Genomic DNA, 71,470 nt, shown 5'->3' with positions numbered 1-71,470 from the left:
TTCAGGAACTGACACCGCAGCTGAGCTTTTCTCGGTTAGTTTTTCATCTGGCCCTGAGCACGTAGATCCTGTGCCTATGAGGAAGCCAGTCAGCTTGTCCCTCACTGTCCTTGCACTTGGGCCTCCCGTGGGAAAGCACGGATAGGTCAGGAGGTGTCTGGGGGAGACACCTAGAGAATGTTCCCTCCTAAACACTTTCCAGTGAGGGTTTCTTCTATCCTTTTTATTTTTCTTCTTCAGTCCCAGGCAGTCCTCCCTCCACTGGCCTTCCCCTTTGCAACAGGCGCATGGAGTGGTGCCTACTGGGTCTCTCCCTTCTCCTTTTGGGCCCTGCCTCTCCTTCTGGTCTCCCCACACTCCTTCTAAGAAAACAGCAGCCTGCTTTAATTTCCTCACTCCCCAGGCACGGTAAACCTTTAAGGCTGGGCCCTCCAGCTGGAAAGGATGGGTTGCTAGTGCCCCTTCCAAACGATGGAGCTTCCTCCTGATGTCTGGGGCACTTTGCCCAATGAAAGTCATGTGTACCATGCAGACGTTTTTCTGGTGCTTGTAGGTCAGCATCAGGGTGCCTTAGATAGGCCTGATAGGTCCTTTCTAAAAGTTTAGAAGGACCTTTGTTTGGACTCTGTCGAGTGGCACATAGCACACTCCGGCTCTTTTGTTCACGCAGCCCTCTCGTCAGCCCTTCCAATACGCACCTTTTGCAATGCTCTGGGGAAACTAGGTCCCTGCTGTTCAGGTCTCAAAGGGGCTCTTTCAAGGGAGTCGCCACAGGTGGGTTGGGGGTCCTTTTGGGGTTCTCTTGATGGAAGCAATGAGCCTTTTTGTTAGCCTTGTGCATAACTAGCCGCTTTTCATCTGCTACCAGCAGGATGCTGATGGGAGCCTGAGGTCTTCCCAGTTTGGATGGTGAGTGGCAAAAATGGGGGTGACAGGATCTGCCATTTTCTGAGGATTCTCCCTATGGGAGGGGTTGGAAGTTTTCCAGTTCGGTAAATCTGAAGTGGGAAACGGAGCACGGGCCCAGTAGTGGCCAGCAGGCTGCCCTTCCTGGTTTATTTTGCCCATAGGGTAAAATTCCCCTTTCCTCAGAGGGGACTGTCCCTCTCCAGATACGGATGTTTCTTGGGCAGACTGGGTGCCCTGCCAGGCCTTTGAGGGGGAGAGGATCCTACGGGAGCGGGGCAGTCACCCCTCTGAGCCCTATTTCAGGTGTATCTAACCGCAGGGGTGGTGGTGAAGCAAATCTTTCTGCTCCTAATCCTGGGTCCCCCGGGTTCAAAGCATTAAAGAGACTCATCTCCTCACTTTCCTTCTTGTCCCGTGTCTTAGTATCAGGGGGGTAAGAGTGTGAAACCAACTCCCTCCTCTGTATCTTTAGTGTCTTCCCTTTCCTTGCCAAATCCTTACCGTATAAGGACATACACACCTGGAGATCAGGGAGTTCGTTTCATTTCCCTGATCATCGGCAAAACCATTTCAACTCTATGATGGTGCGGTAATTTAGGGAACCATTTAGGGACCATTTTCCTCACAGTCCGAAGCAGACACAGGCCACGCAGCATTACAACAGAACCCCATTTCCTTCGTAGTCATCGGGTCATAACCGTACACGCACCAATCTGCTGACATCCAAACTCCTGGTTTGAAACGGAACAGCCCCCGATGGCACCAAAGTACAAGCCCCCCAAAAGCGGGACTCTACACAAAGGGGGAACATATGAGCAGAATTCGGATCCATCATTCACACGAGCGCTCACAAGCCAGTCCCGGTGTCTTACCTCCTACCAGTGGATACCACGGGCGGTCCTGACTGGACCCACATGGCGCGAAGCCCAACGGCACGAAGCTGAAGTGACGTGAAGCCCAAGCAGCACAGGTAGGCTAGGATGGCCTACCACCTGGTACCGCAAATGGCCCTGACCAGACCCCAGGGGCAGAAAGCCCAAGTGGCGGGGATAGAAGACCCCGGTGTGCACGCCAGTTTGACTTGCCTGGTCTTGGAGTCTGTCTGCTGTCCAGAAACGCATTTCTCTCACCAGTCAGGTGCTTCAAGTGGCCGATGCCTGGAGAAGAAGAGAAGGAAAAGCTCTTTTCCCCTAAGAAAAGCTCCTGGCAGCTGCTGGGAAGGCCCCCCCAGCCCCAATCCCAAGGTCAGCCTGCCACAGGCAGCAGCGATACCAGTCTGGGCCCTCGGAGACTCGCTGAGGTCCACTGTCCTCGCCGAGTCGCCAAAGACTGTAACGGAAAATGCAGGTTTGGTTGCCTACTGCAAAGAAAGCTCAACTCGCGAGACAGGAGCCGGTGCAAAGGAAAGAGGTTTATTCAGGTGTCAGGACCTGAGAGGGCAGTGAACTCCTGTCTCCAAGCTCATCCCCCTTTCCTGCTCAAGCCCTCGGTTCCTACAGAACTAGGGAGGGAAGAGTGTGTTGTTGTTGGGTTTTTTTTTTTCTATCCCATTACTTGCTGCTGGCTTTCGGCATTCTCAGGCCCTGCCCGTCCACCTTTCTAGCTCGTGGTGCGCTCAGTGTGAGAACCTCTGCTGGTGCCACCGTGGCCAGTGGCGGGGGACTCCCCGATGCTCCCGGGCTGTCTACAGTAACAAGCAGGTGACCTGCTTCAGGGACAGATGGATGACTCTTACCTTGTGCACTCGATAAAGGTAGGAGCTACATCTTAATTCAGTATTTCATCCACTCCTCCCTGAAATGACTTTAGCAAAGCAGCCATCCAGCAAATATTGGTTGGATCAGGAGGTAATGAGTTTGCCCCTAATGAGGTTAACTCATGGTGGTCCCCCGGGGAGCTCAGAGCAGCTGCGGGCTGAGGGCCAGTCAGCAAGTTCAGTGGGATGCTGAGCTGTCCTGTTAGGGATGAGTTCGAGCTGAATGTCCGCCTGCTTCCCACAGACTCCTCCTCCTGTGGCATAGTTATTAGTGACATTCTCTTATCCCGGCGGTCATCAGGACGGAGAAACTTCCAACCCCACCCTCTAGCTTTAATCTCTTCCTCTTTCAGCCAGTGACAACCGTGGTAGAGCTTATCTCCTACGTGGTCCTTTGGGCCTCTTCAGTTTTCTAAAATCCCTGTCAGGTCAATCAGCTCCCCGACTAGAAAGCTTCAATGGCTTCCCCCACCTGTCGGTTAAACATCACACTCCCTTGGGGGGCATTCAGGTTGTGCTCTTCATCCATCCCCACGGCTCCAGCTCGCGTGACCCTTCCTCTACCTGTATGGGGGACACAATTCTCTGTGGCCTCTGCTCTTTTGCTGGTATTACTCTTCTGTCTGAAACACCCTGTGCACGCTGCCTTTTGGGTCTTTCTCCCCGTGGACCATGTTCCCCAGCGAGGCAGGTACCACGTCTCCTTTGCTCATCGATCTATTCCCAGGGTTTAGTCTAGTGTTCAGCACAGAATATGCATCCAATAAATATTTCTTTTGTTGAATAAAATATAAAAAAGGCTGGTAACTAGGATGTGCCTTGAATGAAAAATAAAATGTATTTTTATTACTAGGAGATGATAGACTGAGGTTGCTTGATTCTGTTTGGGACCGTACGGAGTAGCAAACACGGGGATTGATAAGACATGGTCTCCATGCCTCTACAGAGCTGGAGGTACTCTGGGCTGGCAGGAAATGGGAGAGCTGTCAAAAGAATGGGCAGACGACAGTAGGTAAACCCTAGCAGTGGTCTCCTGACTGGATGCCCCGCCTGTGGTTCCTGCCCTCTGCAATCCAGTTAGCACAGGTTACTCAGATCCATCTTCTCAAGTGCCCTTTTGGATACAGCAGCCCTGATCTTACAAACTTAGTGTGCTGTGGTCCTTGCTACCTAGAGATAGAAGTCCAAAAACAACTTACTGAAGCCAGGGATTCTTCCCGAAGGATCCGGCCCTCGGTTGCCATGGCCTGCCTTCGCGGGGTTCTGCCTTGCTTCCAGGAGCCTCGGGTACCCCAGCAGCTTGTGCTGGCGAGTGGCCGGGAGGATGCAAAGAGCCGCAGCAGACGGAGGGCAGCCATGGTGTCCTGAGAGCAGTTGTCCTCTGTGCCTCGGTGGTGAGTCTGTTTGTTGGGCTCCTGGGAGGCAAGTCTGACCATCCCAGACCTAACTCTGTTCTCTATCTCTTATGACCCCCTCATTGTGTGCAAATCACCTCATCACTGCTTACGTTCCGGTCCCTCCTGCTTGCAGGGCCTCTGGAGGGCAACTGAGGCTCTCTCTCCTGGCCTCTCCCAGCCCTACGATCAGTGTCGACTACAGACTCTTCTCAGCTTAGCTTCCCTGTCTTCCCAAGTCCGCTCCTTCCCTCCTCCACAGCAGGTGGTACAGCATGTAGAGCTGTGAGAATCGCCCAGGAACTTGTTAAAATGCAGGTTTCCAAGCCTCATCTAAAATCAGCATTCTATCTGATGCAGGCACTCCGTTGCCTAGACGCTGAGAGCCGCCCTGAGTGGGTCACCAACAGCCCGCCCATGCGAACTCATTCGTTCATGCCTTCGTCGGGTGCGCAGCCACAAAGACAAGCATTTCTCCTGCAGCAGAGCTTTCATAACAAGAACCGCAGATGACGGGATACATTCACTAAGAACAGTGGGTTACATCTGCTGTTCACAGTTGCAATCATTTGTCTCCCAAAACCATCCAGTCGTCATACCTCCTTAAGGAAAATAAAAATGCACACGCCCGTGCCACACAGCTGCTTGGAGAAGCTTTGTGATTTACTCGGCTCATTATCAGTGGATAACAATGAAAAAATTGAATTAAATTTTTAAGAAAGAAGTCTGCCCTGTCATGGGGTGGGGAAAAGAAATGTCTCAGTTAAGCTGGGTTGGGTGAATTTGCTCAACGATGTTTCGCTTTTCTAAGCTATGCTCTTCTAATCTGTTTTACATTTCAAAAGGAAAAAATATAGTTTTGTAATTGCAGATCTTAAAATGCAGCCCTTAAGGCCCTAATGAGATTTTCGGTAGCCAACTATTCATTAGGAATACGACTCTCAAAGTGTACAGGACAAACTGTATCGGTTCGTTTAGCCCACCCAGTGGCAAATGCTAAGGTTAGGGACACAGTGACAGAATCGTGAACAGGACTTACTTTGTTGGCTTCAAGGGGGTTAACAGAATGAATGGGTGGGACCGAGGATGATCGTATTTTACCAAGTTAAAGAGAGGGGCCACGATGCCACACGTCTATGGCCTCATAAATCCGAATGTGAGATTGTTCTTTGAATTCCTCGGCGTGTTTTCCCCACCTGCATTCCCCACCCCGGTCAGACTGACCTGCTCTTCACCCCGCCCCGCTCGCCCCGTAGCCCTGCGCCGGCTCTCTCCAGTTCGCGCAACTCGCCGTTCTCGGAAGGGCGTCCTTCCTGCTGTTCCACTGTCTGAGCCGAGCAACCTCCACCCAAGACCCAGTTAATGTTCTACCAGCTCCGTGAAGCCAACTGAAACCATCTCAGGCCGCCGTGAACTTCAAAACACCTCTACCCCTCACTGTTTACACTCTTCCTTGGCCTTGAACGGATGCCAACACAGCCTCACAAGCCTTCTTCTATACCGGCCCCATCTCCCCAGAGACACCACCACACGGGCTTTGGGAGACCATGCCGTGTGCATCTTTGTATTCATTAGCTTGAGCACAGGACCTGACCCGTGATGGGTGCTCCTTAAATTTAAGGTCTACGTGAGAACACGGACCCTGTATTTCTTCTTTATGTGTCACATTGTCTCCATTGGTCCATTCCACTGTGCAGGCTCTGAATTCCCCATACATCTGTGACATCTACAGTGGGTGTTGTTGGGTTCAAAAGTTATCTCCCACTTAAAACCGAGAGCCCAACACTCATGTGCCTTCTGGAGCCAGGCAGGTAACTAAGGAAGACGGTCCACCCAGGTCCGCGTTCTTGCCCCCAAGCCAAGCCTGTCTGCCCGGCTGGGACCCAGCAGGGCCTAACACGTTCACCCCAACAGGGGGCGCCCCTGAGGCTCCACCTCCGTCAGCTCTTCTGGTTCCCCTCACTCATAGCTCCGGCGCTTTGTTCTCTGGCTGAGACCCTTTGGCCACCTTGACCCACGTGCAAATGTGTGGCTGGACAAAAGTGCCAAGACCTGCCGCCAGATCCACCCCAATCTCTGTCTACCTTTCATACAGAGCCCGACTCTCCAAAGTCAATGCAGTCTCACCAGGCAACTTTTATTGGTTGGCTTCCATGTCCACCCAGAAAAGGTCATTACGTTCCAACTCTCTGCTGCCCTCAGCAGGCCCACGGTGTCATTGCCTCTGCCCTTGGACGGGCCCTCTGGAAAACAAGGTCTCGCGGTCTGAGACTGAGCTTGTATTTTTGTCAAGCGGTGTTGTGTGTTTGAGCACGAATTTTTGTCCTGGTTGTGTGTGGAGACGTGCTTTTTTCTCGACTTACTTGCAACTACGGTAGGTACATTACGGTTTTTCTTCCCCATAGACCCACCATCTACCTTTTCTTCTACTTAAAACAGCAAGGTTGAACAGTAGAAGTCAGCTATTCTGGTAAAGACAGCATGGTTGAACTAAAGGCATGTGACACTCAGAGTAAGACGGGTCTGAACATTTGAATCCCAACACTACCGGTCGCTGGCTCTGCAAATTTGGGTAATATTGTTCTGTTTCTTTTTTTCTATAAAAAGGCATTGTGTAATAATACACAGAGATGGTCCACAGTGCCGCTTTCTCCCTCCTTCCTCAAGAAATAGTTTGTGCCTTGAGCGAGTCATCACCTGTTCTGCTATGAAACTAGCAGTCCCTGTGGGGGAGACTGTTGTCATCTACCTCCTCCCTTCACTTCCCCACCCCCTCCTTGTCTTCTCCGGTCTGTGCTCTCCTGGCTTCAGCGGGGAGAATACACAGGGGGCAGGCATTTAGTCAGCGAGCCCAGCACTGTCTTCCCGCCCGGACTGAAGCATCTCACTACTGGGTCGGCATGCTCGGGAACCGTTCTCAGACTAAGCCACAACCCTCGTGACAGGTCAGTCAAAGGAAAACTGGGCAGATGACTATGTCCTAGAAAACAAACCCAGTCTGGAGGGGCTCCCTGGAAGGCGAGGGGCTCATTTCTAAGCCTCATACCCAAACATGACTCTACCAGCAACATCAGGGCGAGACATGATCTACATAACCACCTGTCAAATTTTCACTGTGTCGGAGATTTGATGGGCCGCATCGCTTAATCATCAGAAAAGCGTAGGGTGCTTAACGTCTCATTCCCATTTTACAGATGAGGCAGCCGAGGCTCAGAGAGCTAGAAGAAACGTGCTCAAGGTCTATAACTAGCAAAGGTCAAAGCTGGGGCTTGGACCAAGGTCTGAGTGGACACAAGCCTGTGCTTGTACCGACTGTGCTCCGTGGCCTCTAAGAAGCAAGGGATTCTGGGAGCGGGGGTAGGGAGGGGAGCCTGAAAGGACATAGACCGGCATTTGGCTCTGCATGGAGCCTCTCACTGCCCTGTGGGGGCTCCTAAAGAGTAAGTTACAGGCCGGTTTTAACCATGACACCAGAAACTACTACTGCCAGATGCCAGCCTTTTGTCTATAGTTCCAGTGTTGATTGATGGATGTGACATTTCTAAAGATTGCATCAGCGATTCATGCTTTATTACTCCTGAATGAGCGTCATGCTTCCAATCATCTTGTTGCAATCCAGCACAATTACCTATAATGAAAAATAAATTCCTATTGGGTGAGAATATTCATTCCTATTCAAATCTTTTTGTTTGTGCCCATCGACCACCACCCAGCTCTGACCCATAACCCCGAGCACCTCCTGTGGGAGTGACTTTGTCCCGTCCAGCGAGTTTCCACCTCCTGTGCCACAGTGATTTCTCTGGTCTTGGAGACCAGCACTCCCTCCGGCCTCGTGTCCTGGTAAATGTTCTCCAAGTGACCGGCTTTTGTTTGTTTGTGGTTTAACTCATGTGGAGATTCTGATGAAAATGAGGACACTCGTGCTAGGACACAACCACACAGGCACCTGTGCAGACTGTGCACGGCCTTTCAGTAGGGTCAAGGACCCCCCAGGACGGAGCTTCTCCAAGTGGGGTTCCAGGGCCAGCAGCATCAGCACGGCTGGGAACCCTTCAGGGAAGCAAATCCTTCTGTTTTCCTGAATCGCTGGCTCTGGGAGTCGGGGCCAGGAGTCTGGGTTTTCAGAAGATTTCCAGGTGGTTCCGATGGCCGGAAGCCAGGGCACTAAGACGGCTTAAGAACATTGCCGTGTCAGGATGGCATTTGACAAACCGCATAAACATCAGCACGTCTGAGGGCAGAAGAGGCGGGGATCCTTGCAAGCTCTGAACCTGTTACCTTAGGGTGTTGACAGCTGCTTCATGGTGCAGACCCAGGAGTCGCCTGCTCCCTGGGAGTGAGTGAGGAGGAGGCTGGTGGCACTATCACCAAACCATCTGGGGACACCACGGGGAGAAGCTTCCAGGAATCTGGGAACATTAGAAAAGACGCGGGCAGCAACAGACACAGGCAGGTCCCCTAACTGGGTCCAGACAGCCCCACCCTTAGCCGGCTCCCCAGTCTGGGAATCACTCTCGCTCAAGGGCGAGGGGATCTCTGGGGACTCTCGGTGTCTGCCCTAGAGCTGGGTGTGATCAGGGGGACACGGTTTGGTGCGCAGGGTCTCAGGAAGTCAACTCTGGAAGTCATTTTCTAACTTTTTTATTTTTTATTTTGACATAGTTAAGTTTTACTTCTCAGCCCGGTAACTCAGTCATTACAGCTGCTGCGTATTTGACTTTTATTATGTGAGGAAAGATTACCGAGATTCGTAAAGAAGTTGTCACCTAAGGCCAGAGTCTTTCTTGAGCAAATGGTTTGACATTGAGTTTGTTGACCTAGTTAACCACAGTAATTTGTCCTCGCCTTATCAGTTCCTGTCCCACCTCTTGTCCCCTCTCTGCCTAAGCCCGCCATCCATCCACCTAAACTCAGTGCAAGGACTTTAAAACCAAAGAAAAAAAGTATGTTTCCATTTAGATATTTGTTGTGTTAAGTATTTACAAATGTGTTTTACACTTTAAAATGTGACACCTTAGAGGAAGTCACGTGTTTCAAGCTTTGTGTTTTACTATTTCGGTATATTAGATTTTTTTTTTTAAGTATTGCAGGTAGGGTGCTTATAAAAGCATGGAAATGAATTATTTATGTTGACCAATCGGCTTCTTTGTGTTCAGTGGTTAAATCTCTTACAAATTCATGTTGTTGGCTTCAAGGAAGGACCCGATTCGAGAATGTCAGGGAAAGGAAATGGAACAAAGTTGAGATAACCTGAAAACAAGAATCGCCACGCTCTTCACACCAGCCCCTACGTCCCGGGTGCTTTCTGGCCCTTCGGGGGATGGTCAGGCTTCTATTCCCGTCCCCTACTAACACTGCCTTCTGGTTATATTTTTATCACACACTCACAGCACTATTTTGTAAATATCTGTTTCCAGGTCTGTTCCCTGGCCTGGTGTGGGCTCCTTAAATTCAAGCCCCGTATGTCATTCCTTGTCAGGCCTTCGGCACCTGTCCTATGCCAGCACGTCGCAGGAGCTCAGGAAGTCCTCCCTGAGTTCCGTGTTCGCGCCCAAGCGGCGGTGCGGCAGCATGCAGGGGCACCACAGGTTAGAAACTCAGCCCAGTGTTGCTGACTGTGCAACCTAGCAGATCAGTCAAAGGCTAGGGCTGTGCTGCTTCTACCGGCAGCAAGGAAACCAAGATGCCTTTGGACAGAGACTTTTTTCTGTTTCTACATGTCAGGAGATTTTACTCTCTCTAAAAGAAGAGAAGGGAGGGGAGGGGAGGGAAGGGGAGGAGAGGGGAGGGGAGGGGAGGAAGGAAGGAGAGGGAAAGGAAAGGAAAGGAAAGGAAAGGAAAGGAAAGGAAAGGAAAGGAAAGGAAAGGAAAGGAAAGGAAAGGAAAAAATGAGGAAGAAAAAAAGTTATTTAATCGAATATTTGAATGGGCCTAGACTGCTAAGCACTTTACAAGAATCTGAAAACACAGCCCCCCACCTTGCTTCCCCCCACAGTGAGCACCCCACGTCTCTCCTCTGCGGAACAGCTGCTGCCGCCTCTGCGGCTCCCTCGGGCTTCACCCCGCCCGGGCCCTTGAAACGGTTCTGATGAGATGACCGGCGGGGGCCCTGTCTGTGGGTCCAGGGTGTTCAGGTCTCAGCCTGGTCGACCTCGCAGCGGACTCAGTGCCGTGGATCTCCGAGGCCAGCTTTTTCAGAAACTCTTCCCTTCTTGTATCAGAGCTCCTCCTTTTGTTTTGTAGCTCTTTCCTTTTCTTTGTTGTTTCTCGAATGCCAGCCTGCGTGAACACATTCACGTCCTGTGGGGTGCCGTGTTTCCTTTGGCTGGATTTCCCCGACGGTTTCGGCGTGGAAAGGGGGCATTTCGGTACCTGCTGGGCAGGTCCGTTCCCACTGTGCACACGCCATCCCACACAAACCGTTTCCTCTGTGTTCCTGGCCATGCCTGGAAACTTCACACACTCCACTCCTTCCACTCGAGTCCTCCCTCCCCATCGTCACCTTCAGATCTCAGCGCAAACATCTTTCCGTGGGAGCCTTCCCTGGCCGCCCGCCCACCTGCGTGCTGTGTCTTCAGTATTGTTCTCGTGGCACCGGATGCTGCTCCTTCAAAGCGCCGTGCACACTTCTAGATGTGTCTCTGTATTTGGCAACATGATGGGACCCTGACTTCCCGTCAACTGTAAGCTCTATGAAGACAAGGACCCGGCCTGCCTGTTTAGAGTGACCACACAAACAGTTTTTGGCTACATAAGTAAGTGTGTTATCTCATTGGCTTTTTAAAACAATGTGCAGAAATCTGACCTGGAAATGATCAGAGGCACCATTTCTCCCCCCAACCCAGCATTCCTATCTTAACCATGAAGTGAAAACATGTCGTTTTGTCTCACTGTTCATAAAAGGGTGGAGTGTCTGAATTTATCCAGCAAGTTTGAGCAAAGCAACTCTTGTCCACACATCTGTCTGTACCCAGGCCACGCTCTGCTCACGGCCCGCTTCTCCAAAGGCTGGTTGGCTAAATTCATACCGTATTTAGTTTTCTTTCCAGATGTTTTCATGAAAAAAGGCGGAAAGAAAGAGGAAAAGGTACTGGAGAAGACTAGGGGATGCCAGGTGGAAGAAAAGAAATAAAAAGTATATAAAATGATAGTTGGACTCCTTTAGCTTGGGAAGGAAAACAAGCGAACGCATAAAGAAAAAATTATCTCTTAAAATCAAGCCTGAAAAAACCCAAGACAGCAGATGGGTGGACTATCCTTTTATCCCGACGCTCCAGTTGAAATCACAGGGAAGAAGTGGAGAGGCTCAAACTGTTGGCACGTGGAGCGCCAGGCAGCCGATCCCATTGCAGAGGATCAAGCCAATTCCTGTTTCCTAGCGAAATGATCGGGCTGCGTCTGAACTCTGTGAAATTAGCTCTATTTTAAAAACGACACAGGAGCTGGATTATTCATCACTCCTTTCACTCCTTAGCACCAGCATGTCGTATCAGCCGACATAGCTGGTCCGGCTCCAAATGTGTCAGCGCGCGGCAGCCTGTAAACACGCTCCCAGGCTTCCTGGGAGGATGGGCCCTGGGACCGGAGCTGTGGTCGTCACTTCACCCGGAGAGAAAGAGCTGACGGGGCGCTGAGTCACGGCATCCTCTCGTCCCCAAAGGAGACAAGGAGAGGGACTGTAGTTCGCTGTCACCTCCCTCACGGGACTGCAGGAGATCCATCCGTTCATTCAAAGACATGCTGTGCTCCAATCTGACACCCATCACTCCGCATTGGCACAAACCTCACCAGCAAAGGTCATGCCCCTCCAAAGGCTACGCCGGCCACGTGTTCTGGGGTCCCCGGCCACCCACGCTTTTCAACAATGTCTGCACACCTGGAGGTTCCCATGATGCCCTCCAAGTCTATAATTCACTAGAATGGCTCCCCGAACTCAGGAAAACACGAACTTACAGTTTTCTTACAACGAAGGCAAACCAGGCCCCGACTGGGGTGGCTCAGTGGGTTGGGTGTTGTGCCACAGAATGAAAGGCCACCAGCTCAATGTTTGGTCAGGGCACTTGCCTGGTTTGTGGGTTCGGTACCCCCTAGTTGGGGGTGTGCAGGAGGCAACCAATTGATGTCTCTCTCATATCGATGTTTCTCTCCCTTTCTTTCTCCCTCTCTTCCACTCTCTCTAAAAATAAATAAATAAAATTTTAAAAATAAAAAACACATCAGGACCAGCCACAAGAAGAGACCTATGGGGACAGGACTGGCAGGACCCGCACTCGGAGCTTCCGTTTCCTCTCCTCAGGCACCAGGTGCGTCGCCTTCCCGGCACGTCGACGTACTCACCAGCCAACACGACCACCGGAGCCCAGGGATCCAGAGCTCTTCTTGGGGTTCCATTCCATGGGCCTGAGTGCCTGAATCACTGGCCACATGCTTGAACTTGTCTCCAGCCTCCTGCTTCTCCTTGAAGGCCAGGAGCTTGGGAGGAGACCATGTGGCTCAAAGCTCCAACTCTCTGGTCACACGGCCGGTCTTTCTAGCACAGCCAGCCCTCATTCTGGAATGATCTGGTGGCCCACTGTGAGTTGCGTCATTAGCATACACTTGGTGCGACCCCAGGAGCCTATACCGGAAGGTGCGGCGGGAGGCTGTCAAACTGCGGAGGCAGCTGCCCCGTCCCATGGGGAGGAAAAGAAAGTGCAGGCGGTATTTCTGCCTCCTAACCTCCCCAACCCCGATGGGGAAGTGGCGCTTCCCGCCTGTCCCAGTCACATCTGATTCAGATTATCTGTGCCCCAGGACAAACGACAGTGGGGTATTTATCCCAAAGCCCCAACAAAAGAAACGGTTACTCATTGGTGCATTTTCCCAAGGGTTGGGGTGGACCGATTGGTTTGGGTTTACTTCTTCCTTCTTCTTCCTCCTTCTTCCTCCTTCTTCCTTCTTCCTCCTTCTTCCTTCTTCCTCCTTCTTCCTTCTTCCTCCTTCTTCCTCCTCCTTCCTCCTCCTTCCTCCTTCTTCTCCTTCTTCTCCTTCTTCTTCTTCTTCTTCTTCTTCTCCATCATCACCATCTTCCTCCTACTCCTTTTCCTCCACAATCACCCAAGTACGTGGCCTCCCACGGAGACAGGCCCACGGAGGCAGTGGAAGCCGAGTGTCTGGATGCAGGACGATAAAGGAAGCACGGCCCCAGGCGCAGCAGTACTGGCCGCGCTCTCTCAGCTCCCCGGACACAGGGACCAGGGAGAGCACAGGGCCAGCAGGGCGGCAACACGGGCCTCCTGGGATCCCAGGGTGGGGCCTCACAGGGCGCGCGTGCACCAGGCTTATTGCGTCCTTTGTGGCGGATTCGGTTCTCGTGGAGCCAGTCAGTGGGACTTCGGATCCTGGGGCAGCTGATCTCCTGCTGCTACGTAACGTTGGGCCTGTTGCTGGGTCGTATTTCCTGTGTGCACGCGGCTGAGAGCATCCTCTGCTTACTGCGGTGAGGGCGAGGTGAGAGGAGGTACGTGAGAGCTCCTGTGTCACCCGGCTCGTTGAGACCCTGTCCGTCCCTCCTCCCGCCTGTCCTTGGGGCCCGATGATGCTGTCCTTCCGACACAGCATCTGGGCCTGGAGACTGGGTGGAGGCTGGGATATTCCGGGTGCCCCACTGTCCACGCGAGTCAGCATCTGAGACTGAGTAGCGCCCGAAGGGACCTTGTCACTTCCTCCTTCCTTCGCCCCACACCTTTTGCTGGAATAAAGTTTCTATGAACGTGGCATGTTCCAAAGGCAGACAAAAAGCCTTCCCTCTGCTTGCTTCCCACACCGATAAAAACAAAGACGGACTCGCCCCTCCACGGGGCCTGCTAAAATTCGACGGCGGGCATGCTGTTCCTTCGCTGTAAGGCTTTTCACACGTTGAAATGCAAATTTTCTCACAAGTCGTTATAGGTAAAACCTGTCGTTTGCTGGTCCGTTCCTAGGAATAAATTAATCTCGTTCCCTCCTCCGAAGTACCCCCCACCCCTTGCAGTTAGAAAGGACCCGGAGAAAGCAGCCCAGGCCGCCGCTGACACCTCTTCACAGTTTTGCTTTGAACGCGGTTCAACAGGGGGTCCAGACCAACTTGTCGTCAAACCCACAGAACTCACTCTCCGGACCCCCAACCACCCCCACTGCTTGGTCCCTTTATCTCCACGTCACGATCGCAGGACAGAGCAACGGAGCGTTCATGGGGGCCTGCGGTGTGGCTAGCTGGGGGAAGACAGGCAGCAGCTCTCAGAAGACCCCTGCAATCCCGGCAGCTGGCTGTACTCTCATTGCTTTACGAAAAGAAGAAGCAAATAAGCGAGAGCCAGCCAACTGCGCAGGGACGCGCACCTGCCGGAGGTGCGGCTGGGGTTTGGGCCCCGGCTGGTGTTGCTCTGAAAAGCTTCCCCGAGGCAGGGTTCCTGGCGGGCACATTCCTCTCCATCCCTTTCTCCTCCTCCTCGCTTTCTAGTCCACTAACCCCAGTACGTGATTTAAAACATAGTTTCTGAAAACAAGATACTACATTGTAAACAAATGAACCCATAACAAAAATCCTAGCACTTTCACGACATTTTCTTCTAAAAACACTTAAAGAATAGTATTGCAAACTCCTCTCACAGTAGTTCCTGAGGGTCCCCAGGTAAACACAGGTTCACCACCAGGCAGCACGGAAGAACCCAGGGAGCAAAGCTTGTATTCTCTGCGGGACCTTTCAACGAACCCTTCTTCACGACCACCCGAGGGAGCACCCGCCACGCCCTTCCTTCCTGGGCAACAGTGACCGCTGACCCTTCCTGAGACCGGCTCTGCGGCAGGCAGGCAGGCTTGGTGCTTAGTAACTAGCATCACCCACCCAGCCCTGCTCCCCGCCCACCGGCTGGCCCATTTGCAGAGGGGGGTGCCGGAAAAATAGAGATGTTCATTTCTTGCCCAAGGGCGCACGGCTCGAGGTTAGTGATAGAGCTGGGGCAGCGGCCCAGGGGACCGGGCTCCAGGGCCACACCGGACACTGTGCACGTGACCCCGTCAATTCTTTTCCTGACGGAACACATTTTGAGCAGTGTAATCTGAAAGCTCCACATTCCCGTCTTCTGTTCATCTACAGTGTTATGCCTGCCCGTTCTTCTTTCTTGCATCAGGTGCAGATCACCTGGAATTATCATTTGGAAATTCTGCGATGTTTGCCCCAAGAGCAGGGGGCCAGGCTTTGAGCTCTGAGGCCAAACATGGCTCGCCTTTCTCTCAACCGCCTTTCCGTAAAGCTCCCCTGGGCCACGAGCAGAACCAGGGCATCTGGGGCCCGCATCTACCCTGCAGCTCGCCAGCCCCTCCAGGTTTGCAAACAGAACTGAGACTCTCCACGTTTGTGAAGCTGCTGAATCCATTCCAAATTATTCCTGAGGACAGGCGGGCTGACAAGCATACGGTCTGAGGTGCCAGGCCCAAGAAACGGGGTTTGGTGAACAGACTCTAAGGGAGAAGCGGGGGGCAGCACTCACCCAGGCTGGGCTGGCTGCTCAGCCCGTGCAGACAAAGGGGAAGGACACACCAGGACCTCGGCCCTGCCGAGTCCCTTTCTAACAGAACCACGTACCGGAACCACGTGATGCTGTAACAGTCGGGCTCTCACGGGGCGTGCAGACGAGACCTGGCCGTGGGAAGCCGGGGGGCTGCCCTCCAGCCCGCCCCGGGGAATTCGGCCAGAGCAAAGGGACCAGGACGCCGTGCGGCAGAGGAGAGGGGGAGAGAGAAGAGGTGGTGAGACAGACAGTCTTCAGAGGAAACGAGGGCGTGGGTGTGGGGTGGGGCACACCCTTGGTGCAGCTCTGTGCCCACGCCTTATACCCGTGGTTTGCCGGTGGCCCCGAGAGGTGGCCCTTCCTTTGTCCCTGGGGGCAGGTGAGAGGGGTCCTACACACGGTGCTCAGGCTGCTGCCCCAGGGCCGGAAGAGGCCTGTTTGCCCTCTGAGCCCTGTCCCTCTCCAGCCACGTGGCCTTGGGGAAGTCGGGGAATGTCCCGGGCCTCAGTTTCCTTGTCTGTACACTGGGACAAAACTGGTTCTCCTTTCAGGGGACTGTCTCGAGGTTTAAGAGTCGGGTCTACGAAACCCTGAAGACAGTACTCGGAACCTGGGAAGAACCTACAAGCGTCGGGCACCAGGGAAGAGCGCCATGGGGTTGCGTCGGGCCACCAGGGTCCACATCCTGGTGCCGGGGCTTGTTTCTGACCTCCAGCTAGAAACTCAACCCCCCTCAGCCCCCTCCGTTTCCTCATCTGTATAAAGTGGAGATAATCATGGTCGGGGGGTGATGAGACATTTAAACGAGGTTAACGTTACCCGCTCTCAACACACCCAGCACCTGGCACCCGGTGAGCGCTAGGCACAACTAGTTTCCCGTGCAGAGGGCTGACCTTGGACGAGGCCATCACCCGCAAAGGCGGCGGCGGGGAGTGACACCTGCGGTTTCATTCCATGGTGAGGTGATATAAAATTCTGGCCAGAAATGATCACTTCTGTTGATCACGTATCAGACAGGATTTTCAAGTAATCGTGTTCAAATGCCAGCCTCGCCACCGGCTCCTCATCCAAGACAACGCCCCCAGCTACCCTTCTACCCCAATCTCACGTCCCTGACTTCTCCACCCAGGGCCCCCTCTGTGTGCAAGTCTTTTGAAACCAACTCCCAGCTGCCTGCCTCCTGCTTGAGTACTATGTGAGCCATAACTGCTCCACAAAGTTCTACGGCCCCTAAAAGAGAACAGCATACTGGGTGGAAAATTAAACCACAACAAGCTGGTGTTATCACACCTTGTAAGGGTGTTTTGAATTGTTCCATGCAATTTGCTTCTAGATCAAAAATTACAGTAGGGTTTTAGTCAAGGCAGGTACTGCGTACATCTCCCGTTGTTTGGGGGTTTTCCGATGAGCTCAGAGACATGGGCATTTGGTGAATGTGTTGGCTGTCCTGGTACCCCTCCCCTGGTAGGGCTACCAGGACTACACCAGGGACATGAAACTCGGGTGTGTGCCTAACTGGCGGCCACATGGCGTCGCGCAGGTGGTTGGGGGACTGGAGACTGTAAAGGAGAAGGAGTGCGGATGCTCCTGTCTGGTCCACTCCGTGTAGCCCCGGACTCGTGCACAAGGGCTGGCCCGGGCTGCGGGGCTGCAAGTAGCGTCGGTCGGTCAGGTGTAAGAGGAGAGAGGCAGGTGGGCTTGGTAACAGCCTGGGTCTGGGGTCAGGTCAGAGATGAAGGAAGTGCCCTCTTTGAGCTTGGAATCCCAGGGGACTATTGGAACAGAAAGGCTGGGGAGACTCGTGGGGTTAAAGAGAGGAAAATCACTAGTCCCCTGGTCACTGAGCACCGTGCTGTGGGACAGATGCGTGGAACACGGGCTTGCTTTCACAGAGCTTACATGTTCCTTGGAGAAGGAAAAGACACAGATACACATAAACCTGGATGACAGGTGACTGATTTAAAGGTCAGTTCAGGCCATGGAGAAGGATGTTTCATGACGGTATAGCATTTACTTGGTGTACGGTAACTTTCCCAATGGGTTATGTGAAGCATAACCATTACAAGTTCACGTCGGCCGAGGGGAGGCAGAAGATTAAATAAAAAGTACAACCTGAGCTGCTTTCACAGCGTTGGCAGGAGCTGCCAACGTGGAGAACATGCACCACATGGCTCAAGTAACAGCGTGGAGGGGAGTGGGCCAGAGGCAGGGCCGGAACCCAGAAACCGAAACCCTGGGAAGCGGTAACCTGCAGGCAAGGTTAGAAAGGAGGACCCATGGAAACAGCCCGGAATACAGGCTGGGAGTTCATTGCACAAAATAATGAATTTTTTTAAGATTTTATTTATTTCTTTTTAGAGAGGAAAGAGAGGGAGAAAGAGAGAGAGAGAGAGATACATCAATGTGCGGTTGCTGGGGGTCATGGCCTGCAACCCAGGCATGTGCCCTGACTGGGAATCGAACCTGCAATACTTTGGTTCACAGCCCACGCTCAATCCACTGAGCTACGCCAGCCAGGGCTGAAATAATGAATTTTTATAAAAACATAGAAATATACTGAGTTTCCCACTGGTCATGTGACCGCTCTCCACTGCCTTTGACTCCAAAGGGCAGGGCAGGGCATTGCCTTTGACTTCTGCAGGGCAGAAGAGGAGGGCGGTCAGGGGAGGGGCATGGATGGTGCAGGACCATGGATGGTTCCGCACAGTGAGGCTCCAGAGGCGAGTCCTTCCAACCACAGCTCTCGGGGATGATTAGTCATCATTCTTTTGCCACTTGGATGTCACTTGGTCTTTCAGAGTGAGGAGGAGACTCCTGAGGGGCCGGCTTCCACCACTTGCACCTTTTCCACGGACTCATACGTGGCGGGTGCTGCACTAGGCCCTGAGGGTGCCCAGGTGGATCAGACACAGTCTGATGGGGGAGATGCATACTTAGGAGATAATCTCAGCAAAATGCGTGAGTGCAAAGATCGCTGAATGTATGGGTGAGAGTGGGGGTACAGGGTCAGACTCCTGACCCGGCACCAGGGTGTGGGGGAGGTTCCCTAGAGCTGCTGTTTTCTAAGTCAAGTGGTTAAACACAAGCAGACGATGATGGGCAAAGGCAAGGCGGGGAGGGAGAGGACATTCCAGGCGGAAGGGAGAACGTATGCCAAGCCACACAACGTGCATGGAAGAAGGGAGAGAGCAACCGTCTGTCTTGCATGCAATACGGCGGTCCGCCGCGGTAGGACAGAGTGAAGGCCAATTGATTGGGCGTGGGGGGGGGGGGGCAAGGAGGGGAGGAAGGAGTGGGAAATGAGAAAACAGAAACAGAAAATGTTGACTGTGAATCTTTTGTGAAGAAAAAAAAAGTGAAGTAGTGACAGGTAGGGAGGAAGAACAGAGGAGATGCTGCATTTCTTTTTCTTTGAGTGGGAAAGATTTTTTTAAAAAGTTTCCATCTTATAAGAAAGACCGTGTGGAGAGGGAGGCGTCATAAAGGCGGGAGAGAAAGCGGATATTTGATGGGTCAAAGTCCCGAAAGGAGATGTGTGGACTTGACCCCAAGAGCCCAGGAGGAAGAAGCTCGGTCCAGATAGTACAGGAGCAAAACAAACAAAAGCTCCTCTTTTCCACCCCTGGTGAGACTCTGGGCAAGCAGGCGAGCGGAGGAAAGTGTTTGTGGGCGGAAACAAGCTTCCAGTTTGCACCGAGCCATCCCAGGTTTTTAAGAAGTGTGGAAGTGGAAGCCGGTGGCGAGGGGTAGGGGAGAATGCTGGACCTTTCTGGAGAGCTGTGGAGAAGCGGGAACTCTCCCTAGGAGGCGCTGAGCAAAGAGAAGCTGCGGGTCCGAACTCCAGCGAAGGAAGACCACGCATTCGCGGCAGCGGCCACTGAAACCGGTGCGGGGGGGTATGTGAGGAGCGGAGGAGCGTGGGAAGGGAAAGGAGGCTGCAGCATTCAGGCGGGGCTGGAGCGTTGCCGCTCGAGCATAGCACCAGTTCAGGGAGGGACGCAAGGCAGCGGGGGGTGCAGGTGCGACCCACGGGAGGGTCCAGGAACCTGCCCGGAAACAGGCTCAGGAAGTGAGCCATACCTCTGTCTCCCTGTGTATCCCAATGACTCTCAGGGGGAAAGACGTATTCTCAGAAGAAATCGTGCACGTCTTACAATCATTATTATTCAACAGATGAAGGTCGCATCTTTATGTTTGCTCCAAGTCACAATCATACGTGACTGCAAATGTCTCCCGGTCCTTGTCCTGGGGCCGAGATCAGCTTCACGTTTTGGAAGCGCCATAATCATTGGATGACCTTCCCTAGTGATCAGGCATTTCCCCGGCAACCTGGGCGAGATGGTCATCAGGCACTGTTAGCACAGAGGGAGGGGGCACCCCCCCCAGGCCGGCGGAGGGGAGGCCGTCCAGCTCCAGCCAGAAACGACAGAAGAAAGACTTGGGAGTCACTTAACAAACAAGCACATGCAACACGTGGTGAAAAATGAACCTGGTTTCCCACCCTTATCCAAAAACTATATCCATAAGAGTACAGCAAGAGAGGTAAAAAGATTATTTTTTAAAAAGAAGAAAATCTGGCACCCCAGCTGGCATAGCTCAGTGGATTGAGCTCGGGCTGCAAACCAAAGTGTCTCAGGTTCGATTCCCAGTCAGGGCACATGCCTGGGTTGTAGGCCATGACCCCCAGCAACCCACACATTGATGTTTCTCTTTCTCTCTCTCTTTCTCCCTCCCTTCCCTCTCTCTCTCTCTCTCTCTCTCTCTTTCTCCCTCCCTTCCCTCTCTAAAAATAAGTAAATAAAATCTTTAAAAAAAAAGAAGAAGAAAATCTTACCCTTTGTGACAGCATGGATAGACCTGGAGAACACTGTGCTAAGTGAAATAAGCCCGTCAGAGAAAGACAGATACCATACGATTTCACTCACGTGTGGAGTCTAATGAACAAACTGAACTAACAGGAAACTCGAGAACTAAGAGAGACAGACTCGTAGATAGAGAGCAGGCTGACAGCACTGGGTGTGTGTGTGGGGGGGGGGGGTGGTGGGGGGGGAGGGTTCGAACTAAATAGAAAAAAAGCAAAAGAACTGGTGGACACGGACAACAGCCTGGTGATTGCGGAGGCGGGTGGTGGTGGAAGAGGGTGTGGGGGTATAAACAATAGTGGAAAAATACAATACAAACTATCAACCAAAGAGAGACGAGCTGGGCTGTGCTGCCGTGGAAGTCAATCTCCCGCGTGGAACAATGAAAACGTCTCAACGAGGGTGTGCCGCTACCTTAACCTAACCGGAAGAACCGGTTTTGTCCGGTTGTTGGTGTCGGATCACTGCAAGAGCGATCGTTTCCCCTCCCTGGCTGCGGACCGCTCTCCAGCGGACTCGCTGGGGTGGAGAACGAGCGCGCACCCTCTGACGCCGCGAGGCCGTTTCCCGGGAGGCCAGGCGCCCTGAGCGCACGCAAGCGGCTCACTCCGCCGCAGGCGCGCTGGAAAGGAGCCCTCTGCTGCTAGCCACCTCAAGATACAAAGCCCCGCGCCGGCCTGTGCACTTACTGGCCACAGAGGCCTGCAGAGCGCTGGGGTGTCGTCCGGACTTCGGGCAGGAGAGAACTGAATGAAAGATCATACGAACAGGTTGTTTAACATGCAAACGGCCCCTGGACAGCACCCGATGGTTGGCAAAGCAGTTCCTCTGTCACCGTACTCCAGCTTCACGGAGTGAAACACAACCACCCCTCACATGTCTTAGCTGCAGAGTGTACTTTTTAATGGTCCTGATTTGATTGGACTTCTCTATTTTTCCCCTTGTTATTTCCAAGTCGTTTTTATTTCGCTCCCTTCCCTCCTAAAACCTTCAATAGATTTCTGGAATTGGATGCATTTTCATTCAACGCCCTCCATGCTTCTGTTTGAATCATTCTTCTCACGTTGTCGCCTCGCCTCCGCTCCTTGGACACAGTCTCCCGACTTCTCTGCTTAATGAGGCTGCACCCTAAACAGTTCACAGAGGCTTCCCTGAGACACCGCCCTCACACGGTTTTCCTTGCCAGTTACTCCCATACCCAGATGTGATCGCTTCCTTGTCCAGGTTCCAATACCTTTGATATCTTTGTGTCAAAAACTAGGTCATAACTCTTCATGCAAAGAATGTCCAAACCTGTAGAGATTTTTTTAAGATTTTATTTATTTATTTTTAGAGAGGGAAGTGAGGGGGAGAGAAAGAGAGAGAAACATCAATGTGTGGTTGCTGGGCGCCATGGCCTGCAACCCAGGCATGTGGCCTGACTGGGAATCGAACCTGTGACGCTTTGGTTTGCAGCCCGAGCTCAATCCACTGAGCTACACCAGTCAGGGCTAAGATTTTTTTTTATAAACGTTTATATGAGCCAAAAACGGATGACAATTGCCAGGAAGCAAGACCTTAAAATGAGCTCTGGAGGACGACAGCTCTGCAGCTTGTGTCCTGCGCCTGAAACTTGGGAGGGAACGGAAGGAAGATTCCGTGAAGGCGGGGAAAGCAAGGTGGGGGTTGGACTGCAGGATGGCGATCATGTCCTCTCTTCAGGGTGGTTACCCTGATTTCAAATGTGTGTTCACCTCGGTGAGTCAGACCAATGCACAGGGCTTGCTGAAGCAAAGATCAACCTCTCACTAAAGAAGTTACAGGCCTGGGGCGTGACCACCCACCTCGACCTGCCCAGTTAGAAATGTATGGTCAGATCGCCCTGTGAGGCCGCTTTCCGTAAAATCCCTTTTTCTTCTACGTCACAGTGTCAACATTAGATGATAACGTCTTGAGAGCTGTGGCTTTTCTCTTTTTAATGCAAAACCCAGATCAAGCACTATGTCCGTTGTGAATTCTTCTCCCCTCTCCTTTGTTATATGCATGTATATACTTTCTATATGTTTTACACAGATGCGCTTATCCTATTGTATTGAGATGGTGCTTTGCATGTTTATCTTTTCTCTGAAACTGTAAGCAGGGCAAGGGAACAGAGAACACGGCGGCTCAGCAGCCACACGCCCGGGGTCTAAACCCTAGCTCTGCCGTTTACCAGCAGCGCGACCTTGGGCAGTCACGCCCCTCCAAACGGAGACACTAGCAGTGCCTCCCTCACAGAGCCGCTGTGAGGACTGCATGAGCCAACACAGGTAACGTGCCTATCAGGCAGCAAGCACCCTGAGGAAGCACTGGAAAAACACGGTGGTTGCGGGTTCTGACACGCTGCGCACTCAGAAATGTGCACGTAACTTCTGCCTCCCCCAAAACTTCACTCCTCCTAACCCACTGTTGGCAGGAAGGTTTCCCGATAACACACACTGTCGACTAACACAATTCTGGATGTTATATGTATTATATCCTGTATTCTTACAACAACGCAAGGTAGAGAAAACACGTATTAGGAAATCATAAGGAAGAGAAAACACACTTACGATACCGCACATATAGTTTATACAGTCTGTTTGCAAGAGGAAACCCCGTCTGTCAGTACCTCCATCTACACTGCCCTTGTGTCCTACCACACAGTGCAGCTGTCATACAGTTAGCAACACTGGACATCAAAGATGAGAAGATAATATGAAACAAGTTCCCATTTATTTCTAGAGCTCTAACAATCGTGCATTGATAATGAAGGAGCAGCAATGTTGTTATTGCTTTATGCTAGCCTTGTGCAACCAGTGTGGTACAATTGCTTCACAGCAGTAAGGAAGTCTCCAAACATCTTACTAGTGTAGTCACTGAAAGAAGAATCACATGTAAATAAGTGGCTCCATGAAGTGCAGCCTCACTTTGTTGGAGGGTCGACTGTGTTGTATTTTATTGCCCTTTGGATTTTCTTGGCAAGAGCGATGCTTAAACTAAGCATGATTGCTGAATAAATAAATGAAAAAAAATGACGGGAAATGCATATGATGCTTCTTTCTAGAAGATCTGGAATCAAAGATCAGCCACCGTGGCACCTGTAGTTTTCCCACAGCAAATAATATGGGGTTTGTAACAGCTGGCCAGCAAGTACTGGTGGAGCAGGCGTTAGAAATAGTAAACACAGTGATTGGCAGATTGAGAACAATGCAAATAATAGATTGTGAAATGAGTTAGGCTCGTATCAAACCACACGGTTTACACAGGGTTTTACATTAAGGTTCAGAAATGATTCCTCTTTTGTCCTGAGGCTCCCGGTTGGGAGGGTTATTTAACACGCAAGGTTGGTTTTAGCAGCCCCTTGCTTTCTGGTAATGCGGGGGGAGTTTGGAGCGAACCCCGATCACAGAGGGAGGCAGGGGCATGCAGCAGGAGCGGAACGTGGCCACCCGAGAAGGGTCTGTGGCCCCGCAGGGTGGCTGCGGACACAAGACCCCACCCCCACCGGGGCAGGTCTGTAGCTCCGTGTCAGACCTGCTGCGCCTGGGCTCCGACCCCCAGAGGAGGGCCCCCACCATGCGGAGTCTGAAAAATCAGATTTAAAAAAAAAACAGCCCCTTTGGGCAGAGTGCCGGTAATCAGGTCGGTCAGGGGCTATTTCACGGCCCAGCAAACATGCACGTTCCTGTCAGCAACCAGGGCTCAGAAAAGCAGGGGCCCTGTTTGCTCAGCTAGAAATGCTTACCCTGGCTCCTTCCCCTCCCTCCCTGCTTTGTCACTCAGCTTACCCAATTCCGTGTTGGAAAGGGGTTTTTTTTTTCTCCCTCCCCTCGGCTTTTTTAAAGTAACATCGATGGAGCGGCTAATGAGGCAGTGGAAAGCAAGCTGGTCCGTCCTGGGTTGCTAATGACTCCATTCCCGGGAGCCTAATCAAAGATTTGTACGTCTAATGCTGTCAAGTCAGCTCCAACCACCTGCCATTTCTGCAGCACCTGAGCTCAGTAGCCCTCAGCCCCCCAGCCGTTCCGCGCTAATCTGTCATGTTGCTGAAGGCCGGGAAGCCGGGCTGCTGGGCAACCCCGAATGGGGTTCACCCAGGAGGGCAGAGGCCAGCAGGCCTTCGGGGAGCCCTGCTGCTGACCTAATGGGTCAACGCCGAAGGACCCGCTTCCTCCCAGGGTCGGATTCTCCTGTTCTAGGGGGAGAGAGGGGTCAGAGTGGTAAGCATGAGGGTGTGAAAAGGGACAAAGGGGGGGAGGAGGTGGCATCCCATCAAATTCTTTTGGCTGTTTATTTAGCCTTTGCTCTGTTGTAATAGAAGTTCTTTAAACTCATGCCCTGCACTCTAACTTCATTTTCCCTTGTGGCAGGCACATCAGGATACGCCGAGACTGTCCGATCTTTTGAGATAAATCTGCAGGGCAAGGTGGCTCTGAGCCCGTGCCAGAGTCCCCAGGAAGGCTTACTAGAACCACCCCTTCCGGTTTCTGATCAGGCTCACGTGGGCAGGGTCTGATGGTTTGCGTGTCTAACAAGTTCCCAGATGATCCTTTTCCCACCGGACTTGGGGGGACGATCTGAAAGCCTCTCAGAGATGCCAATCTGACTGTCTAGGTGGATGAGATCGTCACTCACCGGGAACTGGATTGGCTGTGTCTGCCTGCTAGTAGCCGATCTGGCCGTGGGAAAGAGGGCGGGCCCTGGGCATACATGGGAGGAGAAGGAGAGACTGCTCCTTTTTATTCCTGTCCATCGCAGGCCCAGACACCCCGTGTAAAGGAAGGAGGCATCACAGGCCGAGTCCCTGACTGGGCAGGTACCGTATCCTGACCTATGCACTAATAGCCCTTCCCGTCCCAGAATTCCTCCCGTCGGAGTACGGCTCCCTGTGTTTGGGAGCTCACTCTCCCTCAGGGCGACCAACCCGCCCCAGTCTTTCCGGGTCAGAAACATCGAGTTCTGGATAAACCCGGACACTGCTCACCCCATCTCCCCTTTGGCTTAGCAGAATCTAGGTCAAAAAGGGCATATTGTTGATTCAGATGAACAAATAAAATGAAGGTAAATATTGATTCAGGCTCTGCACTTCCCCCCCCATAGAAAAGAGGGCGCTAAGGTGTGTGGGTAGATCAGTCTTCATGTACGGTCCCCAACTCGCCGTGGGCAAGCTCCAGACCACTTTGGAACTGCACCCATTTTTCTTTATTGACTAGCAGTGATGTTTTCTTTTCTCTTCTCCTTGGAAGAAACTTGCTGAACTTGAACTTTAAAAAATAAATGAGAAGAGCCAAATACCTCCACCGTTTCATGGCAACCTATAGCTTCTCCTTGACCTTGACCTGAATTTCTAGCTTGGTATTTAATGGCTCACCTGTTGGTCTGGTGGAAGGATCATAGTGACAGCGTAGTGACGAACTACGTCCTAAAACTTTCTGCTAATTGTTGTTTTCTTGTGTTTTTCTTCTTCCACGCCACATGATTGTCACCGTGCTCCAGACAAACACGCACTTGTTTTGATCTCCTCCTGACTGCTTAGTCTATTTATGCCAGGGGGCCCTGGAAAGTGTGCAAGATAACCTTACTCGAAAGCTAAATTATTTCTAAAGAGCAAACACCATCTGATCTGCCGGTCCCATGGAAAAATATTCATTGTTATTCATTTGCTGCCCTAAATCTTTCCCCGGAGTGCTTGGAATCACAGAGACGAGCTGCCCTTGCTCTTCGTGCACTTTGGAATTGATATCTAGATACATTTGAGACCCGGGAAAATAGGACAAAAAAGTCATTGCAATCCACCCGACAAGACCGAGGAGGGCAAAGGCGTGCACGTGCCTGGGTGTGTATTTTCGTGGAAAAATTAAGCTGGCAGCCCACTCCATGGAAAAGTCAATGCTCTACGGGTCGAGATTTTCCCAGGAGTAAAAATGCCCCGACCTGGGGCTTCCTGGCTCCGTCAGTTTCTGCTCCCCTTGCGAGGCCACTCTGGGCACGGTCCTCCGGGACTAGCCTTTCCTGACCCCACCCCCAGAGTTCCTTTGATCCCCCCAGGCTGCACTTATTTCGCGCCCGTGTTTACCCCAATAACATAGCCTTGGGGTCATCTGGGTGCGTGTTTGTCTCCCAGTGCGGCTGCAAACCCTTCGAGGTCAAGGTACACGATAGAGTCACAGCGGGCGCCTCGTCCCCTCCTGCTGGCCTTGGCACCCCGAATGCAGTTGTTGACTGAGTGACTGTTACACTTGGAGCAGTTTTAGTGATTCCAAGCACCACTCTGGGCCGATGCTTTGTATAGACTTTATTGTATTTATTTTAATATTGTAATTGGAAATGGACCAAGTCAAGAAATTCTCAATGCCCCGCCCTTGTAACGTGCCTGCTGGGCACAGGCCTAGTTCAAGGTTAAGTTGGCCACGACTCGACACGTGGGATATTGAACGTAAGGTGGGAGAGACCATTGGTTTGCCTTATTTTGCTCAGAGTTTATACACACCTGCCTCACGCCCGCTGGTCCCACAGAACCCAGAGCTACAGAAAGGGAAATGATCAGGGAGCTCATCCCTCTCGCTGCCTGTTCCCCTGGCCTCTCTGCCACAGACGCCGGAAAGCAGCAGCAGTCAGAGAGACAGGCAGACGGACTCTGGCCTAGGGAAGCGTTGCTTGTCACCCTGTGAGCCTTGCCAGGGATAATGTCCAAAACGGTGCCTTCGTGCCCTGGGAGAGAGGTCTCGGCTCAGCCTCATTCTCGAGTTCACTGCTTCTGCATGAACCTCACCTGAGTACTGCGGTAAATGATGGGAGAAATGGAGAATGTTTTGCTCTGGAAACCTGGACTTTGTTGCAGGTGTGACTCTGCCCAACAGAACTATGTGAAGATCACCTTTTTGGAAACTGAGTCATATTCAAAATGCACTAGAGAGGATGCCTTTAAAATCGGCCATTTAAGGGAGATATTTATACCATCAAAGTCACATCTTCGCTAGTAGAATTTCAATCCATAGTTTCTCTTCTGTGAAAATCCGAGTTGAAACAAAAGGCACAAACTGAGTTTGCTCCAAGTCTTTAGGTGCAAGAACTGCTCGAGGTTGGCTGCACGTGCCGGAGAAGGGGGTGCAGGTTAATGTGCTGGGGGTCCTCGAAGGCATGTGGGCTTCCCGGCTTCAGCTACCCCTCAGCTGCCTGTCTCTGGAGAGCCTCCTGGCCACCCCTCCTCTCCCCTCTCCTCCCCTGGCTCCTTCCCGACCTGGACGAACAAAGGGAAAAACAAGAGAACAAAGGAGAGACCTCCCAAACGGCCTCCACGTTCTCCAGAGGGGGTGGGCCTGCTGCTGGGGTGGGGTGAGGAAAGCTGAGACACAGAAAGAGAGGCAGAGAGGAAGGGAACAGTCCCCCGGGCCAGAAAGCAGCAGGGTGGGGTTCAGCCGCCTCCGAGCTCTTGGCTGTCCTGACCTGTGTCCGGGCTGAGAGGGGACTCGGTGTGACATGTGACCGTGCACACACAGCCCTTGTCACAGCCTGTTCCGCTTTTCCCTCCACACTTACTGACCCTGTGGTCAACACTGCCAGGCCTCAGTTTCCCAAACAGGCACTACGGAACCTTGGAAGGTCTGTAAGCAGAGGTGCGGTGTGAGGCGCCATCTGCTCTGTGGGACATTACGGAAGCACAGGGAGCCCGATTTGTGCCAGAAAGAGGGGGAGCGTCGAGCAGGATATTTAGCTTATCAGCTGCCGCTGCAAGAGGTTTCCCTACTACACACTTCCTGACATTCTGACCCTTCCGGTGTGAAGAGTTCCGGGGCTGTTCCCATACCAAGCCCAAAGCTTGCACACTCAATGTTTCTTGTGCAATGTAGCAGCAGGATCCATGTGACCAGGAAGGTGGGTGACGCTGTGATTTATTGCCCATTCTTTCATTCCAGAGAGTCCAGTGGTTTCCGGTGTAACAACAGAACTCTCTGAGACGTGTGCCCCGTGGAAACAAACCCAGAGGCCGTTGCCTCCACCCAGTCCCTGAGAGGTATGTAAACCAGACACCTGAACACCTGGACACCTGGCTGGCACGGAAAATGTCAGGCAGCTCCTCTCAAAACTCTAAATATCCAGGTGTTTTCAATCGTGTAGTCAAAATACCTGAGTACTGTCCCGAACTGCACAATTGTGAATTGGATGCTCAGTGTCATGCAGCCACAGAAGGGCAATTCTGGACAATGTCCTGATATTTGCTTTCTGTCCCTCTTTTATTTTATTATTTTGTAAAATCTGCCCTGGGGATATGTTTATCGGCGAGAGAGAGAGAGAGAGAGAGAGAGGGAGAGGGAGAGGGAGAGGGAGAGGGAGAGGGAGAGGGAGAGAGAGAGAGGGAGAGGGAGAGGGAGAGGGAGAGGGAGAGGGAGAGAGAGAGAGAAACATTGACTGGTTGCCTGCCCTACATGCCCCATCCAGGAATCAAACCTGCAACCTTTTGGTGTTTGGGACAACACTGTGTCTCTTTTCTAGAAATTGATTCTGATTTTTATCTTTGCCGTGAAACAAAAGCTTTTCATCGCCACCGGTCTTTCTTCTTATTTTGACGATTGACTCATCTCAAAGAGGAAGAGTCAAGTACAGTTTAACCACCACCGCCAACAATAAACAAACAAGTGTGAGGTCAGAAGCCCCGGGGCGCAGCCCCGCAGCCCACAGCCTCCCTGTGGTCTGGCCGAGCCGCACCCCTCCAACCTCAGCCTGTCCACCTGCGCCCCGGGGATGATAACCCCTGCCTTGAAAACTCCTTAGCGGAAGTCAGTGAGATGCTGTGTGGAAGCAGCTGGGAACTACGTGGGCCTCACACCACACATTTGCTCACAGACCCTCTAGGCGTCTGCGCTCGGCCCTGGGAGAGAAGCAGCGCTAAAGGACTTGCGCCCACAGACACCGAGCTCCGCTCTCCCTCTGCCGTCCCCGCGTCGTCCCAACCTGACGGAGCAGCAGGTGCTAGGAGCCGGCACGTTGGAAGTGCTGTTCCCACGAGGGCCTTCTGGGGCCTCTCAGGACAGCAGTCAGTGTGCCCTGCAGGAGGGTGCTGCTCAGTCCTGACCCCACTTGGCTGTCACTTTCATCATTCTCAGTTAAAGACGTCTCTCTGAGCACCGATGGGGTGGGGCTATATAACGGACACTAGTCATTTGGTTCTCCCTCTCTCTCTATCTCTCTCTCAAGATTGCTTCTGTCTTGATTCTTGGTTCTTTCGTGATTGAGTTCTGTCTCTTTCTTAGTTCTTTCTCTTTCCTCATTCCTCCTATTCCCCCCTTCCCTCTTATTATTCTATTTCTTTCCTCTTTCTTCCTCTCTTTTCTTCTTATTTCTTTCTTCTTATTTCCTTCTTTATTATTCTTGCTTCCTCTCTTTCTTTCCTATTTTCTTTCTTCTTTCTGTCTTTATTTCTCTTACTTCTTCTTTCTTTCCTTCTTTCTTTTCGCACCTCCCTCTCCCTCTCCCTCTCTCTCTCTCTCTCTCTCTCCCCCCTTCCTTCCTTCCTGCCTTTACAAAAAAAACATACAAAAATATTTTTGGTGACGTCGGTTGAGGTCTAACATACATCTACTAAAATTCCTTTTTTTTTTAGTGAACCGTTCTATGGGTTTTGACGAACACGTGTTTTTGTGTGCTCACCACCACGATGAACCTACGGAGCCGTTCCATCACCTTTCCAGACGCCTCTCTCCCTTGCGTGGTCAACCTCCCCCCTCATTCCAGCCCCTGGCAACCCCCGATGGAATTTCTGTCTCTACAGTGTTGCCTTTCCAGAATGCGATGCTAAGATAGTCATGCAGTTCGCAGCCCTTTGGGTCTGGCTTCTTTCACCGAGCGGGACGCACTTGAGGTTTGCCCGTGGTGTTACGTGCATCAGTGTTGCTGCAGCCAGGAACTCCGTGCAGGGACGCACCGCGGTTTCTCTGTCCATTCACCAGTGGACAGACACTCCACACCTTGGCGATTAGATGTAAAGGCCCCAGCATTTGTGAAGTGTTTTGTATGTGTAGACCATTAGATTTTTGGCTTCAAAAGATGCGCCCTGGCTGGCATAGCTCAGTGGATTGAGCGCAGGCTGGGAACCAAAGGGTCCCAGGTTCGATTCCCAGCCAGGGTACATTTCTGGGTTGCAGGCCATAACCCCCAGCAACCACACATTGATGTTTCTCTCTCTCTCTCCCTCTCTCTCTCTCTCTCTCTCTTTCTCTCCCTCCCTTCCCTCCCTGAAAATAAATAAATAAAATCTTAAAAAAAAGATTCATTTAAGTTCGTTCCAGGTGAACAGAGACTGAGAGACTCAGCGGGGAGGGCCCTGGGGAGAGGAGACAGGAGGAGGTGTTTCCTTCATCAGCCCACCAGGCCCAGACCTGCCAGGTCGCCGTGGGCTGGTCGGAGCAAGACGCTGTTGTGGTTTCCACTGAGGACACTCGTCACACAGAAATGAAAGTTAGCTCTGTTTTTCTGAGCCCCTGGGGAAGAGCATAAGGACACGATGGCAACCGCCAATTTAGTGGGCCTACGGCTGTGCGGGTGGTTAACGTAAGATTTCCACGGATTGTGACCATTCCCCCAGCAGGTCATCTGTGTGCACCTGAGGAATTCTCCAGATCCCAGGCAACGGACCTTGAGCAGACACAGAAACACGCAGAGCCCATGGGCCGACCACATGCTAACAAAGTCCTCAGGGGCACTCGGGTTGAAGAAACTTTTTTGGGGGCTCATTTAGGGGGAAACCCATGCTTCTCCGTTAAAATTGTTTCACTGGACTCTCTCCTGGGCACAGGATATCAAGGTCATTATCAACCCCCGTTGAGAATTTCAGGCTTAGGGCCAGTGCTGCCGGCTTTCTCCTTGCACCCATCACGGAAAGGAGTTACAGAGGAGCTGCAGCTGCACCGGCAAGAAAGTTCAGCTCCCCCTGGGGTCTGATCTCATCCACTGTCCCCCAACATTGCTCCTTCCCACGCCGGGGCGCTGGGTTCTCGGACTCCTCAGCACACAGTGTGTTCGTCCACCCAGGAGACAGTTGCTGGGTGGATGCGCACCTGGCGCCCACCCTCAGAGGAGCGGGGGGCTCACGGAGAGCACCGTGTCCCGGAACACGCTGGCCTCTGCCATGCAGACGCCCGTGTGAACGCGCGTCACTGCAGAGAGTGGCTCAGCGTCGGCTCAGGACAGTGTTTCCGGAGCAGCAGAGACGGAAGGAGAAGGTGCGGCTAAGACTCGGTTTGTAAAGGTGTGAGAGTGCTGTGTTCCCCTCTTCCAGTTGTGTGTGTGGAGTAGTTGGGCTTTGCGGGCGGGGCCATGCCTGTCTGTCGCGTTATTTCAGTGAGGAGATGCGTTTGCAGTTCCGGACTAACTGACAAACACAACTTGAACACGGCCCACGCGTCATGAGGCGTTAGACACTATCAAAGGCTGCTTTACCCAGTGGCTGGGTTTGTTCGTATCCATTTGGTCACCAAAGTTCACGAGTCTTCAGCACCACTAACTAGCATTGAGACCTTAACAATATTAACAACAGTAATAACAGTGATGATATCAGTGAGAAGAGCTGACTTTTCACGGGCGGAATGGATCTCAGAATGAACGCCAAGTTCAATGGCGGTGCTACCTTGCCTCCTCCCTGTGCTCAGCACAACAGGAGTTAGGGAGGGCGTGAGCTGAGACGAGACCCCGTATGATTGTTTTCTGGGCATCATTTAGCAAGCCATAGGATCTCTTCAAGCTGTGCATTTTTATCTGAAAATGGGACGGTTAATAGGGCTACTTCAACCCTGCTATAAGAATAACCTGAAATGATGAACCTATTTAACCTAGTGCCTGGTATGTAGCAAGTATAAAATAAATATTAGCTGCTGCTGTTATTATTGTTGTTGTCTTTGTGTGTGTGTGTGGGTAGTCAGACTGAATAACTAGGAGAAGAAGCGAGTGAAGAATCCTGCTTTTCCATTTCAAAACAACTGAATCGGCGGTGGGTGGGGATGATCCTCATCTCCTCGGTTTGAGAAAGGAAGAGACCTGGGCCAAAGCGGGTGGTCTCACCCCTGGGTCCCTCAGGGGCCATGGGGCCTCAAACGAAACCAATATTCCTGTTCCCGTGTGAATTTCTTTTTTCAATAGCAATAAAAACTGATTTTCAGACAGGAAGGGGTCAAACTAACATGAAACTGGACAGACAACGCTGTACAATGGGGCGATACAAACATGTCCACAGAATCGCAGAGAATGGAAAAGATGCAGAGGGCCAGGGACGAGAAAATGTCTTTGGTTTTAAAACTCTAGACCCTTCACGTCACTGGCCTGAAAGATCTAGAAATACTAGAAAGATGGACACATACAAAAACCTTAAATTTAACAGGAGTGAACATGATGTTTAGTCCCTAAGATACAAAACCCAATAGGCCAAGAGATGTAATGAAGTCCCTCTTGTTGGAAGGGGTTGGAAGACAGCATAACCAGCCTTCCACACCCTTTCCAACTTTAAGATTCTGTAAACCTACAGAAGTTAAAAAAAACAAAGGCAATTTGTTGTTGACAGATTTTAAATACCACTGTGACATATACCATGAAATAAAAACACGTAGAAAACGAGAACAGTAAGGGCACACTTTTATATGTACGTACTGACAGCTGTTTATTTACTTTCCATACATTTTTACGTGAGGCTGTTTGTATCCAGAAGTGTGGTTGCTGTGTGTTTTTTAATTCAACATTCAGTATTTAGCATCCTTGTCAACATGGAGGGCTCTGGCATAGCCAGCTCTACCTGTGTGTGTGTGTGTGTGTGTGTGTGTGTGTGTGTGTGTGTTTCCAAATGAGGTTGTATGGGTGTAAATTAAGGGAGAGGGACCGTGATCTGTAACTAAATGATTACTAGCTTCTATTTAGCGCACTCTCTATTACCACAGAGCAGTCATCTGTAAGTCTTTTGCAAGGCGCGGATTCTGGGCAGAGTTAAATATCAATCTAAGTATAACATCAGTATGTAAACAGACTGACGAATTGCTAGATGGCGGGGATAGGAACCATATGGAAGCGTACATAACACTCGGCAGAGCTGAGGCTAATTTTAGCATTCCGTGGAAACCACGGGCGAGAGGCAGCTACCGGCTGATTCAACGCCCTGGCCCCGTTTTCTCTCTCTCTCTCTCAAGGCCACCTGGGGCCACGAGCGTTTTGAACATTAAACATGTCACTTGCCAGGGTGTTTCCCTCCTAAGGCACAGTGAATGGACGCTGTGGGTGTTCGTGCCAGAAAAGGTGGCGGAGAAAGACTGGGAGGGATCGTTGCTCCGAGGGCCAACTCTGTTGTCTGTCCCTTCACATGATGAAGGTTCTGAAGAGTTCAGGTCTTCAAAGGGGCCTATGATGCAAAAAAAAAAAATAATGGTTCATCTCTCAACCCTGAGCTCTTTTTATGAAATTCCACTAGTGTCACATACTAACTCCAGTGACAGCATAATCTACTTTCTACCTCTTTCTACACTTCCACCATCGGGAGAGATTCTCTCTTTCCCAGGTCGAATAATCAGATCCTCCTCCCTGTCTAGTTGCACAAGTGACACTGCTACAAATGTGGGGGCGGGGGGAATGTTGCAATTGACTTGAGGCATCCTGGGGATTCTTTTTTAATGTAAGGGAGTTTAGGCTAACTCTACGCAGCACAGAGCAGGGGATCAAACCATTTTCAGCTGAATTTAAGCACCAAAGGCAGCCAGCATGGACAAGGGCTTAAGCCTTCCCTGATCCGGGCTCTACAAATCTGAGGAGCGTTACCGAGGAAGAGGAGGTGTTCTGCGGAGTGCTCCGACATGCACCCCGGCCAGGGTCAGGGAAGGAGGCGCCCGGGAAGGGCTCCGAGGACTGCCGTCAGCCAGGAAGGCCGAGGGTGAATTCGGTCGCCCTGCCAAGCTGACACAGCCCTGACCTCACTCGGCCTCTGGTCTCTGAGTGCAGAGGGCGCAGGGCTGTGCCCGCACTCCGGGCCTCCCCCTTAGTGTCTGCAGATCCGCAGCCAGAACCGCAGTGCAGCCAGCATTGGATCAAGCAGGGGCTTCCACTCAGACACTCGGGAGAGCGAGGGCGGGACGGCACTGGGGAAAGGCGGGAGCTGCCACGTCCTGAGGGCAGGAGAAGTGGTCGTGGGGCCTGGCCGGGCTCGGGAGCCGCTGGGCTGGGGGCAGCCTCTGCACACCTGGCCCCACGCCGGCCTCCTTGGTCTCAGAGAGGCCCTGGGAGGGACACAGGCAAGGGACTGGAGCGAGAACCATCATTTTGCTGCCTTTCCTACTCCATTCTGCTGGAAGATGGACCCCCTTCATGCTGTTTTAAAGAAATAAATGGCAGGGCCCTAGTTTCAAGTGCTGTTCCCTTCCTGGGCTATAATAACGGGCTCTCGCCATTGGCTGTGGTCATTTTTCTAGCTCCATCAGGTATTTATCCCAAGTACATCCCTTGAAACTTCTTTGGCTGCCTTTCCACGTCTCTCAACTCCCTGGTTGGGAGGTGGGACCCCTCATCAGCGTCGTTCCGGGACGGGTGCAAAGAACAGGACCTGCAGGAGCGAGCATTCCCAGGGGTGAGTGCGTCCCACAGCGGGAGAGAGCTGTCCGCACGTCACCTGGAGTGGTACCTAGTAGGGCTCGGTGTGAGGCACGTCTTAGGAGGTTTCAGTAGCATGAAAGAATTATAAACACGGGGGACAGAGTGGGCTCTGAGTTCAATGGGTTGAGCAAAGCAGACTGATTGCTGTTGCGTGAACGGGGGAGCAACGGACACAGAGGAACAGGGGCAGGAGGAGGAGCAGGAAGGGGAGGGGAAGGGGGAGCAGGAGTTTACGAGTGTCCTGAGTGTAGGGCACTAAGCCCCACCCCCCTCCCTGAAGGCAGTTTCTCAGTTTCAGACCCCACCTGCACTCGGGCATTGCCTCGTCCCTGCACGCTCCCGCCACGGGCTGAAGCAACCCCAGTGATGTCAGCGGTTTCCCGAAGGGTACAGCCTTTGGCAGAAAGAGCCTGTGTTTGCTCATGCCTGATTCCCTGGGGTCAGTCCACTCAGATAAAGCCCGCCTCTCAAGGCCAGCTCCCTACGGATGACCTCTGGGGCACTCACTGGCGCTCAACTCTCCTGCTTTGAGGACTTCCTGGTTCAGGCCCCCTTATCACCGGGGGAACTTGACCTCTAGCATGCAAAGCGTGTCACGGAGCAGAGGGAACGGAGGTTTCCGACTTTAACGTCAGTCTGGCCCGGCTTGCCTTTGAAACGGAGTGCGCGTGTGTTTTGAAACTGTTTATGAGAAGTCCTCTGAGCGCTGACCTGCAAACACAGATACCAAGAAATCCCGGGGCCAGAGTGTCCACATAACTAGGATAAGAACAATCGAGTTGACAACAATACAACCTGGCGCCAACGGCTTGGGCTTTTGGATTCTCTGACGGCAATCTCGCCTAGTCTCAGCACAGGGCTCAGGGAAGGAGCACAAGCTTTGGAAATAAAGAGCCGTTTACCAGCCGTGAGCACTGAGGTCGGGAAGCTAAGCTTCGGCGTCATCAGACGTAATGGGGACAACATGCATTTCGCAGTGCTTCCGAGAGGAGTAAACGAAGTAATCAACACTTAGAGAGTGCTCCACAAGTTATTTTAGGTGCCATTTTCCAAACAGAGAAACCGAGGTCCAAAAAAGTTAAGTAATGCGTTCAACATAACACGGTTTGTACTATATTCTGGAATTTAGGTCAGAGCAGGCCATCAAGGAATGCCCTTTAAAATCACACTAATGTCACGTTACAGTGCCCCCTCAGCGACTCGCCTGCTGGGTGAAAAGAACCACGGTGTTCTTTCACATTCCCACAAGTCATATGGGGCTCGGCTTTCCTCCGTAAGACATCCTTGGAGACGAAAGGCAGAAGGAGCCCCATTGGGTTTATTCCGTGACCTTGTAATATAAAAATTATAACAGGACTGACCCCACATAGCAGACATCAACTAAGGAAAGCACGAAGGAACAGAGCCCTGAGCGCAGTGTTTTGCAAACACGTTGATAGCGCGTTTAGAAAGGTCAGCTCCCTGCTGGTGGAGGGCCAGCGAGTCCTGGAAAACAAAACCGGCGTTTATATCACTTTAAGTGTCCTCCTCTGGGGGAAAACAAACAGCCCAGAGTTATGACAACAGCGCTGGAGTCGGCGTGACACTCGAGGAACCGCAGAGCCCGATCAGCTGTTCTGGCACACGGAGTTGTAGGCACTCCCCACAGCCCCGGGCGCTGTTCGGTCCAGCAAGGAGGGTGTGAGGATGCGTCTCTCGGATTAAGTCTTTCCCCTCACGAGGACATCATGTCGGGGGTCACCGACGTAGACTGACCCCAACCCCACCTTCCAAACGCGGTTGCTTGTCCCTTTTGGAAGCACACCTGAGTCCGGGCGCCTTGCCTTTGGGACTCGATCCCCAGCACAGCCCTGGGACAACCAGGGCGGCTGTCATTGTCTCTGATGCATGTGGGGTGGGGCTTGTGCATCCAGCCAAGTGGCTGGGTCTTGCATACACGGCAGCTACTCGCTGTCGCTGAGTACTTACCGAGCGGCAGACGCCACTCGAAGCACATCAGCTGTGCAGACGCCTTTCTTTCCGGGGAGTTTCTTTCCGAGTATGTGAGGCTGCCACTCACTCGCCGAGGGCCCTGGAGCACGTTACGGAAGCGCTTTGGCCTCGGTTTCATCAGCTGGCGCATGGGTGTCAGAGCGGGGCTCACCTCATGGGGTGATTGTGAAGGTCACCTGAGCTGATACACACATAGCATTTGGAACATCGCTGGCCTCCCTCAACACTCAATACAAACCCGATGGCCAAGGTTTGTATTTACCCCCAAGGAACCTCTTGAATCACAGGTGGAACCAGGATTCGAACCCAGGCTGCCTCATGTAAACGCCCATGTTTCTAATCACTATTCATTCTGAATGAGTAACCAAATAAGTAAAGAAATGACTTAGATAGAGCCTGGTGGCAAGATAGTGGCCCGAATCCGGACCTCCTGTCACTCACCCACCGTTTCAGCGCTAGGTCGAGGTTGGGCCGTGGAAAATGCACACACTCCCCTCCCCCAAAGGGACCAGGAAGTGGCTGGGTGTGTGTGGGCCCCGCGTCCCCCCTTTGGGCTCAGATCACGCCTCCTTCCAGGCCGCCCAGCGCCGTGGCGCGTGCACACTGCCGCACTGTGGGACTGGGTCCTCTGCCACAGCCACAGGAAATAGCACAGGACTGACTCTCTCCCATGTACAAAGCACCTTCATACCCTCCGTGTCCCTGCCCGTTGGAGAAAGCCTGTGACTCAGTGATGGGTTGCGATGTTCGGATTTGAGTGTGCCGACGTCACGTGACTTGTGCAAGTCGCAGGGCTGGCAGACCCCAGCGCCCAGATTTCCACGGGGTCACCCAACTCTGGATCCCCTGTGCCGTCCTTGGTAAAGATATCTGACCCTGCCCCCTTAGGGATCTAAGAAAGGTGCTGGGTCTCGGAAAGAATGTCTTATGGTATTTTCAGTGTAGACTGTTATCTTCTTGGGAAAGTTTCCTTTCGAACCTTCCTGAAGACGGAAGAATGGGACAAGGTGGGACTTTCAGATCTCTCTACAGCCATGCGGCCTGTGGGGTTTTTCCCCAGGTTTTATGAAAGAAATGAAAGTGTTCACTGGGAATGTTTGGTGCAGAAAATGAAAGCGCTGTGAAGAGCTCTTTATTTGGGACCGTCTAACCATGCACCATGCTAGAAAAACGCTGGAGAAGCAAAGAGGACACCAGGAAAATTATTTCACTCACTTCATGCGTTCTCGTCTGACTCTTTGTGACATCGTATTTCAAAACTCCGGTTCGCAGCGCTCCTCCTCACCAAACGGTGCTCTCTGGACCGCCCCTCCCCCACCTCGCCGTGCTTCCTACCCTCACACACATGGTAGCGACTCTGGTTCGCTCCGACCCCGACCGCTGCTTTGATTCCATCGCAAATCGCTCCTCTGAGCCTGTGGCGTAATTACGGCCACGGCCACGGCCGACGCTAAAACAGGCCATTAGCGGGGAGAGACTGCGGGCTAAGTGGCGAGGCCGGAGCCGAGGTCCTTTTAACCTGCTACGCTTCCCGATGGCGGCACGGAGGTAGAGAATTACTGGCATCGCAAATTGCCTTTTCGATAGAGGCTCTGTCCCCGTCTTCTCAATAGCTGTGCCACGCTGGGGAAAATGTCTCTACGTGTCTAATTGCAGATAATGTTGTGTAAGGAAAACCTCCCAGGGAAAATGGCCTAATCACGCGTGTTCCGTTTTGCTGCGGCAGAGCCTCCGTGCCACCCTGAACGAGGGCGCAGAAACACGCGCACCAACAGCACTTTCTCTTGCCTAGAAGTGCGAGTGGTGACGGGCACCCAGGTCCGTGCAGGAAGGGGCTGGAAGAGCAGGGAGCTGCCCGTGGGTGGACCGCCTCCTTTCCTCCCGCTTAGCTTACGTAAGAGCGGGGACCAAGGAAGTGTGCGGTGCTGCCACCCAGTGGCGAGGCACGGCACCGGTGGCTGCCAGGATCCCTCGCTGGTCCCGAACCCAACCTTGTCGGTGAGACAGGCGAGAAAGAGGAAGAAAGCCAAGATCGCGGTGCTGCCCAAGGGACCACCGGGAGAAGACACGCCCTAAAGCTTTGGGGAAGGCTGCGTCAGAAGCTAATTCGACGCGAGTGTTAGGTGCACGTCTAACAGCCTTGGGTTTCAAACCCTACAGCCCGTTAGAATCCAGCCATTAGCACGGAAGGAAGAACGGAAAGCGAAGCTAGGTATTTCATCTGCATGTGATTTATTCTAACAGCAACCCGTGTCAACCGATGTCACACTGGTGTTATGGACTCACTTTAAAGGTCAGTGAGCCAGTAGACAGCCCTACATCGGGGACCCCGGAGGCTCCAAAACTCACGTCCCCTCCACTTCTCTCCCCGGCCTTTCTGAAGACTGGTACACTGAGAAGCAAGCCTTGAAGGTCAGGGCAAAGGCGGGGACAGAATGGAAGTGGAACTTAACATTCCCACACCCCTGGGCGCTCAAGCACGGGGGAAAGTGGCCTCACCAGCGCCCACTTGCACCTGGTTCGAGGACCGTCATCCCGACGTTGTGCCTTCAAGGCATTCGATTGCACATGGCCTTCTCTGTGTCAGCAGTCGGGGCACCCTGAGGAGGGGACACAGCACCACAGGTGGCTTCCCTCTCACTCCGGCTGTCAGAGTGAGGCCATGTTACATCGCCTCCTTGTGCCTCGGTTTCCTCGTCTGAAAAATCCATCCTAAGGATTATAACGCTCACCTCATGACGCTGGTTTGCGGGATCAAATGAGGCAATTCATACGGACAGTGGAAGCCATATCTGGCGCTCAGTAGGCATTATAGACCAAGTATGGACATTTTAGAAATTTAAAAACTCGAGTTTTTTTGAGGGCTAAATCTAGGTTCTTATCTACATTGCTTATCTGTTCATTCAACACAAGTTTATTCAGTATATATGATGAGCCAGGAGTGGGCTAGCCACTAAGTAAATAACTATAAATTAACTATAAACAAGCGACCGCTCTTCCCAATGAGGAACTCGGACAAGTAAACAAACAAGCAAAAGAAAAACACTGCAGTGACGACAGAGGGGCTGGGGGGGGCCCGTCTGCAGGAATACAGATGCAAGGACATGCAGCTGAACGTGGTCCGAGAATCCAGGATGGCTTCCCAGAGGTGACGTTTAGGGAAAGGGGAGGCGCATGTCACCAAGGACACAGCGTGTATGGGGGACGATTCTGACGGAGGAGGAGCAGGTGACTGTGCATGTTGGGGTGCAGGGCCTGTATGAGGGTCGTAGAGGATGTCAAGCGGGGGGTGCAGGCAGGGCCTGCCTAGGAGGGGCTCGTGTCGGAGCTGAATCCTTAGGTTTGTCCTGTGGTTTCCCAGCTTCAAGGCACCAGGTTTTTGTGTGTTTTCTTATCAAAATCTCACAGAGAACCTTAGCATACAAAATGGGCAAAAGCATCATTTTTTTTGCCCTGGCTGGCGTAGCTCAGTGGATTGAGCACGGGCTGCAAACCAAAGTGTCGCAGGTTTGATTCCCAGTCAGGGTACATGCCTGGGTTGCAGGCCACAGCCCCCAGCAACCACACATTGATGTTTCTCTCTCTCTATCTATCTCCCTCCCTTCCCTCTCTAAAAATAAATAAACAAATAAATCTTTTTAAAAAAGAAAAGAAATAAATACATTAAAAAAATAAAAGCATCATTTTAAGCAAACATTTAGTTTATAAGTTCAAATTTATAATAGCTACAAATTTAATCAGCGAGAATAATAAAGAAGTATGAATTAATTAATACTAATATTTTTGGTTATTGTGGAAAGCTCAATGTCCATTTTATACAATTTGTTCTAATTATATAATATTGGGAAAAATGATTTGCTCAGAGAACTAGTGGCAAAAGGTAGCTTTTTTCAAAAGATCTCAACTTGCCATCCTGGGATGCTCAGCTGCTCAGGAAGTTCAAAAGCAGTCAGACACGTTCACTTCAGATTGAAATCATTACCTACGAACATCTTACACTTCTCATCCAAAATGTGAAAGTCAGGTGAGAACCACCAGGAGCTCAGGATCGAGGCTAAAATGACCTATCGCACGTCATCCCGATGGGACCCGGCCCACACCCAGCTACCGTGGCCTGGCTGCTGGGCTGGGACGAGAGTGGGTGCCGGGGTGAGGCGCTGAGCCCCACCCAGCCTGGGAGGGGGCGAGCCGCGCCTGGGGACTCTGCTGGGCCTGAGAACACAGCGCGCTGAGCCGCTGACACGCAGTCGGTTGGTAAATTCACAACAAACGGTAGCAGAGTTTTAAAGACACCATTATCGCTGCAGTCATTATAGTACGTTTGAGTGAAAACTGCAGTAAGGAGCTGGATATGGAATTATACGTGAGCCCTGACAGCTGACAGCGAGTTGCACTCATGTCCGCGGGTCCAGCGCTCCTCCGCCCAGGGCCTGCCACACCGTGGTTCTCTGCTGACGTTTACAGGGTGAGCTGAAGTTCCGGGGAGAGTGTTGACCGAACACCCGAATCTGGACATCACCAGAGTGTGCACGGGGCAACCACAGCCCTCCCCAGCTCTCATTGAACCCTGGTGGGGAGCCTGTACAAGTGAGGAACGAAAACGGTGAGGAACAGCCACCTGCAGAACCTCGTCATGGGCAGGGAACGTGCCGGGAGGGGAGCGGGTGGAGGGGAGCGGGTGGAGGGCAGCGGGTAAGCCCTGGGTGGTGCTGGGTTCCGCGGCCGGCTCAGGAGAGCGGGGCGTGCTTTGTATTGAGAGAATCCCTCAGCACTATGGTCAGCCTGCATCTCATTTACTTGAACAGCCCGTCAGTCGGAACACGTTAGCAATGCTCACAGGATTAGGGACCAGCCTTAAGGGTTTGAGGGTTCAAGTGTATCGTCTGTGCTGGTGATTCATGCTCTGTCTTGGGAGGCTCTGTTACTGGGAAGCAGCTGGCTGGGCTCTAGGGGATCCGTGGGCTGGGGCGCAAGCTGGCGCATATGGACGGCACTGATTCTCTCACTGGGCTGAATCATACGGCCCCATGGAGACTCTCCCCATACTGGGCTCATTAATGTGTCATAACCCATCATTTAAAAATTATTGGGTGTTTGGCACTTTCTGTCTTACTCAGCCCACAGATCCTTATCCTCACACTCAAAGTGAACCTTCCGACTGCCCGTGCAGGGAGGGGGGCGTCTTCCCACCACCTCTTCCTGGGGTGACAGTAGGGGAGCAGACACGGCAAAGCACCATCTACTCTGGGCTTCGTGGGAGCACAGCACTCGCCCTCCGTGTCCTTGGGTCTGACTCTCAGAATCCCAGGACTTGGTTTCCCCCCCGGCGGCAGGCCCTGGGTGACTGGTCAAGAGGAAGTGCTCCTCCCAGCCTGGCAACTCAACGACCGGGTTCACCGAGGGCCAGTGGCCGAGGGAGGCCTCCCCAGTGGGGCAACAGAGGTCATGCCTCTGAGGGTGGGGTCAATCTGGCCGGGGTTCACACGTAGAGCTGAATTTCCATGCGCCCTCAGCGTGTGAGCATCTTTGCGTTTGCATGGTTGCCTCCAGGGAGGGTGGCGAGCAGGTTCAGAGACGCGGGTGAAATGCCTGCAAAGGTCGCTCAGCTGGGGTCTGCAAGGCGAGCCGAGCTGCCGGGACCAAGCAGACAGCAAAGACACAGGCCGGCGCAGCAGGGAAAGAGGTGTCTTCAAGGCCTACCGCCTGGAGACTTCTCCCTCCCTGCCCCTCCCCGTGTTCCTGCGCGCACCCTGCTGATAAATTCAGGCGTGGACGTCTGTATTTAATTTCACTGGCAGAAAGAAGGGGAAACAGAGCTAGTTAGACCTTCAAAGGCTGTTATCTGTGCTTCTTATTTACTTTTAGATAAGAAAAATACCCACATAATGTATTCTTGATGAAGACTGCTGGGACTGTGTGTTTGCCACAGACAAGTGACTCCCCAGCCATGGCCGTTGGAGATATTACCAGAGTGAGACTCAGTTCCTACTGGCCAAGCCTCCTCCCACAAGTGTGCGCACACGGGCGTGTGTGTGTGTGCACAGGTGTGCATGGGCATACTCACACACACACAGAGTATGTCTTCAGCCCGTCTTTGCAGATGTCGCTGGGGGCCGGTGCCTCCATCTATTCCCGTGTAAACACCTGCACGTCCATATGTCGTGACATCAGTCGACACTCATTCTCCCGTGTTCCCCACAGGCCCACGGACCGGCCTCGTTCACGCCCTAGCCCGCTAAGCCCTCCCGCCCTTCAGCGGGTGGACGGGGTGGCGCTCCACGTGGACGGAGAAGGCGGGGCTCCGGTGTGCAGGGGCGCAGGAGCCTGACAGCCAGGCCTGTGACATGAGAACATCTGTCTGGCCGCTGCACTCCTCCCTGCCCGTGACCCCTCCGAGGCCTGAGCGGGATCAGGCATTTAGCGCGGGCAGGATCCGATGCTGCCTCATTTAATTCAATTACACTTTCCCGCAAGAGAAAATACGGTTATTAGAGTGACGGGACCTGCGTGAGCAGCGCAGGCTGCCCGCCAGCAACCTGCCAACAACACGCCGCTGCCGAGCTGCTGCGAGCGGCGGGAAAGGCGCAAGTGGAGATGATTCGTGGGGGCGGGGCGGGGCGGAGCCACACCCTCTCCGGGACCCTCGGGTGCGCAGCTGACTGTCCAGCCGCAATGCCCAGAGGGGGTGGTCTGCTGCCCTAACTAGACTCGGTGTCTTGCAGCTCAGACACCGGGAGGGAGTGTGGACAGACGAGGAGGGACCTGCTTCCTCTCCCTTGCTTTATACTTTCAAGCAAGTGCCTCTGCCTCCCAAGCATCAGTTCCCCCATTGCTATGGGAATTAAAGTTTAATTCCTGCAGCCCACCCCGTCTCCTGCAAATGAGCTGGATTCACCTTCAGCGTCCTGAGCCCTCCCAAACCAGCCCTGTAAACCGAAGTTGTAATTGCCGGTGTTACTCAGGCAAGGAAGAGCAACATCTGCCGTCCCGGGAAGAGTGGGGCTCCCAGCTGGAGCTGGGCATGAGGGGGGGCAAGGCCGCCCAGCTGCAGCCGTGCCCAGCCCTTGGGTCCTCCAGAGGGGAGGGGACGGCTGCCCTGAGTCTGGTGACTGTCTCAGTGGAACATGAAGGGGTGTCACCTTGATTTCCACACCAGCTGAGCCCCTGAAGAGTTATATTTTAAGCAAAAGAGAGCATAGAACAAACCGATTCACTTCGCATCCGGGGAGCCAACGGCACCCAGGCGTGCCCTGACGGCCCTTTCTCCCCGCAGGGTGTGGGAGAGCACAGCGCCCCGTGGGTCCCTGGGGGCCTGCCGTGCCTGGAGCTGTGGCCTGGCGGTGGGGGGCCCGCCAGCTCCCGGGTCTACTAATGAGTGGTGTGCTGTGTGCTGTGTGGCCGGGACCTGGCCTGCCAGTGCGTGTGACTAACCAGGGATCCTTTCAATCATGCTGACAATTCATTCCCTCTCCTCTCCTCCGCCTGCTCTCCAGACTGGAGCCAGCTGCAACAGGACCAAATGAGCTTAATTCCGGGAAAGGCAGGGCATGGCGGAGGACCCCCTAAAGGGTTGCCAGTGCTTCGTGCCTGGTGCTCTGCGGCTGGAATAAGTGTCTGACTTGGGTGGGTAGACAGGGTTTTTTGCTGTTGTCCCTGCTGCTCGGTAGCAGGCTGCATCTGAGGACTGTGGTGCCCCGTCACCGTCCCACAGGCCGGTGAGTGAATGTAGGCTAGGCGCCAGCAAAGGAGTGACATGATTATCTTCCATGAGCTCCGGCCCCAACCCACGACCCTCCCATTTCCTGCTCCAAGGCTATGTTTTATCTAATGAGGCTTCCATCCTCACCTGGAGGTGTGGTGGGCAAATGCCCTGGGCTTCTCCATGGAGGTGGGGGTGGGGGCAAAGAGGGGGGAACCTTTCCCCAGGTTCATGTCTCTCTCCCTGCCACACAATTTGCTGCTTGCTGAGTTCACTCGCTGTGCTTCTAACACCGGAGCTGAACTGTGTGTTTTCTCACAGAAAAGGCTTGTGCGTGTGTGTGTGTGTGTGTGTGTGTGTATGCCTGTGTGAATATCTCGGGAAAGTTGGTAATGCCATCTGTTGGTTAGTGGGTTGGAAGAATTTCGGGCTGCGAGGCAGGTTTTGCTGATGTTGGACAAAAAAATTCTAGAAAGGAGTAGTTAGCATCTAACAGATGCCGTCTCCTCATCGTGGATCAGACCCCCGAGGGTGACGTAGATTCAATTTCTGAGCAGAGCCAGAGCCCCGAGATGGGGCGAGAGGTGAGCGAGGGGACAGGGGGCATTTGAGAGAAGAGCTGAAAACCACTGAGATGGTTTCTAACGCTCCTTCTTCCCTAAAACACTGTCCAGCTCAACCTTTTTCCCACCCGTCCATATGCAAGCCTGTCTCATGTCTCTTTCCCAGCCTCGTGGGACCACGACTAACTTCGAAGGAGACACCAAAGGCGACCTAGTGGTTGGGAAGCTCTCTTTTCCCCATGGAAAACTGAAAGCGTTCAAACGTGTGTCAGAGTATTTACGGACAGGGCGAGTGGCGGTATTTAGGATCAGAGTGTTCTCTGGGCATTCGAGCACACAGCTCCCCCCAGTTTCCAGCCCCCTGTCTCTAGAAAGTGTCAGGGACCCCGGCTCTCTGTGGAGATGCGACTGGTGACCTACTGGAGGTCACATTCAGCATGCAGCCATGTTTCGAAGGACACGTGCAGCATTTCCAAACCCAGAAAACGTCTCGCAAACATCCGAGCTTCTCTTTGGAAGTCCTAGCATCTGGCCACATGGGCGTCCAGGCCAGCGGGGCACACGCCCCTGGGGCTGAGCGGCTGCCCCGTTCCCACAGAGCACTTCGCTGAGACCGCTCCCGACGGTTTCCCATTCAGCCTCGCGTTCCCGTTCCCGTGGTCGCCCTGTTCTCCGGGGGTTCTTCACCTTCGGAGCCCATTTGCTAACCACAGGAGTGATTTTTAGAAGAGTCAACGGCGGCTGGGTCAGGAAGTGGGGCTGGGAAATAAAATAATTATTTCGCTTCCAGATAATATAGTGATCAATTATGATGTCTTGAGTCAATCAGAACTTCTTGCAGTATTTCAAACTGTTCACTGAGGAGAAACAGTGATGAGGGTGCACAGGTTGAGGATTTAGAAGGGAGTGAGTGTGTATGTGAGCACACGTGTGAACGTGTGTGGGTGTGATGGTCTTAGACAACTCAGATCTTCTGTGTTCCCGGGCATGGTATTGTGAATACTGCCCTGATCATTCTACTGTAAAAACATAAATCACAGACGTAACTCAGATGTTTGATAATCAAGGGCAACGATGGGTTCTGCATGCAGTGCCAGGCACGTGTAGGGAGACTGGTGAGGACCTGGTGAAGCAGGAGATGCCCTCCGCCGACAGAACCGGGAGAACTGGTCTACCCGGCATCTGCTGGTGTGTGATCGGTGAGCAGCCCTCAGTAAGAAGGAAGTGTGGGCACAGCATGGCCTTTCCCAGGTGCCCCTAAGCCCCACACAGGCAGCTACCGACTGCAGACCACTTCACAGCTCCTACTGGCTGGCCCTGGCCTGCTCCTAAAACCCCTCCCACGAGGCCCCAGAACTAACACATCTGATGGCCGACTGCTGACCACGCAAGAGCACCACACTTGGCTCCACAAACAACACACCCAAAGGGTGGACTCAGCACACACCAGCATTCAGGCTCCCAAGTCCCCCTGGACAAGTTAGTGCTTGGAAGGGCATTGGGGTGGGGGGGAACAGACACACAAGGCTCAGAAACCACTGACTTGAGGTGGTTGGAAACGCATTCTTCTTGACCCGACTCCCCCAGGAAAGGTGGCCCTGCGTGGCTGGGGACGAATTGAGTGGGATGAAGTTAAATTCAGCCACGGGGCAGACTGGAGGGAGGAAACTCTTCAAACAATCCCTGGGACGTTATCAAAGCTCCTAAATGTATTTATTAGGCTCGTGTCGTGACGCCTGCAGCTCAGGAAAGACCTGGCGTCTCTCCTCTCTCCTCCCATCTTTCTCCATCCTTCTAACTCCTTTTGACCGGCCCCGTGCAGTCGGGTCATTGCCTGGGGAGATTTAGGTCAGACTCAAGCTGAATATCAAGCTGACAGAGGGGAATTTGGTGCCAATGCTGATTAAATAAGAAGTGAAGAGAAAGACTTCCTCTGAATCCTAATATGGGAATTTAGAAGGGAAAAGACTAATATTAGGCTGCTTAAGATTTAGTACACAAAGATTCATTTACTTATCAGAGAATCAGGGAGTTTCTATGTCAATACTTTATTGCATTGATATAGCATACATATTTATATATAGTATATATTTACCTATATTGTATATATTTATTGCATATATTGATCAATATTTAAAATACTTAAGCTTTAACTGTTAGGATAAGAATCATTCATTTGTTATATGGAAAGTCTCAAAAAGTTGTACGTACTCCTGCTCTTCAAATACATATCATTGCATGTATTGTTGTTGCAGAACTTTTTTTTAAAGAGTTTTCTAACTGCCGCCATTCTGCCCCAGGACTGCAAGAGCAGGGAGGGGCAGCCTCTGACAGAAGAAAATGTGCGGCATTCCCAGCACACCAGGGCATTATGCTTTATTATTTCACGAACGGTACAAACACAACTGAAACACCACGAGACGGTTGTGCGGTGTACGGAGAAGGCGCCGTGACTGATCAAACAGGTCTGCGAAGCTTCTTGGCGCTATGGACATTTTGGCCAAATAATCCTTTGCTGTGGGGCTGTCAGATGCATCGGAAGATGTTTGGCAGCACCCTGGGGCCCCTACCCACTAGAAGCCAGTAGCAGGAGAACAGCCGACAGACTCCAACTATCCAGATCAATAAAGTTATTGGTGAAAATAAAAAAAACATGTATCCTGAATTTTACAGAAAAAACTAATGGGACGTTTTGGGCAACCCAGTACTGCACGGACTTGCGAAGCCGAGTCCCCGAGCAAAGGCCAGAGTGAGAGAGGGTCCTGGGGCGGGGCCTCAGCTCTGACTCCGCCCCCTGTCCGCTGTGCCTTTCAGGCAAGTTTCTTCACTCTCTGACGTCTCTTTTTTTTTTTTTTTACCTATAAAACAGGTACCGAGAAGGGAAGGATCAAAAGTATAATTTTAAATTCAATTAATAAACTTCTTTTATTTATTTATTCATTTATTTATTTATCTATTTATTTTTGTTGACGCTACTGCACACGTCCCTTACTTTTTCCCCTTTGTCCCTCTCTCCACCCAGCCCCCACCCCCGCTGACCTTCACCACCTTGCTGTCCGTGTCCGTGGGCTGTGCATACATGCACACATGTTCTCGGGCTAACCTCATCCAGCCCCCCCCCCCCGCGGTCTGGCGGTCTGTCCGCGGATCCCTGCCTCGGGTTCGGTTTCATCTGTCGGTTTAGTGCGTCCATCAGATCCCACGCCAGCAGCCAGGCGCAGGTTAGATCCCCGGTCAGGGTGCACAAGGCAGGCAACCGGTCCATGTTTCTCTCTCTTTCTCCGCACCCTCCCTTTCTCTCTGTACAGCCAATACAAACATACCTTCAATTGAGGATTGAAAAATAAGTAAGTAAGGCCCTGGCTGGCGTAGCTCAGTGGATTGAGCCCGGGCTGCAAACCAAAGCATGGCAGGTTCAATTCCCAGTCAGGGTACATGCCTGGGTTGCAGGCCACGGCCCGCAGCAACCGCACATTGATGATTCTCTCTCTCTCTTTCTCCCTCCCTTCCCTCTCTAAAAATAAATAAATAAAATCTTTTAAAAAATAAGTAAGTAAATGAACTTCTTTTAACTGGAGTAGTCTACTTTCTAAATACTAAATTTAACCACTTATGTACTGTTTAAAATTTCCATCTAACTTTTTTATTTGCTCCACCTGTTCTAGGTTTTGTTTTGTTTTTTACTCCGTTCTTGCTTTCTTTTGGATCAATCAAGTATATTTTATTATTACATTTTTCCTCTCATCATGATTACCATACTTTGCCTTGTATAATGTGCACTTTTTTCGCTCAGATTTTTTGAGGAAAAATAAGGATCTGCATTATACATCTGTAGGAGTAATTCTGTGTCTATATAAATGTTTTTCATGGGTTGATCTGCATTCATATTGTTAAACAATTAATCTTAACTAAAGTACAGACTCTGTGTCAAATGATTAACCAATGATATTAAACACTCATTATGAAAACAATAAGTAAAGGGTTTATTTTTAAGATTTTATTTATTTATTTATTTTTAGAGAGGGAAGGGAGGGAGATAGAGAGAGAGAGAGAAACATCAATGTGCGGTTGCTGGGGGCCATGGCCTGCAACCCAGGCATGTGCCCTGGCTGGGAATCGAACCTGCGACGCTTTTGTTTGCAGCCCGCGCTCAATCCACTGAGCTACACCAGCCAGGGCTAAATGTTTTAAATTATTTTATTTCTTGTTATGCATTAAAAGTGTAACTCCAGAAAGTAATAGTGATATCTGGCTGCAAAATAATACCCTGGAAAAATGACCATTGCTTTCATTTCTAAATATAAATAAATAAAAATTGAATTAAAAACTTAAAATGAACGACTTTTTTACTGAAAGTCTGGGCCAAAAATGTGGGGGCACAGCACCCACAGCAAATACGGCACTATTGCTTTGATTTGGACGAGGGTGCTGTCACACTGCAGGGTCACGAATTTCCTCGAGGGAAGTTGAGCCAGACCAGACCGACTTCTCGGTCTGGGCAGCCTGCGGCTGTCTGTCACTCCCTGAACATCCACCCTCTGCACCACATCTGGCTCAAGGCTCTGGGGGTTGAGCAGGGGTAAAAAGAGGCACATGTAGCTTATCTTACAGTCTAAAGGAAAGAGGGAATGGACTCTGGGGTCACACGGCCCCGGGTTCAGAAGCCTGTGTTGCACTGCCTCCGTGTGTGTTTCTCCAACCGGAAGGGTTGGAACGGTACCCCTTTGGAGGGTTATTGTGAGGCGCAGAATCGTGTGGAGACAGCTCTGGCAGAGCTGGGCACAGAGGAGGTACTCCATGATGCTATCGTTAATTATCGTGATCACATTCACGAAACACTAACCACCTGAACGTTTTGCTAGAAATTAAGTAAATGCCCATTGGAGACCACATCAGGACTACTCGAACTGTTTTCCTGCTTACGCAATGAAACGGTTGCACATGTGTTCAATGTCTATACTTTCCCGTACTCTGGTTTTCAGCCTGGTACCCGAGTTCGGGGTAATAACAACCACGGGCCACGCATGCTGTCTTTTCCAATCACTGTCTGACCGCTGGACCCCCACATCCCCTTCTCTTCGTCGTGGTGTCCTACCTCCTTCTGCAGAGATGCTGAAGGAACCCTGGCCCCTGGCGTTCCTATGCAGGTCGCTTAGACCAGTCTTAGAGGTGGTTCCAAAGTCACTTCACCTGTTCTCTCTCCCCTGGCCCGGGCCGACTCATAAGTGTCTTCTTCCTTTTCAGCATGAACAGCCTTGCTCCCACACGAGCTTTTCCTTGTCATTACCGAAAAGAAGAAGAAAGACCTTTTTGGAGAGAATGCATGATATCCAAAACAGGTCTTGGACCAGGGTTTGGTGAAGAAAACATGATTTTTTAGACAAAAAAAACACACGGGCCCCTTAAGCAGATGTGGGTCCTGCTGATATTCGTGTGGGCGTGTTTGGAAAATCTTCACAACCTGAGTCCAGGCTGGAAATCAGAGGGAAGGATTTGTCTCTTATGCCTGAATGAGAGAGAATAGATGATGAACAATTTTTTAAGACTACACTCTTTTCTGGAGCCCAAATTGTACAATACTAAGAAGAGGCTGAAGCATCGCCTTTCAAAGCGCTGCTCAAACACAGCCACGTTGACCAGCTATCTGGAGTTCATGCATTAACCAATATTTAGAACACAGGAACAAAACCGGAAACTCTTCCCAGCTTTTGACACGCATTACTTTTGTGTGAAGTCTTGTTTTCTTGTGACTGACTCACTGTGTCTTCGGGCAAGGACAGACCTGTCTTCAGGGACCTCCGTTTTTCCATCTGTGATGGGAACTCGATAACAAAGCGCACTGGCATGAAAAGAGGATGCTCAGATGAGGCCTGTTTTCACTTTGACTTTCATGGATATGGCAGCAGTAAAACCACAAATATCTGAGTGAGATTTTCCTTCGGTCTGTGGGAGCTGTCCCCACAGGTGTAAGTAAAACACTTTTCCAGAAGCACCATTATCTCTGCTGAATTGCTATTTCCTTGTACGACAGGGCATCGAGGCATCTGTCCAGTGCCACCACGGCTTCCTCGGCACAACCCCCTGCGTGCCAAGGGTTCACAAAGGCACTTGAGAAGCAAGACCTGTTCAGTACTTTGGACATTTTCTGTATTTCCTTTATTGGTCCTATTTATTAGGCCACCCCATCATTTCCATTGAGTAAAAATGTCCCTTCCCAACAAGAAAGAACATTTACAAAGCTTGTTCTAACATCTCCAAAGTTAAAGTAATTTAAGAAATGTTTAAATTGCCAATCCGAGTCACGGCCAGGTGGCTCGGTTGGTCGGAACATCGCCTCGCACACCAGAAGTTTTTGGGTTTGACCCCAGCTCGGGGTGTGCATGGGGAGGCAACTGGTCCATGTTTGTTTCTCACACCGGTGGCTCTCTCTCTTCCTCTCTCTCTCTCCCCCCTTCCTCTCTCTCTCTCAAATCCGTAACTATCTATCCTCCAGTGAGGGTTTAAAAAATATGCCAATCTAAAATTACTGTTCCCTTTTCAATAAAAAATATTTGCATGAGGCTTGTTCTGACACTTCTAACATTAAAAACACCTTTAAGCCTGTTTTCTTCTGAAATTAAGGGAACATTGTTAACGGGCTCTGTGGGTGCCCGTGTGTGGCACCTCCATGTGCGGCACCTCCGTGTGGCCTCAGAGGGGCTCACACCCTCCTGGCCCTTCAGCTGGCTTTGCTGCTTCTTTCCCTTGTTTTCTCTCTTACCGAGAAATGTTACCCACAGTGGAGGGCTTGCGCCCTTGTCCTCCTTCTCCCAAGTTCTCTTGGCCTCATACATTCATAGAGAGACTTTCCTTGAGCAAGAGCCCATGAAATCACAGGAAGCCGTGGTCCTGAATTACCCCCAAGGCCGGGCAGAAACCGTGCATCTCACCGGAAAACACTGCAGGCCCAGGGGAGGGGGAGATGAGGAGCTAGGTGGGAGGGTTGGAAGCAGAAGGTGCAGAAAAGGGGGTGAGTGAAAAGGCGGATGAAAGCAAGAGAGGGATGTTGCCGTGTTTCCAGAGAAGCCACTCCGTCACCTAGAACACACGTGCCCACGTGGCAATCCTACATCAGAGAAGGCTCTTGATCAAAAACCACAGGAGACACAGTCATTGCAATACCGAGAAAACCATGACTTCTGCCAAAGCTCATAAGAGCAAATAGCTACAAATTCTATAAAGGCCCTTTCCAACTACATTTATGTTAAATATACTCCCTGTTGTTGGTTGACACAACTTTTCAATTGGATTTATTTTCGGAATGGTAACTTGAAAAAAAACTGTTAAACGTGTGTGTATATGGGTGAGTTGATGGGGCCGGTGGCCATAAATGATAAGCAGTGAGTAATAATTGTGTGGCAGGTAAAAACGCCTACCCTTTTATACCCTTGTATTGGTAACCATGAAATCCCGGACTTAAGAAAACAATTTGTGAAATCACAGGTTCAGTGACCAAACTTCGCATAAATAAAATCAGTGGGCATCAAGAATTTTTGATGGATGATGCAACACCTTAAATTTTACCCTTGAGGCTGTACCACGTCTCCAGGATCACAGTCGAAATTATAGTTTTGAAATGTTCAGAAACCTATACTTGATTCCCTAGGTAAATTACACATGAAGGTATGGTTTAAGCACTTCTTAAATTTACGGTGGCTTTAAATGGCATTAAATCCCAGTGTGCCCAAGCCTCAAAACAGGGAAGAAAATGCCACTGACTTTTAGAGTAACATTCCCTTTTGATTGAAATATGAACATGTAGTGAAGAAAATTTAGGAGATGCATACCAGGAAAAAGAAGGAAAAAACCATGTGCAATCCCAGCATGCAGAAATCAAGACCACCGTGTACCATCTCATTCTGTATTCTTTCCTCCATCAGTGATGGTGCCCACATGGGATAACAGTGTGTGGATAGACCGTGATTTGTTTAACCAGTTCCTGTTTGTTAGAAATTTAGGGTTGTTTTCCTTTTTTTTTTGGCCGAAACACATAAAATGGCATTGCATACTGCTGATAGGTAAGTCTTTGTAGAGACCCCTTTGGTTTTCTGAAGTTAACTTTGGGGAGAAACAGAACTTACAGGAAAAGAAAAGGTTGAAGATGGGGCGGGAAAGCCCCACTTTCTAAGCGGTCTGCTCTGCCCCACAAGCCCCATGGGCTGGAGTCGGACTCCGGCGGCCTGCAGGGGCTGGGAGGGCAGCGCCCTCCTTCCGAGACTGCACACAGCTTCAGGGTCAGAGACTGAGAAAACTCCTGGGGAGGTCCTGGAGTACTGTTTTCCAGTTCTAGGGAGAGGGACAGCCCTCCTGGGGGTGACAGCTGTGGCGAAGCGGGGCAAGGGGAAAGGCTGCAGCTGGGAGCCGTGGGGGTGAGGGGCGAAGGGTGGGTGGGGATGGGTGGAGAGTGCCCTCGGTATACATCCTATCAGCGCATCCTATGGCTTGGAGAAACCCGTCCCCAAGAGTGCCGCGTGCCCTCAGGTGGGTGCAGAGCATAAAAGCCGGCTGCTTCCTTGGTGTTCGCCTGGACAGGGACAAGGCCCGCTATGCACTCTTCTTCCGAAAAATCTCCAGTGTGTCCGTGGAGCTCATGCACCGTTGTCATCCGTTAACCGGGCATGGGATCAGCGAGCTCCCGCTCTCCACTCCGGCCTCGCCCGGCCACTCCTTACCAGAGGGAGTGAGGCCTTTGTCCCCTTGGCTTGAGTGTCCTCCTTTTCCGCAGAGAAGGTCCTCTCTGGAGCTTCTCCACGATCCCAGGGGGAGCTCATTTGTCCTCACTCCTGTTCCAACAGCAGCCACAGCACCGGGCAGGGAACCTCCCATAACAAACATAGTCCGCCTTCTCTGCAGTGCCGAGAACGAAGTCTGACACACAGAAAACACAGCTTTTCAGTTTTTATTTGTTTCTGAAAGAACGAGGTGAAATGTTTGAAGCCACTGAATTCAGGAATTTGCACATGAATATTTTTAAATTGTATTTTTTAGCCAAAATCCACCCTTACAATGAAATCATTCATAGAGTTCATCTGAGCTCCTTGTTAAAATGGGGAAACAATTATAAAACAGTTGTTTAAAGATTTTATCCATTTACTTTTAGAGAGGGAAGGGAGGGAGAAAGAGAGAGAGAGAGAGAGAACCATCAATGTGCGGTTCCTGGGGGTCATGGCCTGCAACCCAGCCATGTGTCCTGATTGGGAATCGAACCTGCGACACTTTGGTTCGCAGCCCGAGCTCAATCCACTGAGCTACGCCAGCCAGGGCTTAAAACAATTTTTTGAAATCCTCACTTAAGTATGTTTTTATTGACTTTAGAACGAGAAGGGAAAGAGAGGCAGAGAAAGAATGAGAGAGAAAGAGAGAAACATCAATTGGCTGCCTCCCATACACACCCCAACTAGGGACGGAACCAGCAATCTAGGTACGTGCCCTGACCCAGAACTGACCCACGACCTTTTGGTGTTTGGGATGACGCTCCAGTCAACTAAGCCAGCTGGTCAGGGCTGTCACAAAACAATTTTTGAAGAACCTGTTGTTTTTCATCATATTTTATTTTTAAGAGGAACATGAAAAAAAACACAAAATAACAGAAGCGTTGTAGCATTATGCTTTATTGTTTCAAAAGATGGCTCTTGCATTCGCCTTGGTCCGTTTAAGGATTCACAGGGACAACACAGAATCTCAGAGTTTCTGAGAACCAGGGACTGGGTCCCCCATCGGAAGGGCTAGTGTAGTAGGCCCCTGTGCCTTCCAGACAGCCAGGGGAGCAACGTGAGGATGGAATTCTTACCAGTTATATATCAACAATCCACACACGTACAAATGTTCCAAAAGTAAATATAAACTCAGATAGGGCTCTAAACGGTCTCCAGTTCTTTCTTCCTTACTTCCGAGGAAGAGCCACCAAAACTCGTGGCGTGTGACTGGCAGTCATTTTAAAAAATAAATGATGAGCCCTGGCTGGCGTAGCTCAGTGGATTGAGCGCGGGCTGGGAACCAAAGTGTCCCAGGTTCGATTCCCAGCCAGGGTACATTCCTGGGTTGCAGGCCATAACCCCCAGCAACCGCACATTGATGTTTCTCTCTCTCTATCTCCCTCCCTCCCCTCTCTAAAAATAAATAAATAAAATCTTAAAAAAAAAAAAAAGAACCTTAACCGAGTTTTAAAAAAAAAATTTTTTTTAAATAAATAAATAAATGATGTAACAGTTTTGAAAGCACCCTCCAAACACCTGAACTTGATTGTCAGGGTCAGGATGTTCTACAAGGAGCTTTTCTATTGGACGGCGCTCTAGGCAGTGTGTTTCATTGGTCGCTGCAAGACCTGGGGAGCGGGCGGGGCGAGTCAGCCTGCAAAGGCACGCAATCGGAGAACAGAGCCACGGGGAGCCCCCACATCAAAGCAAGATTTTTTGGTCTATTTTGGGGGGTAGCCCTTTCTCCGTGTAAGTGTAAATAATCTGGGGGTGCAGGCTGCGTGTTCTGTGCCTGAAGAGCAGCAAGGCCCCTGGACAGATGACGGGAATGACACCCTTTCTGAAGGGCTTTCCTAGCACATGTCATCCTTGAGGGTGACGCGGGAGGAGAGCCCCAAAAGGCGAAGAAGCCCGCACTTCGCCTCCGACGCTTGCACCCCGACCGGTCACAGTTTATTTGGGTGCCGGGATGGCTCGGGTGTGGGAGTTTTCTTCTGCTCCACGCTGACGTAAATACTAGCCCAGATCACACTCCAGCATCGGGCGCATTCGATGGGAAGCACCCAAGGTGTGTTGCCTGGGAGGATGTTCGGAAACCGGAGGTTAACATAACAGAGGGGCGTGCGCTACAAAAAGAGAAAAAGATCACAGTTCTTGGGAAACACGGTGGCATCTCACAGGAACAAGAAGACGGGCCCTAGAGCAAATAAACTCCAAGAGGTTTGCCCAGCTGTGCCTGCTGGGCAAGGGCACCTGCACTTTGTATTTGGGGTTCTGCTGTCTGGATCTTTTAAATATTACTATGATGTACATGCTTTGCCTTTAATAAAGGAAAAACATTAAAATAACTATAAGAAGACATATCCTTGAAAACTAAAGAACTCAGATTTTGGGTCCTCAGGCTATGACTCAATATGTTGAGACTTTTGAAGAAGCTGCCTCAGCCCTGGCTGGCGTAGCTCAGTGGATTGAGCTCGGGCTGGGAACCAAAGTGTCCCAGGTTCAATTCCCAGCCAGGGTACATTCCTGGGTTGCAGGCCACGGCCCCCAGCAACCACACATTGATGTTTCTCTCTCTCTCTCTCTCTCTCTCTCTCTCTCTCTCTCTCTCTCTCTCTCCCCCCCCCTCCCTCCCCTCTCTAAAAATAAATAAATAAAATCTTAAAAAAAAAAGACACAACATTAAAAAAAACCTTTAAAAAAAAAGAAGCTGCCTCATGGACTGTTGTTTTAATGTAACATCTATGAACTATAACAAAATGGCCTATAAAATAAAAAGTTAGATATCATCCCTAGCAAATTCTTTAACATCGTAACATCAGTGAGAGAGTTTGAAAACCGTATGGGCCCAAAACAGAGACTTCCATTTTTTTGTCACAAATTTCCTTGTTTTCATTTATTCCCGAATTCACCTGATGCGATGAGCTAAATATTTCCCTATTAAATGTAATGATAATCATACAGAATAATAATAGCAAACAAGAATACTACTGAAGAAATACCCCATAAAAATTCCTGGTGTTTCAAGTCTATTTCATCAAAATGTCATTTTCTCCTTTATTCTCCACCCCAGGTGAAATGAGATTAAGTCTTAACAAAGCATTGTGGGTATTGTTCCTTGTTTACTAATAGGGGACCAATAAGGCTTTTTCAGTGGTGTGTCATTCAATAGAATTAGTTTGAAAATAGAGAGCATGTGGTTAATTTTGCTTTTGAAATTAACCTATCAGATGCAGATCTCTGTAATTAGAGAATCCTAATTCACAGTCTCTGAATCACTGCACTTGGCAGGCGATTGCCAGTAATTCTTATTTCACAACCCAGTGTCTCAGACAGTAATAAGCCAGAACACAACCCATGCAGGTTTCGTCAGGTAACAAAGCCCGTCGAATCCTTCTCCTGAAACCAGCCAGTCTGGCACAGGAAGTGTGACCCTCAGAGAAGTCCCCGAGGGGATATTGCGTCCTCTGATCCAAGCCTTTTCACAGCCTGCTGACACCTTTAAGAGAAAACAATGTCTCGCCCAGAGCAGGCGTCAGTGTTCAAAGCAAGTCATTTTCGTTGGGACTTCTGGGAGCCAAAGATCCAAACACGGGCACGTGCATCCACACGCACAGACACATGAATGCACGTGTGCACACACACAGACGCGCTCACACACAAGTGAACATCATTGCAAATACAGAAGCAGCTGTATCAAATAAAGAGCACTTAGAAAGTGGTCTTTGTTTATTGTCGAGTTACTTTTGGTCCACATGTCATAAGAAGCAAAATTGCTATATTTCATCCTTAGGAAAGCGTGTAAAAGTTTGACTTTGGTCTCCGGGATCCCCAACCAGCTGTCGCAGAGCCCAGAAGTAAGCCATCATGTTGCCACTCTTAGATGGAGAGTCAAGAGGCAGGAAGACTTTCCACAGCTGTGCAGGCAGCTCCAGGGCTCCTGAGTGAGAACCTGACACCTGAAATCCAGAATCAACAAAATATGCTTAAAAAATAGAGTAAAATATTAATATGTCTAATAAATAAACACAGTAAAGATTTTCTTTTCTTGGCCATTGTGTATATAAGCAAGCCAGTCAAAAGCTGAAATTTTACAGCGCGAGAAAGTACACAAGTAATGGATTAAAACTTTTTAATTAACATTGTTTTGAAAAAGGGGGAAACATATCTGCATATTTATCGAAATAATGAGCAATACAGTTTAGCTTAATAACAAGTAAGTCATAATTATATGAGTAAAATTTTATTAAAATGTATGATAAAAGTATTATTCCAAAGAAGAAAAAAATTTCAGGCATGAACTAAAATTTGCACTTACCAAACCAAAATAGTATAACTTGCAACTTGCACTGTTTCTCTGTCTTAAACACTAAGAAAAGTGCTGCGTAGTCACCAAGAATGACAGAATCGAAGTGATCGAAGTTCTGTTTCTCTTTACATTTGCTGTCTCTTATGGACTGAATTGTGTCGCCCTTACCCCCCAAATTCATCTGTGGAAACCCTAACCCCAATGTAATTACCCAGACATTTGCAGACAGGGCCTTTGAGGAGGTCATTAAAGTTCAAGGAGGCCATAGGGTGGGGCCCTGATCTAATAGGACTGCTGTCTGTAGAAGAAGAGGAAGAGACACCAAAAATCTGTGTGTGTGTGTGTGTGTGTGTGTGTGTGTGCATGCGTGCCCGGGCACACGTGGAGAGGCCATCTGAGCACACAGCTGCAAGGGGCCGTCTACAAGTGGGAGAGAGAAGCCGCAGTAGGAACCAGTCTTGCTGGCACTCGGGTGTTGTGCTTTCAGCCTCCAGAACTGTGAGAAAGTTAGTTCTGTGTTTAAGCACTCACCCTCAACCCCAGTCTGTGCCATTTTGTTACAGCAGCCTGAGCTGGCAGATGCACTCCCGTTGTTCCATTTTTGTTTCTTTTCAACCTACTATCTAATCACAGGAACGTGCAGTCCAGTAGGAAATGAAGGCATGGGCTGTCGCTGAAGCAAGCCTGGACAATCCCAAAGCCAGAACCACAGACTCCTGAAAAAACCATGCCCAGCTCAGTCAGTATGAGTGGGGGTCAGCTGGGACGCTGGGGTTCTCTGTATAAACGTCTATGTAAAATACCGTGTTTAGTAAAGAGTACCTAATTAGAGCATGCTGATTCCAAGGTTACATAGCCACTTTTGCATGTGCAATCAACAATAACGTTAGCCATTGTTCTGAACAGTAGAGTGCAAATGAAAAACTGTTTTTGTTTTTTTTTTTTCAAGAAGGTATGGTCTATCACTGACATTGTTTAGAATTTCCCGCACACGGAGACATTCAAAAGCAGGCAGGCTTATAGTTGATTTCTTCATTGCTTTTACATTCTCTGCACACCACATAGCCCCTCATTACCTGCACCCAGGGGGACCACTCCCACAGCCCTGCCTTTTATATTTACTGTCCTCCCTTTATTCGGGGCCTCCTGGAAGCAGCCCGTTTATTTCATGGGACAGTAGCCACAGCCACTGAAATGGGTGCCGTCATCATACAATGATTCAGGTATTATGATACCTGAAGGCAGGGAACTGACCATCTGCCACCGTCCCCTCAGGGCCGAAGTATGAACACAACCTTCTGATACATTGAAGAAGCATTTCTTTCAGGTGACCAGCAGCCCTAGTTTATGAGCGAGGAGAAAACAGCAGCGGAAGAAAATACTTTGGACATCTGTCCAACGAAGAAGGATGTCTTACATTTTCTCTTTGTCGGCAAATGATAAAGGAGGAGTTTGGGGGGTTTATTTTTTTTAGTCTGTTTTCAGGTGGGTCTCTCAACTCACGTTATTGTGGCAGGCAGTGCTGGTGGAAAACCTGAATTCCATTATTGGCTCGCTACTGATGTTCCACGGGACTCAACACCTCTCTGAGTTTTGACATCTCCGACGCTACTTACAGCTGAAAAAGTATATTTATGCTATGATTAATCACTGCCGCGCTATGGAGTGGGTAGGAGCTCCAGCTGGTTTGTGGAGCCACAAAAAAAAAAAAAAAAAAAAAAAAACAAACCTGGTTTCTACAATGAGGGGAAAATAAGGTGTTCCAGCTCTTGTTTCTGAAGGCGCTTCAGGCAGCCCCATTGCTGCAAGTCCCATCCTTCGTCTGTGCTTCAGTGGTGATATCTTCTGAGAGCTCCCCTGGCCGACCTTATCATTTCTTAGTTGAGTGCCAACTACCCCCTTGGCATGGAACCGAACTCCATCCTTCCTCTGTCAGAGCAGGAAATGCAAGGATTGCGGCTGGAGAGAGAAGAGCCACCTAAACGAACCGTTAAAAGTGATGTTTCAACTATGGGAAATGTAGAAGCCAAAGAACTTACGACACATGGGCGTGAACTAAAGGGAGCAATGTGGGTGGGAGGCCGTGCAGGGTGGAGGGGAATGAAGGGGGGTAAGGGGACAACTGTAATAGCATAATCAATAAAATATATTTTTAAAAAGCGATGGTTCAAAACCAAAAAAAAGGATTTGTCCGTTTTGAAATGTGTATTTCAAAGGGGTGGTGGGATGAGAGACACACATGGCAGCTGGATTTCTGAAGGGACACGGTGCCTGGCCCAGGGTGGTGGGCGCTCGGCGCGAGCCGTCCAACCACGGGTTCTCATCTCCTTAGCAGCGAGCCGTGGCTCGCCTTCATCTCAGTGTAAAGGGAAGGACACGTGGGCGTGCCCGTGTTCGGCCGGCACACCGGCCAACTCCGTGGCGGAGGCGGGAAGGGAGAAGAAGGAGCGGGGCGGGGTGGGCAGGGGTGTCCGTGAGTCTCGGTGAAAGCAGGAGCATCGGGAAGAAAAGTCGAGCCCAAACCTCGGGCCTGAACCGGCCCGCGGAGACGCCTGGTAAGCCGGTCCCTCGGCGAACATCAGGCCACAGGACGGAGCCCAGAGCAGCCCCCTCCCCGGACGCCGGGGCCTGGTGACGTAGCACGGACGAGGAAACCTTGCAGCAGAGTCAGCGGCAGTACCGGCCCGGGAGGAGTGAACAACGGATGTGTTCGCAAACCATTAGCCTTTTCTCCCACCTCCTCTTGGGCTCTCCTCCGTGAAAAACAAAACAGTCAATAAACCAGGTTTCCTAGAACACAAGGCCTTCACGTGGACGGTGTGGCCCCAGCATCTGACCGATGGTCTGACCCCGAGCCAGAGTGCTGTCTGCAGCTCTTCCCGAGCCACAGGGCACCGTTGAACTGCCTCTTTCATCCACCCGTGCAAGCCGCCGACCTCTGCAGCCCAGAGACGCGGAGCAGAGGAGAAAAGTGGGGTGCTCTTCATCACTCCACCTTGTGGGGGGCCCCGTGCCTGCTTGGTCCCCTGAACAGCGAAGTCACAAAGGCCACCACAGGATTGTTTACCAGCAAGAAGATCCTCAGGTGGTGCGTAAGTTTTTCCTCTTAGCAAGATTTTGAAAAAGAAAAACTGTCTTTGATATGATCCAAGACATATTTTGAAACCTTGACGTGAAGACTGAGCGCCTGTTTGCCCCGACAGGGCGCACGGCCAGAGAGCCCCTCAGAGCACCCTCGGGTTCCTGGGGAAGACGCAGGGGCAGAGAGAGCAATGACAGAACGGAACGGGCACTTGGCAAAAACAGGAACAAGAACACGATGGAAAAAAAGCAATGAACGGCACCAAAATGGAATGTTCCATTCAGAGAAAACAAACCTCATGGATTTTTTTTTTTTAAGATCCACTCTTTTGGACTTTCAACCCCGGGGAAGGCGCCGTGTTCTAAAATACTCAGACGTCCCTCGGACGGGCTGTGCCGCTGCAACTCGACCGATGTTCCTTCCAGAAAAGACTCCCTGGGCTACTCCTGGTATGAACACAGTCCCTCGGCCGGCTCTAAATTTGTCAACACTGGAGGAGAACAGAAGTTCATCAGGAACACACGGCTACTCGGGCAGCGTTCCTTCTGCGGAATGCGTTGCCATCAGTAAGGGTTTCGTGTCTCCCCTTCACCTACCACCTGTTTTTGGATTAAAAAATTGACATCAGATAAAGAAGGAAAGCACCACAAATTAAGCTTAGGGGTTTGTTTGTTTGTTTGTTTGTTTTGCCCATGAGACTTTGGACTTCACTTGTGTGTGTGTATGTGTGTGTGTGTGTGTGTATTTGTTTGCATTATATAGCATGGTTCTGTACTGGTAAAGTTAGTTATATAACAGTTCTTTTTTTTTATTTTTTACAATTTTATTTATTTATTTTTAGAGAGGGAAGGGAGGGAGAAAGAGAGAGAGAGAGAAACATCAATGTGCAGTTGCTGGGGGCCGGGGTCTGCAACCCAGGCATGTGCCCTGACTGGGAATCGAACCCGCAATGCCTTGGTTCACAGCCTGCGCTCAATCCACTGAGCTACGTCAGCCAGAGCTATATAACAATTCTTCACTGTATATCTGACATGTGCCCATGACTAGGTTTCAGTAGTTCGAGCACGAAGGGAGGGTGCTCCTTTATTTCAGGGAATTCGTGGCCTGTCGGGGAGACCCGTGCACAAGCCAGCTGGGCCACCCGGAGACAGGACCGCCTCAGCAAAGGGAGACACCGGAGCGGGAGGCGAGTTCGTGTCCAGGGGATGGAAACACCAGGGACTGCGGGACACTGTTATTCCCCATACAAATTGCTGCGGTGGAAGTGGTAGAAGAAATGATCCACGGGCCCATATTAAAATCCCTTATGAAGGCACACTATTACCCACATTTTCCATGGGTCGGGCTGTAGATAATTTTTTAAAATTGACAACATCATTATCGATTACATATTTATTCGTCTGCTGCTAGAGGGTTTCATTTGTTTTCTTTGTTCTGAATGAAGTCGGAGGAGGAGAGGAAATATCTCTATGCTTAGGCCAAGTCGCTTCAGTTCCAAATGACGCTCGTCGATGCGGAGAGAGAGCCACCGCGGCCACCGAGCAGTCTGCCCCAGTCACCGGGGTTCACTTACGTCACTCGTGGCCGTGTTACACGTTCATTTTCCAGAAAGCTCTCCTATTGGATTGCGAAAAGTAGGTCTCCTTACCTTCCAAGTTTCCCCGATCCTCCAAGAGGGATGCATTTTTGACCAAATGTTTTTAGATCACGTGAGAAATCCTATTTGTGATGTGTTGTTGATAAGTAGCTCAACCCCAAACGTCTGGGGAGGGTAGCGAGGGCTCTGGAGGCCCCGGGGAAACAGAGCCATTGGCCCCAGCCCTGGGAATCAATCAGAACGCCTGGGTGTTACGTAAATGCCCCCTCCTATTGTTGCACAAGGGAGCTGGCGACAGCTCTGGAGGAGGCACAGTTCTCGGCACTTTTCTCACAAGAGTGCCCTCTGCCTGCTGGATGGGGGCATTACTTCTGTCCTACTGACGGGCTGGGGCAGCAGGAGGACAGATGGGGGAGTGGGGAAGGGCAGGGAAATGGCCTGTCGGCTGCTTTGTGGGGTGCGTCTGCCCGATGTCAGGACGCCCTCAGCCAGAGCCACGGGGGAGAGGGGCATGGCGAGTCCCCCACCCAGGCTTTCCCAGAAGTCCTGCTGAAGAGGAACGAAAACACACTTTATTTTCCTACGAACCCCGCTCGCGTGGGGACAGCTGTGCAGTCGTTGGCATTCCGGAACAATAGAACTTGCAGAAGTCCGTTTAGAAGCCTCGTCTCTCGTGAGAAGTTGCAGGAAGGAGTATCACTTTGTAATCCAGTCATCAGCAGAGGGGGGACCTTCCAAGGAGGTGACTGTGGTTCGAGTGCCGAAGTCTGTGACCTCTCAGTGGGAGACCGATCGAGTCCTCAGTGTTCCCCGGACACTCGCTCACGGTTAGGAAAGACAGTCCCTGCGGAGGAAGGGTGTCAGTGAGAAGGGGCCACGGGACTTGAAGATAGGTTCCTCACTACAAGGAGTTGCAACTGCAAGGAGAAGAGCCATTCATTTTTAGACCTGACAGGAAACTTGGAGGTTCTGTAATCGAAGACTCAAACTTGAAAGATAAGCAGATCGAGGCTCAGAAAAGCCGATAATTTGCTCAAGAATACATGGCTGGTGTTCCACCAGAATTTCAGCTCTTAGTGTCACAGGTTCGATTCCCAGTCAGGGCACATGCCTGGGTTGCAGGCCACGGCCCCCAGCAACCGCACATTGATGTTTCTCTCTCTCTCTCTATCTATCTCCCTCCCTTCCCTCTCTAAAAAATAAATAAAATCTTTTTAAAAAAAAAGAGAATTTCAGCTGTTCAACTAGGGACCTTTTCAGGCCCGTGGCCCGGCCCTTCCTCTATGAAAGAGAGGAAGAAGAGGCACACTCTTTGATGACGCGATGAGCCAGGTATCGAAGAGGAAAGCTCTCCGCCCACGGGTCTGGGACTACTGGTGGGTAAACGCTGTGCTGTGCTTCCCACCATAACCAGCCTCCAGTTGAGCGAATCTTGATGGTTAAACAGGGTTTCACTTTCAACCTCAGGGTGACAGAAATGTTCCTGATTCACCCCAATTCCCTGTGAACAGAAACGACCGGGCTTCTCACACCTCCAGTGAAGGCTGGACGGCGGTGGCGGACTGCCTCTGGTCTCAGTTCCAAACCCCTGTGGCCCAGCGTGTGCCCTTGAGGGCATCACGTTGGAGTGGCCGCCTGTGCTGGGGCTGACGTTTCACCTGCTGACGTGGAGCAGCCCCAGCTGGTTAGTGAAGAAGACAAGGTCCACCTGCGTGTGGGCACAGTCACTGTGCATTGCCATGGAGTCAAACCCTTCTTCCGGTGGGAGCAGTTTGGGGTCAGTCATTGTTCAACGGTCTAAGAGAAACAACAACCTCCCCTAATGGCTGAGCTCTGGCCTCTCCTTAAAGAAGAGTTCTGCTCAGTGGTGTGTACAGGCTGAGCAAGTGGCCTCCACATGAACAGACAAGGGTATCCAGGAACCAGCAGGAAGCTAGAGTTTTCGGGTTGTTTTTTTTTTTTTTTCCTGAAAGGATTTGTGAGAAACCTGCCTGTCTTGCGCACAGTCTTGTTGAGAATCCTCATGCGTCAACGGCACTGCTAGCTCTTCTGAGACAGGCCACTTGGATGACGTGACCTCAGACGTAGGAATCATGTGGCTCCGAGTTACAGAGGCCGGCTCCCACTAGCGTGTGTAAAAAGGGGAGCCCATCAGAAGGATACGAGGTTATCGCTTGCAGGCCAAGGGCAGGACGAGGAGCCAAGCTCTTAAAGGCCTGGAATGAGGAACTGGCATGAGGACGGGAGCCGGCGTCTCCTCGGGGCCAGCAGTGGCTCACCCCTGCCTCTCTCTGTATATGGGCATCATTTCTCTCTCTCTTTGCAAACCTGCTTTGCCTGCTTTCTGCAACCCCAGCTCTGCATCACTCCTGGCCACCTCGTCAGGTTCTAGGTCCTCCTTCCATATTCCTGAGGAAGAGACACCAACAGGTTCAGCTTAACTAGAGACTGGCTTCCCTCATCCAACCTGGGGTCTGCCCACTCTGGCCAGGAGCTCAGCGGCACATTGGATGATCTGTCCGCTGGGGCCCAGACTTGGGGGTGGGTGAGGCCGTTCTCAGAGGAGGGAGGTTGGGCTCGGCCCCCACCCTTCAAGGGCCCCCCACCAGTTGACATTTGTCAAGGAAGCAGCTCAGAATGGTTCATAGACAGGATTGTAGAGCTTATTCTCTCCCCATCTTGAATGTAGCAGGGTGACCAAAACAGTTCCACAGACGGGAAAATGAAAGCAAAGAGTTGTCAGTGAGTTGCCTCAGTCAAGTTGAAACATGAGTTTCTGGCTCCTGACTCAGGCTTGGCAACGTCAAGTACTCATCTCTTGCCCTGAGAGGGCTGGCTGGCGGCAGGGGCTCGCGGGCTGGCTGGGGAGGGTGCTGAGGTTGGTCCCGACGGTCTGCAGGGAAGCCGGGCAGGAAACCAAGTTGATCCATGGCTTATGCCGTATCATTTCACATACACACACACTCTTCCCCACAGTGCTGTCTGGCTCACCGGGCAGTGTCCCGGTCCCTTGGGAAAGCACTGGACGCAGATCAGATAGTGGCTCAGCTCCGTCTGGGTGGGCCTGGCATTTTTGTTAATTAATAAAAAAAATTTGTTAAAATTCATGTTGAAATAGTCTTCCATCATTCTGAAAGTATGCACTTTGCTCATCTGAAAAATAAAACCAGCGGGCCAGTTCCCAAGTTGAAATTGGTGCGGACCGCCTAGAACAACATTGACTCAGTCTTCCGTTTCACACCAAGCTTTCGGACACTGCCCCTTCCTGCTTTCTCTATGTCCTCCTCCAGTGTCTGCACACAAGTGCACGCACACACACACGTGCGTATGCACAGGGACAGAGGTGCACGGGTTTCTTCTCTCCTGTGTCACGGATTATAAGGAATTAATGAATATAGAGTATTCTGGATGGAAGACTCTCTAACTTCTTTATATCGATGGTTCAAGAGTCAAGCTGGGCAGAACTGGCACCTTCTTACACCGCACAGCACGTCTGTCCTCCAAGGCGTCCAGCGCCCGGAGAGGTGTCTGCGCCGTCGTCTGTCGTGGACGGAGTCTGGCACCACCGTCAAGTGCACTTCAGCCAGAAAGGGCACAGCGCACTCTTCTAAGAAAAGAAACATTAAGTTCCAGTGGACTCGGTGCAATGATCCCCTAGTTTAGACAACAGTTTATGAGAGACCCTTGAATGGACCGCACCAGCCCTTCATTATTTTCTGATTCAAAACATCTGTGCAAGTGATCCATCTTTATGAGAATTGTTGTCCCTCAAGCACGTGGAGTAAAAATCACAACAGAACTATCCCAATAATCCCAATACCTCCAGATGTGGAGACATTGCCTTGGTCAGAACCTCCTTGAGGGTCTACCATTACCAGTGGTTATTTATTGCTTTGCCCCAGCCCCTAACTCATCCCACACTCAACCCCACTCCTACCCTACCCCATGCCATGGAGAGGGCAAATGCATTTCTTTCTGGCATGCCTGCAAAGAATCAACAATATGCTTTAAAGGATAGTAAAATGCAAAATTGCTTGGGTACTCAAAATATGAATAATACCAGTAGGTAATTATAAACCCTAATAATTATCAAGTGAAATCATTAAAAAGGACTCTCTAATAAAAAGACCCTCTGTAGAAGCATGCTTATTCTACTTTAGTGCCACAAATACTTACTGAACACCTACTATGTGTCGGGCACAGAGCGAGGAGCTCTGACTTCAGAAATTTCCTGTTACAAACCCAGAAGCTACCACATGACCACTAGCTTTGAACATAACAGTGATGGAGACAGCCTTTTAAAACAGTTTAGTCATTTTTCTAGTTATCCAAAGTTTCAAACGCCATCGTTAACATCAAAGGCTACACACACACACACACACACACACACACACTGTAAACACCCTTCCAATATCTAGCATGGCGAAGTTGTGTATCCTTCGTGGCTAACGCAGCAAGGTGTTACCTTCAATCCTTCCTTTGCAAGTGACTCAGGGAAAGGCTATTCGTTCTTAGACAAGACTGGGTAACTCGTTAAGTCCCCAAGCTTCCCATCAGAAGCAAATGTGTCTCCGAAGCTAGACTGCGCGTCTCTGCACCTCCTCACGTAAGCACTGGTGTTGATTGACTGCTGCTGTGACAGACAGACTTCTTTCAAGTGCTCTAACAGGAAAAGCAAAGCAAAGCTCATGGGACGAGAAAAACTACTTTGTAATGTCAACCTCCGTTATGACGAGCGTGGCCTTCTCCCACAGAGTCGTGTTTGCAACGTGAGCGGGGCAGCCACGAGATGGTGGAGCCGTGGCTGAGAGGCCGCCTGGCAGGACCCTGACCTTCTGCACGATGCGGACCTCAGACAAGGTCCTGGCCTGGCCCTTCGGGGAGACACTCACTGCCTCGCCCTTTCCCCTTGGCCTCAGGCCGCAAGACTGTCAGTCGCTGTAACTGACCCGTGCGGTGCTGGTCCCCAAGAACGCTCACACCCGCGCTGTTGCTCGGCCAACAGATAAATCCATGGGCCATACCTTAGATGGAGCGATTGTTGCCTAGGGCATAGAAAGGGAGGAAGTATTTGTGTCCTCCATGGCCAAAAAGAAACCATGCTAATGATAAATATCTTCAGTAGCAGAGGCGGATATAGGCCCTCTCGTTAAAGAATTAGCCCTGTTTTGCAAGAGCAACGTTGTCTTGTGACCTCCGAAGAAAGGAGCGCCCCTGCTGGATAGTGAGAGGCTATTACATCTCCACGATGCTCAGAGTTTGCCCCACTTTCCAGAGACATGAGGAAGAGCGGGACTTCTTTACATCATTGCCGTTCTAAAGCCTTCTAAATTATGCGGGTTCAGAGAAGCACCTTTGGAAAACAGTGGCTGGGAGCTTTGACACCTGGATAGACCGTTGTGGGGAACTTGACCTCTGTATTTCAGAAAAAAAGGACATGTTGGAACTGGATATAAACCCTTTCACTTCCTTGTATGCATCCTTTAAGGCAGACTTTTAATAACTATTTTGTAGGCCGGGAAACTGAGGCTAGGACAGGCTAAATAGCATGCCCGAGGACAGCTGGCAAGCCTTTTTTCTTTGCCACAACTGCTTCTCTTTCCATCAGTGAATAACTGTGCCCACAAAAATGAATCATATCTTATCTTCCATAGGACCGTGGAACTATGAGTTCGACTCAAAAGGTCTGTGTGTGTAAGTACATAAAATAACCATAATGTGCATATATGGTTGCATATGATTTTCAGCCATTATTATATGGATATGTAACTTTAAACATCTTCTCAAACACCTCACGTGTCTTATTTCGTGTAAGCCAAAACAAAACTATTAGATAGCGTTGCACAGGGAGTGCCGGGCCTGGAGCCCCGATAGCCAAGGAGAGCCCCCACAGAGCGGCACCAAAGACGGCACCAAGCGCAACTTCTGTCCTTGAGAAGCTGCAGACTAACCGGAGAGACTAAACAAAAAAAGGCATGAAAAAAAAAGAAATAGATGAGGTCCAGAGACTAATATATCAACACGAGCAATTAAATCCAGCCAGGTCTGACTTCTAAAAGGAATGAGACAAGGAGCTTTGTCAGATAAGCATCTACTCCATAGGAAAAAAATCAATGCATCCCTGACCCCTAAGACAAACACCGTATGATTTCTTTCGTACGTGGAATCTAATGAACAAACTGAACTAACAGCAAAACAGAGACAGACGCGTGGACGGAGAGCAGGTGACAGCTAGTGGGTGCAGAGGCAGGCTAAGGGGTGGGGGGATGGAGCAAAAAGGAAAGAGGACTCGTGGACCTGGACAACAGTGTGGTGATTGCTGGGAGCAGAGAGTATAAAAGGACTAAATGGTAATAGAAAAAAATACAATCAAGATTGAAACGTCAAAAAATAAAGATATTTTTTAAGGTACACCCCTTATAGAGCAAGTACATTGGGAGAATATTTCTGAGAAGGTCTCAAGCACATGCATTGGGAATGTTTAGTCTACTACGGGAGCACACGGAATGTATTTCTAAACAAATACTTTGTCCCTTGAATAAATGCAATCCACCGACGGCCAGCACCAGCAACTTAAAAAAAAAAAAACCAGAGAAAATTGACACTACTAGGAACACCCTGAACATGTAGAACATAATCAACAAACAGGATCTGGACACCACCTGATGAAAACCAATTAAATTTTGTAGAAGTGGCAAGTGACAGGAGGAAGTAACGTTAACTGGAAAATAACCCGTGATGCTTGCTCTTGATCTTTCTGCTGGTCTATCTGCCTGCTTCTCTCTTCATTATGTCCCCTCCTCGTGAAAACTTGCCCTCTCATCTCTCAGATGAGTAATTACCCTAACCTCAGGTGTAAGTCCCAAAGGCGATGATCAATAAAAACAAATCACAAGGTAACTGTTGGCCTTTGTGTTGGTGCTGATTCACCGTGTGATCTTAAATTGCCTGTAAAGTACTCTAAGTCCTTTGGAAGAACAAAGACAGAAGCTTATTATGGCAGCAGGTACTATTGTACTATTATTTGTCTAATAATAATCCCAGTTTCGCTTCTGATGTCTAGAAGCTTCTATTTGTCTCTTTCTCTTTTCTGTTTTTTTCTATTCCCATTCATGAAATCTTCCAGTGAAGCAAGAAACAAGTTCACTGGGAAAGAATAAATCCAGGGCTCAAAATAGAAAAACGTATTTACGTGAATCTACATGGTTGTGGATACTGAAGAGCCCTTGATGAAGTGTTTGGCACACTGAGACAGTAAGGGATTATGCACGAATATGGCACAAAGTTATTTTCATTACCTTAGAAGGCACTGAATAGTCACTTGTGTAACATATTTACATTACATCTAACCAAGTTCCAGAGACATAACTACAAGGTGAAGCAAGTTCTTACCAAAATCATATGTCATTAAAAAGTGGTGAACTTGATCCCATGGTCAAAACGTTTGCCTAAACTCATTGCTCTTTGCTTTGCAATTTACACGTAAAAAGTACTTCACGCCCTGGCTGGCATAGCTCAGTGGACTGAGCGCGGGCTGCGAACCAAAGTGTCACAGGTTCGATTCCCAGTCAGGGTACATGCCTGGGTTGCAGGCCATGACCCCCAGCAACCGCACATTGATGTTTCTCTCTCTATCTCCCTCCCTTCCCTCTCTAAAAATAAATAAATAAAATATTTTTTAAAAAGTACTTCATAGTGGAGGATACACACAGAAAGAGCTTAATGTTGCATTACACTGAACTGGTTCACCCTCAAGGTAAAATATCTGAATACCTTCATTACATGTATACTTATTTGTTCATAAATTACTTAACATATATAATAATACATAAATTAAAACATACAAAAATAGAACAAAATTCTAAAGTAGAACATTTGAAAGCATAGGTTAAGGATAAAATAGGCAACACTGTTAAATGTCATGCAAGTCCCTATTTCAAATAGTCTTCTTGATAATGCCACATTTTTTGCCCAGTTCTTAGCTGTGATGAGACCGTGCACATCTCCAGCTCATCATGTGGCTGAGAAAGAGCCTTTTCCAGGAAGAAGAGAAAGGTCAACCAGCTGTCTTCTTCTCTTTCCTTGTGCTGCCTTCACTGTTACATTTCATCCTGGGCTCTTCGAAGTACGAATCACAAGCCACTACTTAGTGGTGGTCAATTTAATTAAAATTAGACCACGCAGTCAGTCCACGCATTCTTTCTACAAGGGCGCACGGAGATGCCATCTGCTGAAATATGCTAAGAACAACGGAAGCCTGGGAGCAACTGTGGCTCAGGTGGTGGGCCTCCCCGTCTCCCCCCGACACCTGACCTCTGACGATGGACCCCGGGAGCCATGGCAATCCACACCATGAACGATAGCAAGGTCAAGATCATTCTCATTTCTTAGATAAATATAGAAGAGCTAGTGTAACGCTTCTGCA

The 71,470-nt window shown here is 50.6% G+C and overlaps 1 long non-coding RNA gene across 1 annotated transcript; it reads right to left on the bottom strand.

Annotated features, from left to right (window-relative positions):
• Window positions 1-33,060: 33,060 nt before the first annotated feature.
• On the bottom strand, window positions 33,061-54,883 carry LOC118497300. Its single transcript, XR_004899823.1, has 3 exons — window positions 54,872-54,883; window positions 51,203-51,207; window positions 33,061-33,154 (listed from the first exon to the last, which is right to left on the bottom strand). It is a non-coding gene; the product is annotated as an uncharacterized LOC118497300 (long non-coding RNA).
• Window positions 54,884-71,470: the final 16,587 nt, after the last annotated feature.

Source organism: Phyllostomus discolor, chromosome 11 (assembly GCF_004126475.2).
Source record: "Phyllostomus discolor isolate MPI-MPIP mPhyDis1 chromosome 11, mPhyDis1.pri.v3, whole genome shotgun sequence".
NCBI lineage: Eukaryota > Metazoa > Chordata > Mammalia > Chiroptera > Phyllostomidae > Phyllostomus > Phyllostomus discolor.
The sequence above is the reverse complement of the archived record's forward strand: the minus strand, read 5'-3'. Positions and strand labels throughout refer to the sequence as shown.